Source organism: Salmo salar, chromosome ssa15 (assembly GCF_905237065.1).
Source record: "Salmo salar chromosome ssa15, Ssal_v3.1, whole genome shotgun sequence".
Classification (NCBI taxonomy): Eukaryota; Metazoa; Chordata; class Actinopteri; order Salmoniformes; family Salmonidae; genus Salmo; species Salmo salar.
This window is the reverse complement of record NC_059456.1, coordinates 1907331-1979419: the sequence shown is the minus strand read 5'-3', so window position 1 is coordinate 1979419 and position 72089 is coordinate 1907331. Positions and strand designations below refer to the sequence as shown.

The following is a 72089-nucleotide window of genomic DNA, read 5'->3' as shown; positions in this document are numbered from 1 at the left end:
AGTTCAACTCTGCCGGATGGAAAAAGAGACAGTCAGTACACGATTTCAGTGACTAGCTAACTCTGAGATGTGCTGAGGGTAAAGAGCATCATTGCACTGCTATTTATTACTGAATGCTCAAATGTCTTGCAGATGCTCCCTGAGGCAGCTCTGTTTACTGAGCTCTAACTGGCAGGGCTTCACAGCAGCATAACGGAGAGCCTGTGGCTAGTTTTGCCCCGTGGCAGCTGAGGCAGGCATCAACGATATCTGGTCTCCAGGACCCAATGGATCAGTGGATGCTCAGGCACAACAGTGGTGGAAACCCTTTTATATGAGAGAGAGAGAGAGAGAGAGAGAGAACATTGATGTAAAAGTAGTTTTCCAAAAAACAGAAATACCTTATTGTAACGTCTGTCGTCGCAAGAAAGCAAGATGCAGCGGAGGTTGTGGATTCATTATAAATATTTAATAAAATGAACCACTGTAAACAAACCATCAACGAAAGCTAACAGTCCTGTCTGGTCAAAAACGAACGAGACAGAAAACAATCCCCCACAAAACCCAAAGAAAACTTCAGCTGTGCCTGATTGGGAGTCACACACGGCCCAAAACAAAGAAATACAAAAAACCTAGAAAAAGAACATAGAACACCCACCCAATGTAACACCCTGGCCTAACCAAAATAAAGAACAAAAAACCCCTCTCTATGGCCAGGGCGTTACACTTATTTACATACAGTACCAGTCAAAAGTTTGGACACGCCTACTCATTCCAGGGTTTTTATTTATTTGGACTATTTTCCACATCGTAGAATAATAGTGAAGACATCAAAACTATGAAATAACACATAAAGTGTTAAATATAACATATATTTTGATTTGTTTAAGATTCTTCAAAGTTGCCACCTTTTGCCTAGATGACAGCTTTGCACACTCTTGGCATTCTCTCAACCAGCTTCATGAGGTAGTCACCTGGAATGCATTTCAATTAACAGTTGTGCCTTTTTAAAAGGTAATTTGTGGAATTTATTTCCTTCTTAATGGGTTTGAGCCAATCAGTGAAGATAGCCCTATTTGGTAAAACACCTTGTCTTTTCTCATCGCTGCAACTCCCGTACGGACTCAGGAGAGGCGAAGGTCAAGAGCCATGCGTCCTCCGAAACACAACCCAACCAAGCCGCACTGCTTCTTGACACAACGCACATCCAACCCGGAAGCCAGCCACACCAATGTGTCGGAGGAAACACCGTACACCTAGCGACCTGGTCAGCGTGCATGCGCCCGGCCCGCCACAGGAGTTGCTACCGCACGATGAGACAAGGATATCCCTGCTGACCAAGCCCTCCCTAACATGGATGACGCTGGGCCAATTGTGCGCTGCCCCATGTCGCGGCTGGCTGCGGCAGAGCCTGGGCTCAAACCCAGAATCTCTGGGTTCGCTAGTACTGCGATGCAGTGCCTTAGACCACTGCGCCACCCGGGAGGCCCTACAGAGAGACCCTTGATGAAAACCTGCTCCAGACCTCAGACTGGGGCGAAGGTTCACCTTTCAACAGGACAACGACCCTAAGCACATAGCCAAGGAGTGGCTTCGTGGCAAGTTTCTGAATGTCCTTGAGTGGCCCAGCCAGAGCCCGGACTTGAACCTGATCAAACATCTCTGGAGAGACCTGAAAATAGCTGTGCAGCAACGCTCCCCATCCAACCTGACAGAGCTTGAGAGGATCTGCAGAGAAGAATGGGTGAAACTGCCCAAATACAGGTGTGCCAAGCTTGTAGCATCATACCCAAGAAGACTCAAGGCTGTAATCGCTACCAAAGGTGCTTCAACAAAGTACTGAGGAAATGGTCTGAATACTTATGTAAATGCGTTATTTAAGTTATTTTTTTAAATACATAAGCAAAAATGTCTAAAAAACTGTTTTTGCTTTGTCATTATAGGGTATTGTGATGTCATTATAGGGTATTGTGTGTAGATTGATGAGGGGATAATAATAACTATTTAATACATTTTAGAATAAGGCTGTAACGTAACAAAATGTGGAAAAATACTTACCGAAGGCACTGTATATGTACCCTTGGTTTGGATCTTTAGCAAGGGTCTGTGGGTATGCCAACATGCTATGCCAACAATCCCATCTCACTTTTATTCCTCAGGACAGTCAGACAGACAGAACGACAGGGAGACAGACAGACAGGGAGACTGACAGGGAGACAGACAGTTAGACAGACAGACAGACCAACAGGGAGACTGACAGAGAGACAGACCATCAGACAGTCAGACAGACAGACAGAAAGACAGACAGTGAGACTCTACAGGTGGAGGCATGATGACATGATGACATAGTGGTTAGAAGACAGAATAAAGGGCTCACAGGAACTACTGTATATATCAGATTACTCTGATTGGTCCAGGGCTGGTCCAGGGCTTGTCCAGGGCTTGTCCAGGGCAGGCTTCTGTGTTTTGCAAGTTTTCCACTGTACTGTGTGTGTGAATGTGCATGCATGTGTGTCTGTAGTTAATTTCAGACTGAGTGACTTTTCCCAGACATAAGTTTATTTTCTCTCCATCTGCATTAATAGAAATGGTTTGTGCAGAAAAGAGTTGAACTGAATCTTGTTAGCTAAGTTTAAGTCTTCGGAACAACTGTCCAGACCAAGTGAAATGAATTATTGCAGAATGAAGTAATACACATCTGTTGAATGTGATTTCTGTGGAATTGGGGGAAACAGTAGTGAGTGCTTGACACAAACTGGTGCGCCTGGCACCTACTACTATACCCTGTTCAAAGACACTTACATCTTTTGTCTTGCCCATTCACCCTCTGAATGGCACACATACACAATCCATGTCTGTTGTCTCAAGGCTTAAACATCCTTCTTTAACCTGTCTCCTCCCCTTCATCTACACTGACTTAGTATTTGGTATTTTATTAGGATCCCCCATTAGCTGTTACGAAAGCAGCAGCTACTCTTCCTAGGGTCCACACAAAACATGAAACATGACATAACACAGAACATTAAAAGACAATGGACAGAACTACATTCATTTAAAAAAGGCACACGTAGCCTACATATCAATACATACACACAAACTATCTAGGTCAAATAGCCTACATATCAATACATACACACAAACTATCTAGGTCAAATAGCCTACATATCAATACATACACACAAACTATCTAGGTCAAATAGCCTACATATCAATACATACACACAAACTATCTAGGTCAAATAAGGGAGGCCTTGAGCCGTGAGGTGTTGCTTTATCTGTTTTTTGAACCAAGTTTGCCGTTCATTTGAGCAATATGAGATGAAAAGGAGTTCCATGCAATAATGTCTCTATACAATTCACTTTTGTGAATTTGTTCTGGATTTGGGGACTATGAAAAGACCCCTGGTGGCATGTCTGGTGTGGTAAGTGTGTGTGTCAGAGATGTGTGTAAGTTGACTATGCAAACAATTTGGAATTTAACACATCAATGTTTCTTATAAAAAGAAGAAGTGATGCAGTCAGTCTCTCCTCAACTCTTAGCCAAGAGAGATTGGCATGCATAGTATTTATATCAGATCTCTGATTATAATCAAGAGCAAGATGTGCTGCTCTGTTCTGGGCCAGCTACAGTTTAACTAGGTCTTTCCTTGCAGGACTCGACCACACGACTGGACAATAATCAAGATAAGACAAAACTAGAGCCTCTGGCTGGGCCACTCAAGGAACATTCAGAGACTTGTCCCGAAGCCACTCCTGCGTTGTCTTGGCTGTGTGCTTAGCGTCGTTGTCCTGTTGGAAGGCTGAGGTCCTGAGCACTCTAGAGCAGGTTTTCATCAAGGATCTCTCGGTACTTTGCTCCGTTAATCTTTCCCTCGATCCTGACTAGTCTCCCAGTCCCTGCCTCTGAAAAACATCCCCACAGTATGATGCTGCCTCCACCATGCTTCACCGTAGGGATGGTGCCAGGTTTCCTCCAGACGTGACGCTTGGCATTCAGGCCAAATAGTTCAATTTTGGTTTCATCAGACCAGAGAATCTTGTTTCTCATGGTCTGAGAATCTTTAGGTGCCTTTTGGCAAACTCCAAGTGGGCTGTCATGTGCCTTTTACTGAGGAGTGGCTTCTGTCTGGCCACTCTACCATAAAGGCCTGATTGGTGGAGTGCTTCAGAGATGGTTGTTCTTCTGGAAGATGCTCCCATCTCCCCAGAGGAACTCTGGAGCTCTGTCAGAGTGACCATCGGTTTCTTTGTCACCTCCATGACCAAGGCCCGATTTCTCAGTTTGGCCGGGCGGCCAGCTCTAGGAAGAGTCTTGGTGGTTCCAAACTTCTTCCATTTAAGAATGATGGAGACCACTGTGTTCTTGGGGACCTTCAATACTGCAGACATGTTTAGGTACCCTTCCCCAGATCTGTGCCTCGACACAATCCTGTCTCGGAGCTCTACAGACAATTCCTTTAACCTTATGGCTTGGTTTTTGTTCTGACATGCACTGTCAACTGTGGGACCTTATATAGACAGGTGTTTTGACCATGGCAGTTTACAATCTAAGGTAACACCAAGTAATTTAGTCTCCTCAACTTGTTCAACAGCCACATCATTCATTACCAGATTCAGCTGAGGTCTAGAATTTAGGGAATGATTTGTACTAAATACAATGCTCTTAGTTTTAGAGATATTTAGGACCAGTTTATTACTGACCACCCATTCCAAAACATACTGCAACTCTTTGTTAAGGGTTTCAGTGACTTCATTAGCTGTGGTTGTTGATGCCTACATACATGGACACACATGATTTGTTTAATGCCAGTGGCAGGTCATTGGTAAACATAGAAAAGAGTAGAGGGCCTAGAGATTTGCCCTTCACATGTTTGACATTTAGAGAAGCTTCCATTAAAGAAAACCCTCTGAGTTCTTTTAGATAGGTAGCTCTAAATCCACGATATGGCAGAGGTTGAAAAGCCATAAAACATAGATTTTCTTAACAACAGGTTATGGTCAATAATATGAAAGGCTGCATGGAAATCTAACTTAGGAAGTGCTCCCACAATCTATTTATTATTAATTTCTTTCAACCAATCATCAGTCATTTGTGTCAATAGGGTACATGTTGAGTGCCTTTCTCTATAAGCATGTTGAGAGTCTGTTGTTAATTTGTTTACAGAGAAGTTGCGTTGTATTTGGCCAAAACAGAAATTACTTTGGCTTCCTTCCAGGCCTGAGGACAAAGACATTCCTCTAGGCTCAGATTAAATAAACTCATCAAAAAAACAAACGTCCTTTTTTCAGGACCCTGTCTTTCAAAGACAATTTGTAAACAATCCAAATAACTTCACAGATCTTCATTGTAAAGGGTTTAAATACTGTTTCCCATGCTTGTTCAATGAACCATAAACAATTAATGAACATGCACCCACGTTTATTGTATTTAGTACAAACGGTCATTAAGACACTAACAGCTTGCAGACAGTAGGCAATTAAGGTCACAGTTATGAAAACTTAGGACACTAAAGAGACCTTTCTACTGACTCTGAAAAACTCCAAACAACGATTCCCAGGGTCCCTGCTCATCTGTGTGAATGTGCCTTAGGCATGCTGCAAGGAGGCATGAGGACTGCAGATGTGGCCAGGGAAATAAATTGCAATGTCCGTACTGTGAGACGCCTAAGACAGCGCTACAGGGAGACAGGACGGACGGCTGATCGTCCTCGCAGTGGCAGACCACGTGTAACAACACCTGCACAGGATCGGTACATCCGAACATCACACCTGCGGGACAGGTACAGGATGGCAACAACAACTGCCTGAGTTACACCAGGAACGCACAATCCCTCCATCAGTGCTCAGACTGTCCGCAATAGGCTGAGAGAGGCTGGACTGAGGGCTTGTAGGCCTGTTGTAAGGTAGGTCCTCACCAGACATCACCGGCAACAGCATCGCCTATGGACACAAACCCACCATCGCTGGACCAGACAGGACTGGCAAAAAGTGCTATTCACTGACGAGTCACGGTTTAGTCTCACCAGCGGTGATGGTCGGATTTGCATTTATCGTCGAAGGAATGAGTGTTACACCGAGACCTGTACTCTGGAGCAGGATCGATTTGGAGGTGGAGGGTCCGTCATGGTCTGGGGCGGTGTGTCAATGCATCATCAGGCTGAGCTTGCTGTCATTGCAGGAAATCTCAACGCTGTGCGTTACAGGGAAGACATCCTCCTCCCTCATGTGGTACCCTTCCTGCAGGCTCATCCTGACATGACCCTCCAGCATGAGGAGGAGATGCACTGCAGTACTTAATGCAGCTGGTGGCCACACCAGATACTGACTGTTACTTTTGACTTTGACCCCCCTTTGTTCAGGGACACATTATTCAATTTCTGTTAGTCACATGTCTGTGGAACTTGTTCAGTTTATGTCTCAGTTGTTGAATCTTATGTTCATACAAATATTTACACATGTTAAGTTTGCTTAAAATAAAGGACGTTTCTTTATTTGCTGAGTTTATATGACAGATAGGAGTGGCTATAGAGTCAACTACCATCCTCAGTAGCTTTCCATCTAAGTTGGCAATGCCAGGAGGTTTGTCATTATTGATCAATAACAATAATTGTTCCACCTCTCCCACACTAACTTTACAAAATTCAAACTTGCAATGCCTTTCTTTCATTATTGTTTTTTTTATGCGTGAGTACGATGGCTCACTGTTCGTTGTTTTCCTGCCTAAGTTTGCCCACTTTGCCAATGAAGAAATCATTCAAATAATTGGCAATATCAAATGGTTGTGTGATGAATAAGGCATCTGATTCAATAAAAGTTGTATTTGTCTTTCTGCCCATAATTTCATTTAAAGTACTCTGAAGTTTTTGTCCATACTTCTTTATATCATTGATCTTGGCTTCATAATATAATTTATTCTTCTTTTTGTTGAGTTTAGTCACAAAATGTCTCAATTTGCAGTAAGTCAGCCAGTCAGGTGTGCAGCCAGACTTATTAGCCAGTCCTTTTGCCCCATCTCTTTCAACCATACAGTTTTTCAATTCCTCATCAATCCATGGAGCCTTAACAGTTCTAACAGTCAGTTTCTTAACAGGTGCATGTTTATCAATAATTGGAAGAAGCATTTTCATAAATTAATCAAGTGCAGTGTCTGGATGCTCCTTATTAATCACATCAGACCAACACATATTTTTAACATGATCCACATAAGAGTCACAGCAAAATCTTTTGTATGATCTCTTATACACTATTTTAGGCCCAGTTGTTGGAACTGGCTTTCCTGGATATAGTCACTATATTGTGATTACTGCATCCAATGGGTACGGATACAGCTTTAGAACAAAGTTCTACAGTATTAGTAAAAATGTGATCAATACATGTGGATGACCTGAACCAGATTACAGGCACTGGTTACAGCGAGAAGCTTCCTCTTGAGTGGACGGTCCCCAAGATAGGTCTGTTTACATCACATAGACTATCAATCATTTCACACATATTATTTAGATGCTGACTGTCAGCACTTGGTGGCCTATAGCAACACCCCAAAAGAAAAGGCTTTAGATGTGGCAAGTGAACCTCCAACCACTCCACTTCAATAACACTTGACATAAGATCTTCTCTAAGCATCACAGGGATATGGCTCTAAATATATACAGCAACACCTCCCCAATTAGAATTCCTGTCTCATCTGTAGATGTTATATTCTTGTATTGCTACAGCTGTATCATCAAATGAATGATCTAAGTGAGTCTCAGAAATGACTCAAATATGAATGTCATCTGATGTTCGCAAGTTATTCATTTCATGAACATTATTATTTATTTTATTTAACCTTTATTTAACTAGGCAAGTCAGTTAAGAAATTATTATTTACAATGACGGCCTACCCCGGCCAAAACCCTAACCCAAAATCAAATCAAATGTATTTGTCACATACACATGGTTAGCAGGTGTTAATGCAAGTGTAGCGAAATGCTTGTGCTTCTAGTTACGACCATGCAGTAATATCTAACAAGTAGTCTACCAATTCCACAACAACTACCTTGTACACACAAGTGTAAAGGAATGAATACAAATATGTACATAAAAATATATAAATGAGTAATGGCCGAATGGCATAGGCAAGATGTAATAGATGGTATGGAGTACAGTATATACATATGAGATGAGTATTGTAGGGTATGAAAATATATAAGCAGCATTGTTTAAGGTGGCTAGTGATACATTACATCAGGATGGCAAGATGCAGTAGATGGTATAGAGTACAGTATATACATATGAGATGAGTTGTGATTTTGCCATTGTAATTGTTTGTTAGATACATTTTAGACTACAAATGCTATGATCGTATGCTATCCATTTGTTTGTCTTTTTGTATGTTCTTTGTATGCCATTTTTTAAAATATTTGAGTTAACCAATGATATTAGGCCATACTTGGCCATGATTACAAACACCTGTGTGTCTCTTGACACTATATAAATGACTCATCTCGCAGTGTTTGATGATACCCTGATGAAGACAGCTTCGCTGTCGAAACGTTGGTTATTAAATTTTTGCATCTGAGCTCTTAGAGTGTGCGGCTTTCCTTTATTTTCTAGTGTTCTACTCCGCTAGCCAGCACCTCGCCTTTAAAGGTGTGCGTTTCTTTTTTCTAGATTATGAAAATATATAAGCAGCATTGTTTAAGGTGGCTAGTGATACATTACATCAGGATGGCAAGATGCAGTAGATGGTATAGAGTACAGTATATACATATGAGATGAGTAATGTAGGTTATGAAAACATTATATAAAGTGGCATTGTTTAAAGTGGCTAGTGATACATCTAATTACATCAAGATGGCAAGATGCAGTAGATGGTATGGCGTACAGTATATACATATGAGATGAATAATGTAGGTTATGTAAACATTATCTAATATAAATAATATAAAGTGGCGAGTGATAAATTGATTACATCAATTTTCCCATTATTAAAGTGGCTTGAGTTGAGTCAGTATGTTGGCAGCAGCCACTCAATGTTAGTGATGGCTGTTTAACAGTCTGATGGCCTTGAGATAGAAGCTGTTTTTCAGTCTCTCGGTTCCAGCTTTGATGCACCTGTACAGACCTCGCCTTCTGGATGATAGCGGGGTGAACAGGCAGTGGCTCAGGTGGTTGTTGTCCTTGATGATCTTTTTGGCCTTCCTGTGACATCGGGTGGTGTAGGTGTCCTGGAGGGCAGGTAGTTTGCCCCCGGTGATGCGTTGAGGAGACCTCACTACTCTCTGGAGAGCCTTCCGGTTGTGGGAGGAGCAGTTGCCGTACCAGGCGGTGATACAGCCCGACAGGATGCTCTCGATTGTGCATCTGTAAAGGTTTGTGAGTGTTTTTGGTGACAAGCCAAATTTCTTCAGCCTCCTGAGGTTGAAGAGGCGGTGCTGCGCCTTCTTCACCACGCTGTCTGTGTGGGTGGACCATTTCAGTTTGTCCATGATGTGTACGCCGAGGAACTTAAAACTTTCCACCCTCTCCACTACTGTCCCGTCTATGTGGATAGGGGGCTGCTCTCTCTGCTGTTTCCTGAAGTCCACGATCATCTCTTTTGTTTTGTTGACATTTAGTGCGAGGTTATTTTCCTGACACCACTGTCGTGTCTTTGGCTATGCCGGATTAAGTGATATGACATGCTATCCTATAAAATCCTTTCTCTGTAATTAATATCACCTGATTAGCTAATCATGTAAATGTAATTAACTAGAAAGTCGGGACACCACAGAAGAGTGTTTATAGAGCCGTTATCTTCCGAATAAACTCTTAAAAACGTAGTATTATTTTACATCGATAGCAGTCAACATTAATCGTCACCTTATTTTCAGTCTCATAATGAAAGTTGTAAATTCTTGGTTAACTTCACGAACCCTGGCTAACAAGTTGAATCAGCAATACAAAATTGGGTTTAATTATTTATTTACTAAATACCTAACTAATCACACAGAATTACATATACACAGAATACAAATTATGTCATACAGAAAACGCCCCTGGTGGACGGAGCTGACATGGCGGCTTGTTACACAAAGAAAGGGGGTTGGGCTTGAATGAAAGAGCGGGAAGACTGAGGAACAAAGAAACAGCTATGCTATCGTAAATACAGTATCTTATGCATTCTAAATTACCGCCCATTTGGAAAAGGAAAATGCAATAAATATTTACTCTGAGCTGCGCTTCGGTAGGTTGGTCGTAGATGCTGGCCGTGTTGGCCAACAGGGATCTTCCTGTCCTCGGAAGAATGTCTCTTTTGGTAAATTGGATACGTTGTGGTATCTTCATCGTGTGTTAGACTGGATCCGTCGTCCGTCCTTTCCTAGCCCACGTCTACAGCGGCCGCTGCTAACTCAACGGCTAGGAAGTATCACTTCTGTAGTGAATAAGTTCAAAGTTCATACCATTCACAACCAAAGCTCACGCCGAGGTTGGCTTAGTTCTGTACTTGACATGTGTGTCCTTTTAACGCTGAGGCTGCAGACCTCACGTAGTGGAACTCTGTTTACATTGTGTCATTGTCTTATATAGTGGCGAGGGGAGAAGGGTGTGTTTCATCGTTTATAACCCCTGTCTCTCCACAGGGGCGGGCCACTGATTAAGCAGGGCACTTTCCTTATGAAAACCCAATTCTCTCATTTGGAAGGTAAAATTACATTTAATCTCCTAACAAACAATCTCAATATCAAACATTTCAATTGCTTAACAATTCCATGTGACTCTGATAACTAGAGGGTGTAGACTTTCCCAGGTACAGTTTATGTCGTCCTGTCATCAGTCATAATGTCTCAGATGACAACCGAACTGACATCCATACTCATTAAGTTCCAACGCATATTTCCAACTGGTTCTATTACCGAAATATGGTTCCTTTCCCCCCACTTGTTTGATGTTCCCAGACTCTCTATATTTAACAAAGGCTATTCAAAGTCCTTCAGTAGGGTCAGAGAGAGAGGGGAAGGGAGAAAGGTATTTATGGGGGGGTCATAAACCTTACCCACAGGCCAACGTCATGACACCACACACCTCCTCCCTGTAGGGTAGGCCGTCTCGTCGTTGTTGGTAATTTAGCCTACCACTGTAGTGTCATCTGCATACTTGATGATTGAGTTGGAGGCGTGCATGGCCACACAGTTGTGGGTGAACAGGGAGTACAGAAGAGGGCTGAGAACACACCCTTGTGGGGACCCAGTGTTGAGGATCAGCAGGGTGGAGATGTTGTTACCTACCCTCACCACCTGGGGGCGGCCCGTCAGGAAGTCCAGGACCCAGTTGCACAGGGCAGGGTCGAGACCCAGGGTCTCAAGCTTAATGACGAGTTTGGAGGGTACTATGGTGTTAAATGATGAGCTGTAATCGATGAATAGCATTCTTACATAGGTATTCCTCTTGTCCAGATGGGTTAGGGCAGTGGGCCAATTGTGCGCCGCCCTAATGGGACTCCCAATCACGGCCGGTTGTGATACAGCCTGGAATCGAACAAGGGTCTGTAGTGACACCTCTAGCACTGAGATGCAGTGCCTTTAGACCGCTGCACCACTCGGGAGCCCCTACATTTCTAAGGCTACATATATTAATATGGGCTTTTTTCAGCCGTTTCCTGGGTAGCTTCTCAGAGAGACATAATATCAAAAAGAGCAAAGAAAGCAAGTCATTCAGCAGTCCATTCATTAGTTGGTGTGTGTAAGTGTGTGTGTGCTGTGGGGTTGAGGCTACGAACCCATAGACTTGGCTCTCTCATCCCTTCCAGGCTTTCGGGAGGGTGGACAACGAGCCTGTCATAGCGGATGTACATGTACATGTCCGCTACAAGACCATGGTGCTTGCCTATGGAGCTGTGAAGGGAACGGCACCTCCGTACCTTCAGGCTCTGATCAGGCCCTACACCCAAACAAGGGCACTGCGTTCATCCACCTCTGGCCTGCTCGCCTCCCTACTTCTGAGGAAGCACAGTTCCCGCTCAGCCCAGTCAAAACTGTTCGCTGCTCTGGCACCCCAATGGTGGAACAAGCAGCGGAGTCAATCACCACCTTCCGGAGACACCTGAAACCCCACCTCTTTAAGGAATACCTGGGATAGGATAAAGTAATCCTTCTAACCCCCCCCCCTTAAAAGATTTAGATGCACTATTGTAAAGTGGTTGTTCCACTGGATATTATAAGGTGAATGCACCAATTTGTAAGTCGCTGGATAAGAGCGTCTGCTAAATGACTTAAATGTAAATGTAAGCAATGTATATAATAATATAGAAAAGAGCAAACAGTGGATTTAACAAGTGACATCAATAAGAGATCATAGCTTTCACCTGGCAGTCTATGTCATGGAAAGAGCAGGTGTTCTTAATGTTTTGTACACTCAGTGTATGGACACATCTGAAATCAGGCTACCTGATGGGTCTTTTGTTAATGCAGAAAATCACCAATCAAAGTAAACGTTCTACCACAGTGACCATGTTAATTTTGGTGAACCCCATTTGATTTTGAGTTCGGACATATAAAGTTGGTATGTGAAAACTATGTGTGAGATGCATACTTTCAGTTGTTAGGAACTCTCACTCCCGCATGAAGACGTTCACATGCTTCCCAGCCGAAACAGTTCGGAAGAGTTCATTGCATATATTATGATGACATTTTGTTAGTTTTGGACTTCGGTAAGGCGTTTTTTTGGTTCTTCAGGCACAAAAAAAATGTTTTAGAAGCAAGTCGATACCCGAAGTCGATGTAAAATTGCGCGACTAAGATCTCCTCGGCAAAAAAACGTCTAAATTAATGAATTAATTTGGACTGTTTTGAGGAAGTGTATACTGGCTACCGCGTCTCAAAATGGACAAACAGTACTATTGTCGCTGGCGTTGCAGACGACTATATCGGTCCCCGAATGCAGTACTATTAAAGGCCCAGTGCACTATATCGGTCCCCTAATGCAGGACTATTAAAGGCCCAGTGCACTATTTTTGTGATAAAAAAGTATTGTTATTATTATTATTATTATTATATATTTATTTTTTAGGGTACGCTGCAGCACCCCCAGCACCTCTACTTCCCACATCCATTCATGAGCAGATCAAATACACTGCTGGAACGCTGATTAAGCTGTTTGCATATCCACCATTCATGAGCAGATCAAATACACTGCTGGAACGCTGATTAAGCTGTTTGCATGTCTTAATGTCTCTCTTTTCTGTACAGCACTTTGGTATATCAGCTGATGTAAGAAGGGCTATATAAATACATTTGATTTGATTTTGATTTAATAATTCGAAAGATTGCACAGAAAAACCAATTTCACAATCACTATAGGTCAACTGCTACAGTGACATTTCTATGCATGTGTTTTTCTGACTCTATAGTAAACCAGAGTCCTCACATATAGTAATAGCTCTGATAATAGCTCTCTGTTTACCACAGAGGAATGCTGGATGATCCTATTGTCATTTCTTGTATGTCAGACATTCTCTCCCCATATCCATGGCCTCCAGACATTTAACCACTCTGGAAGTTCAATATAAACGGTTTCTTTATTACTGACTACATAGCTCTCTGTTTACCACAGAGGAATGCTGGATGATCCTATTGTCATTTCTTGTATGTCAGACATTCTCTCTCCATATCCATGGCCTCCAGACATTTAACCTCTCTGGAAGTTCAATACAGTATGTATTCAATTACTGCATACATAGTGAAGCACTCAGTAAGCTTTCAACTGAGTGCTTCAGCTTCAAACTGAACAGTTTCTCATAGTAACTCGCAAAGACAAACGTATTACACATCCAGCACAGAATATTTCTGTCAACCAAACTGATCGTTATGTTTTTCATGATGTGTTTAACAGACACAACCCTCAAAATACTCTGTTATCACAGCTCTAGTGTAGTGATATAAGTTCAGGCTTGTGTTCTGTGGATGTCCCTCTCCACAATTATATCACATTCACAGCCCTGTTATTTCACATTGAAAAAGAGTTACCATGGGGACATGATGTCACTCACCCCAGGAGTTAAACACAACCTTGCATTGGTAGAGAACTCCAAAAGTGGTCGATGGAAAACATGTTAATCAGATCAATATACTGTAGATATGCCTGCCTGTCTGCCTGTCTCTCTCTCCCTCTCCCTCTCTATCATTTCAATTTCAATTTAATTTGAATTTAAGGGGCTGTGGTATGGGAAACATATGTTTGCATTGCCAAAGCAAGTGAAATAAATAATAAACAAAAGTGAAATAAACAAGAAAAAAATGTACAGGAAACATTACACTCACAAATTTCCAAAAGAATAAAGACATTTCGAATGTCATATTATGTCTAGTATTGTAACAGTGTGCAAATAGTTAAAGTACAAAAGGTTAAATAAATATGGGTTGTATTTACAATTGTCACACGCTGATCTGATTCATATGTCTTTGTGCTTGTCTCCACCCCCCTCCAGGTGTTGCCCATCTTCCCCATTATCCCCAGTGTATTTGTACCTGTGTTCTCTGTTTGTCTGTTGCCAGTTCATTTTGTTTCGTGAAACCTACCAGCGTTTGTGCCCCTGCGCCTGTCTGTTCTTGCGCCTGTTTTCTAGTCCTTCCCGGTTTTGACCGTTCTGCCTGCCCTGACCCTGAGACTGACTGCCCCTGTACTAGAAATAAACTGTTGTTTCTTCGACACTCTGCATCTGGGTCTTACCTGAAACCTGATAACAATGGTGTTTGTTCTTCACTGCTTGCCTTTTTCTTGTGGCAACAGGTCACAAATCTTTCTGCTGTGATTGCACACTGTGGTATTTCACCCAGTAGATATGGGAGTTTATCAAAATTGGATTTGTTTTCAAATTCTTTGTGGATCTGTGTAATCTGAGGGAAATATGTGTCTCTAATATGGCCATACATTTGGCAGGTTAGGAAGTGCAGCTCAGTTTCCACCTCATTTTGTGGGCAGTGTGCACATAGCCTGTCTTCTCCTGAGAGCCAGGTCTGCCTACGGCGCCCTTTCTCAATAGCAAGGCTATGCTCACTGAGTCTGTATGTAGTCAAAGCTTTCCTTCATTTTGGGTCTGTCACAGTGGTCAGGTATTCTGCCACTGTGTACTCTCTGTTTAGGGCCAAATAGCATGCTAGTTTGCTCAGTTTTTTTGTTAATTCTTTCCAATGTGTCAAGTAATTATCTTTTTGTTTTCTCATGATTTGGTTGGGTCTAATTGTGGACCAGCTTGCTTAAGGGACTCTTCTCCAGGTTATTCTTTCTGTAGGTGATGGCTTTGTTATGGAAGGTTTGTGAATCGCTTCCTTTTAGGTGGTTGTAGAATTTAACGTCTCTTTTCTGGATTTTGATATATAGTGGGTATCGGCCTAATTCTGCTCTGCATGCATTATTTGGTGTTTTATGTTGTACACGGAGGATATTTTTGCAGAATTCTGCATGCAGTCTCTCTCTCTCTCTCTAGTTACACTATCACTCATCCACTGCTTTTATAAATGCATAAAGGAGACCCACACACCGATTTGTGCCCTCAAAACTTTTTATTTTAACGTGAACAATTTCAACTATGGTTTTTCACCCAGCAGCAGAGATATACAGTATAGACATTATACAGAGACAGTATCATGAGCACAGTTCCACTGACTGCACACTGGAAGAAGACAAAAAGAAGACACGGCAGGATGTGTTGGGTTTTCTCTCAGTCTATCTCATGTCCAAGGTGTAGGCTAGGTAGGGTCACAGTAAGCAGACACCCACACACACATGTGCTTTACAGGCCAACGGAAATGGTTCAGATCCCATGGGGAGGGGCCAGGGAATTCACCAGGAAGTTCACAATTTCATGTAAATAAAATTTGCACAAAGCACCGCCATGTCCATGGTGTATAGGGACGTGTTAACAGGCTCCCACTCACTCCATGCATGCATGCACGCAAACACACACACACACACATGCTTTAAGGGTCAACAGAAGGGTTTGTTTCCAGGTCACGTACAGGTCAAACCCCAGGAGGGAGGTAGGGTAGTTCGCTTGGACTGTTACTGTTGAATTATTGGTTTGTTCTTTTCTGCCTCTGCTGAGAGAAAACGAACACGGACGCTTTTGTTGGAGGAACTTAGTACAATGAGGTAATAGGATGGGATTTAGAAATAACAATAGAAAGAAATGACTGGACAACCCTAGCCCTGGGAGATACACATTATAAATGACTGGACAACCCTAGCCCTGGGAGATACACATTATAAATGACTGGACAACCCTAGCCCTGGGAGATACACATTATAAATGACTGGACAACCCTAGCCCTGGGAGATACACATTATAAATGACTGGACAACCCTAGCCCTGGGAGATACACATTATAAATGACTGGACAACCCTAGCCCTGGGAGATACACATTATAAATGACTGGACAACCCTAGCCCTTGGAGGTACACATTATAAATGACTGGACAACCCTAGCCCTTGGAGATACACATTATAAATGACTGGACAACCCTAGCCCTTGGAGGTACACATTATAAATGACTGGACAACCCTAGCCCTGAGAGATACACATTATAAATGACTGGACAACCCTAGCCCTGGGAGATACACATTATAAATGACTGGACAACCCTATCCCTGGGAGATACACATTATAAATGACTGGACAACCCTAGCCCTGGGAGATACACATTATAAATGACTGGACAACCCTAGCCCTGGGAGATACACATTACAAATGACTGGAAAACCCTAGCCCTGGGAGATACACATTATAAATGACTGGACAACTCTAGCCCTGGGAGATACACATTATAAATGACTGGACAACCCTAGCCCTGGGAGATACACATTATAAATGACTGGACAACCCTAGCCCTGGGAGATGGGTGGGGAAAACACCAGGAGATACATATTATAAACCTCACAGAGAGACACCAGATGCTAAAAGACTGAACTGAACACTGAGGGATGCAACACCAATACTGAGCACAGCGGTGTATCCATTTCCACTGACACCACTCGAATGAAACACTGTTGTAGGAAAACATAAACGTTGGGCGTTTTCCCCATACTTGCTTTATTCATGTAAAAATGACAAAACAGCAATAGCTCGAGGTGAAAGAAAGAGAAATACTGAGGTAAAAAGTTGCTACAGTAAAGTCTATAGTGAGAAAAATAGTCTTGGTCAGTGAGAACCAGGTTAAGGAGGCCATGCTGTGGTGGTTCCCCACGGAGGGTGAGGGTTCTAGGGGCAGATGGGGTTGGATGACAGAGCCTGGGCCCTGGATGTGGCCCCCAGGGTACCATAGACACCGCTCTCATCCTGCCAGGTGTTCCTGCCCCCGCGACGGTAGTCGGCGGTGTCTGTGAACTGGGACTGGGGCTTCCTGTACTCAGGAATGCTGTCTGCTGGTAGGCCCTTCATGGTCCTCTGGAGGGGGAGACACAATGTGTGGATGTAGATGCTGCTTTTTCACAGGATCGAGGCTTTAAGCCAGGCACCGGTGTAAAACCCTGGGGTTAGGCCAGGCACCTGTGTAAAACCCTGGGGTTAGGCCAGGCACCGGTGTAAAACCCTGGGGTTAGGCAAGGCACCGGTGCAAAACCCTGGGGTTAGGCCAGGCACCGGTGTAAAACCCTGGGGTTAGGCCAGGCACCAGTGTAAAACCCTGGGGTTAGGCCAGGCACCGGTGTAAAACCTTGGGGTTAGGCCAGGCACCAGTGTAAAACCTTGGGGTTAGGCCAGGCACCAGTGTAAAACCCTGGGGTTAGGCCAGGCACCGGTGTAAAACCCTGGGGTTAGGCCAGGCACCAGTGTAAAATCCTGGGGTGTAAATGTGACAAGGTTTGAGTCTATCACTAGTTCTTTGCTCAAGACAAAGAGTTGTGGAAATGTTGTACTTTGATCGCAAACTAGCTTAATAATGTGGGCCTCAACATGGTTCTATGGAGTGACATTTATCGAAGCTTAAAACATCTACTTTGAAAAAGTTTCAGATTTGGTCCCATTTCAAAGTATTGCCAAGATTCTGGAACAGCAGTATAGTCTTCTAAGAACAGGTAGCCAACCTCAGCAACAGGTGGACTTTGCTCACCGAAATCAGCATACACGTCCTCAAACATATTCATCTAAAAAAAAAGTTCACAAAAGTTTACATAATAAGGGAATCAGAAATCCACACAACAATCTCTCCACATGGGGAACCTATTGCACTATAATCCATACTTTGTTTTATTTCCTGTTAAAAATGAGAAGTAAAAAAAAAATTATGGAATGAAAAGTTTAATATGAAACGTATGCAGCTCCCTGCAGGGTAAGGCCGGAGATCAGAATCCTAGAGACTAGTCCTCCTGTAGAGCATTAGACATTATATTACACATCTGGGAACAGTTAAACTGAGAGAAAAAATAAAACCACACATTAAATACATAACACTAGAAACCTGCCACTGCTGAGAGAGCAGCCTATCACAAGTGCTTCTGGAACAGCCAAATGATGACACATGACATAGCAGAAACACTCAAATGTAAGCACTAATGTTATGGCTAATAAAATTCTATACATGACGGTACATGGAAATGTATATTTCATCACATGGTTGATGTGTGTCAGATGAGAGGAAACAGTATGTATAGAAGGAGAAGAAGCAAGGAATAGTAATTGAATAATAAAGCAGAAGACTATGAAATGGTGATATCCGTTTGAAAAGGTGTTTTGAGGTTTGAATGGGGTGTCCACTGATTATGTTTGACACTCAAACTCACCGCCTCTTTGCTGGAGTCCCATGGGGGCAGGTAATCCACTGCATATGTGGAGTCCAACTTCCTGGAATTGGAGACAGACACTTTAAAACAGGTTTGACAGTGTAGAGTGAAAAGAGTCATTACATCATACAGTACGAGCACACCATCCACCGCTTCCGAGCATATTACTCGGCAATGTCCAGTCTCTATACAACAAGGTGGATGAAATTAGGGCACGAGTTGCCTTCCAGAGAGTCATCAGAGATTGTAACATTCTCTGTTTCACGGAAACATGGCTCACTCAAGATATGTTGTCAGAGTTGGTACAGCCACCGGGTTTCTTCATGCATCGCGCCGACAGAAACAAACATCTCTCTGGTAAGAAGAAGGGCGGGGGTGTATGCCTCATGATTAACGACTCATGGTGTAATCACAATAACATACAGGAACTCAAGTCCTTTTGTTCACCTGACCTAGAATTTCTTACAAACAAATGCCGACCGCATTATCTTCCAAGAGAATTCTCTTCGATTATAGTCACAGCCGTGTATATCCCCCCCAAGCAGATACCTCGATGGCCCTGAAAGAACTTCATTAGACTCTATGTAAACTGAAAACCACATATCCTGAGGCTGCATTTATTGTAGCTGGGGATTTTAAGAAAGCTAATTTGAGAACAAGGTTACCTAAATTCTACCAGCACATTGATCGTTGTACCCGCTCGGGCAAAACATTGGACCACTGCTACTCTAACTTCCGCAATGCATACAAGGCCCTCCCCTGCCCTCCCTTTGGCAAATCTGACCATGACTCCATCTTGTTGCTCCCATCCTATAGGCAGAAACTAAAACAGGTCGCGCCCGTGCTTAGGTCTATCCAACGCTGGTCTGACCAATCAGATTCCACGCTTCAAGATTGCTTCGATCACGTGGACTGGGATATGTTCCGGGTAGCCTCAGACAATAGCATCGATGTATACGCTGACTCAGTGAGTAAGTTTACTAGGAAGTGCATTGGAGATGTACCTACTGTAACTATTAAAACCTTACCTAACCAGAAACTGTGGATTGATGGCAGCATTCGCACAAAACTGAAAGCACGAGCCACCGCATTTAATCATGGCAATGCAACTGGAAACATGACCAAATACAAACAGTCTAGCTATTCCCTCCGCAATGCAATCAAACAAGCAAAGCTTCTGTATAGAGACAAAGCAGAGTCTACAGGGTCTACAGACAATCACGGATTACAAAAAGAAAACCAGCACCCGTCACGGACATCGACGTCTCGCTCCCAGACAAATGAAACAACTTCTTTGCACGCTTTTAGGACAATACAGTGCCACGGACATGGCCCGCTACCAAAGACTGTGGGCTCTCCTTCTCCATGGCCAACGTGAGTAAAACATTTAAACGTGTTAACCCTCGCAAGGCTGCCGGCTCAGACGGCATCCCTAGCTGCGTCCTCAGAGCATGCGCAGACCAGCTGGCTGGTGTGTTTACAGACATATTCAATCAATCCCTATCCCAGTCTGCTGTCCCCACATGCTTCAAGATGGCCACCATTGTTCCTGTTCCCAAGAAAACTAAGGTAACAGAACTAAATTACTATCGCCCCGTAGTACTCACTTCTGTCATCATGAAGTGCTTTGAGAGACTAGTCAAGGATCATATCACCTCTACCCTACCTGATACCCTATGCCCACCCCAATTTGCTTACCGCCCCAATAGGTCCACAGACGATGCAATCGTCATCACACTGCACACTGCCCTATCCCATCTGGACAAGAGGAATACCTACAGTTGAAGTCGGAAGTTTACATACACCTTAGCCAAATACATTTAACTCAGTTTTTCACAATTCCTGACATTTAATCCTAGTAGAAATTCCCTGTCTTAGGTCACCACTTTATTTTAAGAATATTAAATGTCAGAATAATAGTGGAGAGAATGATTTATTTCAGCTTACATTTTTCTCATCACATTCCCCGTGGGTCAGAAGTTTACATACACTCAATTAGTATTTGGTAGCATTGCCTTTAAATTGTTTAACTTGGGTGAATTTTGGCCCATTCCTCCTGACAGAGCTGGTGTAACTGAGTCAGGTTTGTAGGCCTACTTCCTTTCCTACGCTACACGGTTATGATGGTGTTCTTCGGCTTGCAAGCCTCCCCCTTTTTCCTCCAAACATAACGATGGTAATTATGGCCAAACAGTTCTATTTTTGTTTCATCAAACCAGAGGACATTTGTCTAAAACGTACGATCTTTGTCCCCATGTGCAGTTGCAAACCATAGTCTGGCTTTTTTATGGCGGTTTTGGAGCAGTGGCTTCTTCCTTGCTGAGTGGCCTTTCAGGTTATGTCGATATAGGACTCGTTTTACTGTGGATATAGATACTTTCCTCCAACATCTTCACAAGGTCCTTTGCTGTTGTTCTGGGATGGATTTGCACTTTTGCACCAAAGTACGTTCATCTCTAGGAGACAGAACGCGTCTCCTTCCTGAGCGGTATGACGACTGCATGATCCCATGGTGTTTATACTTGTGTACTATTGTTTGTACAGATGAACGTGGTACCTTCAGGCGTTTGGAAATTGCTCCCAAGGATGAACCAGACTTGTGGAGGTTTTTTTCTGAGGTCTTGGCTGATTTCTTTAGATTTTGCCACGATGTCAAGCAACGAGGCACTGAGTTTGAAGGTAGGCCTTGAAATACATCCACAGGTACACCTCCAATTGACTCAAATGATGTCAATTAGCCTATTAGAAGCTTCTAAAGCCATGACATAATTTTCTGGAATTTTCCAAGCTGTTTAAAGGCACAGTCAACTTAGTGTATGTAAACTTCTGACCCACTGGAATTGTGACACAGTGAATTATAAGTGAAATAATCTGTCTGTAAACAGTCGTTGGAAAAATGTCTTGTGTCATGCACAAAGTAGATGTCCTAACCGACTTGCCAAAACTATAGTTTGTTAACAAGAAATTTGTGGAGTGGTTGAAAAATGAGTTTTAATGACTCCAACCTAAGTGTATGTAAACATCCGACTTCAACTGTATGTAAGAATGCTGTCTGTTCATTGACTACAGCTCAGCAGTCAACACCATAGTACCCTCCAAACTCATCATTAAGCTTGAGACCCTGGGTCTCGACCCCGCCCTGTGCAACTGGGTCCTGGACTTTCTGACGGGCCGCCCCCAGGTGGCGAAGGTAGGAAACAACATCTCCACCCCGCTGATCCTCAACACTGGGGTCCCACATGGGTGTGTTCTCAGCCCTCTCCTGTACTTCCTGTTCACCCATGACCTCGGGGCAATGCACGCCTCCAACTCAATCATCAAGTTTGCAGACGACACTACAGTGGTAGGCTTGATTACCAACAACAACGAGACAGCATACAGGGAGGAGGTGAGGGCCCTCGGAGTGTGGTGACAGGAAAATAACCTCTCACTCAACGTCAACAAAACAAAGGAGATGATCATGGACTTCAGGAAACAGCAGAGGGAGCACTCCGCTATCCACATCGACGGGACAGTAGCGGAGAAGGTGGAAAGTTTTAAGTTCGTCGGGGTACACATCACGGACAAACTGAAACGGTCCACCCACACAGACAGCGTGGTGAAGAAGGCACAACAGCACCTCTTCAACCTCAGGAGGCTGAAGAAATTTGGCTTGTCACCTAAAACCCTCACAAACTTCTAAAGCCCTCAACCGTAAGGGTAGTGCGGTCTGCACAAGGCATCACTGGGGGCAAACTACCTGCCCTCCAGGACACCTACAGCACCCAATGTCACAGGAAGGCCAAAAAGATCATCAAGGACACCCACACCAATGCGCGAGCCACTGCCTGAGCCACTACCTGTTCACCCCGCTGTCATCCAGAAGGCTAGGTCAGTACAGGTGCATCAAAGCTGGGACCGAGAGACTGAAAAACAGCTTCTATCTCAAGGCCATCAGACTGTTAAACAGCCATCACTAACATAGAGAGGCTGCTGCCAACATAGACTAAAATCACTGGCAACTTTAATAAATTGATTTAATAATGGTATCATTAGTCACTTTAAATAATGCCACTTTAATAATGTTTACATATCCTACATTACTCATCTCATATGTATATTTTATACCATCTATTGCATCCTGCCTATGCTGCACGGCCATCGCGCATCCATATATTTATATGTACATATTCTTATTCCATCCCCTTACATTATGTGTGTATAAGGTAGTCGTTGTGAATTTGTTAGATCACTTGTTAGATATTACTGCACTGTCGGAACTAGAAGCACAAGTATTTTGCTACACTCGCATTAACATCTGCTAACCATGTGTATGTGACCAATAACATTTAATTTGATTGATATGATTTGATTTACATCATATTATGAGGTTGGTGGCACCTTAATTGGGGAGGACGGGCTCATGGCTGGAACGGATGAGTGGAACAGTATCAAATACATCAAACACATGGTTTGATGCCATTTCATTTGCTCCGTTCCAGCTATTGTTATGAGCTGTCCTCCCCTCAGCAGCCTCCACCAGTCTAAGGGTACCCTGACAGGAACCTGAAAGAATCTACTGCTGAATAACTCTCTTTGGGCAGACCCCCAGAGGCAAACTCCCAGGCTCTAGTCAACATGGTGTTTATGCTCACATCTGTTACATGTGTTGCATGATTAGGGCCTGCCTGTTACTAATGTATCTTCTCTCCTTCACTTTGTTGTTCTACTATAAAGTCTATTCTGATTTGAAATGAACTTTAAATCAAGTTTGATTTGATAAACTCTGAGTGTATTATTGTTTTATTTCTGCTTGCATTTTGTATTTAAATTGATGTGTGTATTTGCTGTCATTTATGCAATTCAGGGCTCATCTGTAAAAGAGACATTGGTCTCAGTATGACTCCCTAATAAAATAAAGGTAAAATGAAATTGCCACTATGCCCAGACTGTGTGTGAATGGGAGATTTTATAGCCTACACCAAAAAATACAGACAGATGTTCATGAAAGGTCTCTTGGCATTACTCAAATGTTGTTAAGTGAATGTTGTGTTAAGTGTTGCCAAGCCTTCTAAAGCGGGAGTGGTGTGTGTGTGAGTGACTGGTGTGTGAGACACACTACAAATGTTGTTGTGAGCTGTAGCCTTAGCCTCCCACACAGTAAGGATCGACGACGACATCAGGAATACATCACTGTTTCCACAGGCGCTCTCCATGTCTTATGCAATTGTGTTTGGAAGTAATGTTAACTACAGGCCTATTTGACCACTTTAAGCTGGAAACAAAGGGGTTCCATTGGAGCAAAAGTCAAGTGTTTTCTCCTGCCCTCTCAACAAAGGATGTTCAAAACCTCTCCAACTTTGCTTACAGCACTGTTTTCTCAGTTGTTATCATATTTGAATCTTGTCAATATCAACATTTGAGATTGTTTTGTTGTTGTGTAAAATAAAGTGATTATTCAACAGAGAATGCGGCCTCAACGACCAAACAGTCATATCGCCCTCTTTTGGCAGACAGCAGTAGCGACACCATTTAGAGTCAACAGTTCACACAGCGTGAGTTCACACAGCGTGAGTTCACCGTTCTCACTGTCCTCTAGTACAAGAGAAAACTGGTTACTGAGTGTGCGTAGAAGTAAGAAGAACAGAGAACAGCCTCTTACATTTTGTCATGCGCGGGCGATGATGTGGCAGGATGCTATTGGTCACACCAGTCACATGTCCTGCTGTGTCTCTGCAGTAAAACAACACTGGATCAACACAATGTGTCCACCTAAATGTCATTTGTAAATCTCTGCACATAGCATACATAGCATCTCAACATTCTACTGCAACATCATGAATATACTGTATGTGTCTAGCACAGGAGACTGGTGGCACCTTAATTTGGGAGGACGGGCTCGTGGTGATGGCTCGAGTGGAAAAGGTGGAATGGTTTCAAATACCATTCCATTCGCTCCGTTCCAGCCATTATTATGAGCCATCCTCCCGTTAGCAGCCTCCACTGGTGTATAGCCTGTAACTGCATACATGTATATTAAGTTTGTGTGTTCAGTGTTATGTGTCTTGTACGTACCAATCCTTTACCACACATGAAGTTCCCTCTCAGGAAACAAACGTTATTTGAAATGAATAAAGAGTCTGTGAGCGTAAAAACAAGGTGCCGCCTTGCTATGAGTTTCCCCATGAAGGAGAAGAACGTGCTCCTAATGGTCAGTGAGAATGAGTTCCTAATGGTCAGTGAGAATGTGCTCCTAATGATCAGTGAGAATGTGCTCCTGAATGGTCAGTGAGAATGTGTTCCTGAATGGTCAGTGAGAATGAGTTCCTAATGGTCAGTGAGAATGTGCTCCTAATGGTCAGTGAGAATGTGTTCCTGAATGGTCAGTGAGAATGTGCTCCTAATGGTCAGTGAGAATGTGCTCCTAATGGTCAGTGAGAATGTGCTCCTAATGGTCAGTGAGAATGTGTTCCTGAATGGTCAGTGAGAATGTGCTCCTAATGGTCAGTGAGAATGTGTTCCTGAATGGTCAGCGAGAGTGTGTTCCTAATGGTCAGTGAGAATGTGCTCCTGAATGGTCAGTGAGAATGTGCTCCTAATGGTCAGTGAGAATGTGCTCCTGAATGGTCAGTGAGAATGTGCTCCTGAATGGTCAGTGAGAATGACAAAGTAGATTTAGCTTTTAGTGCTTGTGTTTTTTGTGCTCCTATAGCCAGCTACTGTACCTGATGGCACCATGCTACAGTCCTCCTATAGCCAGCTACTGTACCTGATGGCACCATGCTACAGTCCTCCTATAGCCAGCTACTGTACCTGATGGCACCGTGCTACAGTCCTCCTATAGCCAGCTACTGTACCTGATGGCACCGTGCTACAGTCCTCCTATAGCCAGCTACTGTACCTGATGGCACTATGCTACAGTCCTCCTATAGCCAGCTACTGTACCTGATGGCACCGTGCTACAGTCCTCCTATAGCCAGCTACTGTACCTGATGGCACCATGCTACAGCCCTCCTATAGCCAGCTACTGTACCTGATGGCACCGTGCTACAGTCCTCCTATAGCCAGCTACTGTACCTGATGGCACCATGCTACAGCCCTCCTATAGCCAGCTACTGTACCTGATGGCACCATGCTACAGTCCTCCTATAGCCAGCTACTGTACCTGATGGCACCATGCTACAGCCCTCCTATAGCCAGCTACTGTACCTGATGGCACCATGCTACAGTCCTCCTATAGCCAGCTACTGTACCTGATGGCACCATGCTACAGTCCTCCTATAGCCATCTACTGTACCTGATGGCACCATGCTACAGTCCTCCTATAGCCAGCTACTGTACCTGATGGCACCATGCTACAGTCCTCCTATAGCCAGCTACTGTACCTGATGGCACTATGCTACAGTCCTCCTATAGCCAGCTACTGTACCTGATGGCACTATGCTACAGTCCTCCTATAGCCAGCTACTGTACCTGATGGCACCATGCTACAGTCCTCCTATAGCCAGCTACTGTACCTGATGGCACCATGCTACAGTCCTCCTATAGCCAGCTACTGTACCTGATGGCACCATGCTACAGTCCTCCTATAGCCAGCTACTGTACCTGATGGCACCGGGCTACAGTCCTCCTATAGCCAGCTACTGTACCTGATGGCACCATGCTACAGTCCTCCTATAGCCAGCTACTGTACCTGATGGCACCATGCTACAGTCCTCCTATAGCCAGCTACTGTACCTGATGGCACCATGCTACAGTCCTCCTATAGCCAGCTACTGTACCTGATGGCACCATGCTACAGTCCTCCTATAGCCAGCTACTGTACCTGATGGCACCGTGCTACAGTCCTCCTATAGCCAGCTACTGTACCTGATGGCACTATGCTACAGTCCTCCTATAGCCAGCTACTGTACCTGATGGCACCATGCTACAGTCCTCCTATAGCCAGCTACTGTACCTGATGGCACCATGCTACAGTCCTCCTATAGCCAGCTACTGTACCTGATGGCACAATGTTACAGTCCTCCTATAGCCAGCTACTGTACCTGATGGCACCATGCTACAGTCCTCCTATAGCCAGCTACTGTACCTGATGGCACTATGCTACAGTCCTCCTATAGCCAGCTACTGTACCTGATGGCACCATGCTACAGTCCTCCTATAGCCAGCTACTGTACCTGATGGCACTATGCTACAGTCCTCCTATAGCCAGCTACTGTACCTGATGGCACTATGCTACAGTCCTCCTATAGCCAGCTACTGTACCTGATGGCACCATGCTACAGTTCTACAGTTACAGCCTACCTGACTGTACGTTTGTCAAAGTCTGCAGACTGGAAGTGGTCAGCCTCTACCATAGACTTGAGAATCTTCTTGGGCTCATAATCTCTCTTCAGTAGATACTGTGACATTTGGGTTTCTGTGCTTGTGCTCCAATCCTGGAGGTTAAACAGAATAGAATAGCATAGAATAGAACTCTTAGAATATATTGTTTTTTCCCCAAAGGGAACTTCGGTAAGGAGTAGATTATGTTACAGCAGCAGCAACAACAACAAAATATATATATATATATATATATATTTTAAAGGCCAACTGATACATGAACAATCAATATCAAATAAAAAGCCTTGATATATAATCTCCTATTGTTTCACAAAGAAGAGGTATTGGTCACAGCATCCATGTAGGTTCCAAAGTGTTTGTAGGTAGATTTGCTGAGTTTCTTCTTTCCATCTGGACACAGAGTGAAGTCATAGTCTTTGGGTTCGGCCTCTCTGTTTTTATGCCTAGATGGAAATAATATGTACATCATTCATGTGATCTGCAGATAGCTGTGATGTTGAGAGATATTTTAGAATGAATAGTTGGCTAGTCTACTTACCAATTGGAAATAAGAGTTGGTCTGCTGTAATACATCTTGGTATCAGACATCGTGACTGAATTTGAAGACTGAACCGTTATTCACCAATAAAACTTCCACTGAACTGAATGAAGCCTTTTGCACTCAGGATTCTCAGCTAGCAAAATTAAGTGGCTTCCAAATTCCGTTCCAATTACTGTGACGTCATAGAACGGGACCGTCAAAGCAAAGATTAGAACGTGAGTAACATTCCATAGCAGTAAAATATTCGATCGACGTAAGAGTGTAGCATAGTCACGCAAGTTGCTACAACGTTACCATGGTGAAACCTGTTTTACACATGCGCACTTTGGCCAGCCAAGTGTGTTCATTTTCAATGACCCGGATGAAATTGAGATAATCCGTTGACGTCATCAGTGTACAAAAAAAATGGCAGAGTCGGAGAACGAGGTGGAGGTTTTGGTCCAGAGAGTTGTAAAAGATATCAACAACGCCTTCAAGAGAAACCCCAATATGTACGTATATCCACTTTATCGATGATAAGCTAGCTACACTATAACATCAAATGAATCATTGCGTGGTGTGCTAGCAAGCTATATCATTACATTAGCTAGCTAGCTAACGTTATTCATCACAGATTTTTGGTCAGCGAACGTTAACTAGCTAGCATGATAAAAGGCTAGCCAGGGCAGTATAGGCTTGCAAAAATAGCAAGGTAGATAGCTAGTGTCTTTGCTTACATTGAGCCACAAATCGCTGAGGAAATATATTTGACTTTGCTGCTGAATTTGTTTGCCACTTACCTAGTTAGCTATCTACAGTAGCTATTCATTAGCCAAATAATGTTAGCTAGGCGATTGGCCATAGCTATCTAGCTTGATTAGCAGAAACGGTTAACATAGCCTTGTTGTTATTCCTATTACTGGAATGGCATGCACAAATCATGTGATCAGAAAGCGCCTTTCACCACATACAAGTAACTTTACCAGTCAGCCAAATAATGTTGGAAGAGTCACACCTTCCTCGGCTTGCGACTTGCAATGTCATAGCAGGGTAACTATGTCAGGGCTTCCCAAACTCAGTTCTGTCAATACTTGGGAACAGATTTACAGAATCTAAATCACTTGGAGCTGATTTCGTGGTGTTTTAAGTCTTATGTTTAACAATTTTTTTTTTGGGGGGGGGGGACAAAAAGAAATACTAACATATCATTTTTTATTTTCTTTGCTCAGAAAACTTGGGGGACAATAAAATCACCTGCTGGCCACCAGTTGGGGAACCCAGATGTAGAGTGTAGAATGCAGAATAGAACTGGAATGTAACTAGCTTCTGTGTAGAAGCGTCCTTGACTGAGTGTTCTAAATTAGAACTGGCCTACATTCTCATTTAAGAACAGGGTGTGAATGCTTTTACTTTGATGCTGAACATTCCAGATCTTTTCTTTCATTTGTGTTTCCTTGCGTTTTGACAGCCAGCTCAGAGCTCATTACAACAAGCCTATACACATATTTAAAAGAAAGAGAGAGAATGCTGCAGAGCTGTACGCGGCACAACGGAATGTGGAGAAAGAACTTTTCATTTGATGGACAGTTCAGTTAGTTTATCCAGACCCTGGCTGTGACGCTACTCAATTCAATTCAAGGGGCTTTATTTGAATGGGAAACATATGTTAACATTGCCAAAGCTAGTAATATAGATAATGAACAGTAAACATTACACAAAAGTTCCAAAAGAATGAATACATTTCAGATGTCATATTATATCTATATACAGTGTTGTAGTGATGTGCAAATAATTAAAGTACAAAAAGGAAAATGAATAAATATGGGTTGTATTTACAATAAGCTCCCGAGTGGCACAGTGGTTTAAGGCACTGCATCTGTGCTAGAGGCGTCACTACAGACCCGTGTTCGATTCCAGGCTGTATCACAGCTGGCCGTGATTGGGAGTCCCATAGGGCGGCGCACAATTGACCCAGCGTCGTCCAGTTAGGGTTTGGCTGGGGTAGACTGTCATTGTAAATAAATAAAAAATCTTAACTGACTTGACTAGTTAAATATAAATAAACAATGGTGTTTGTTCTTCACTGGTTGCCCTTTTGTGGCAAGGGGTCACAAATCTTGCTACTGTAATTGCACACTGTGATATTTCACCAAATAGATATGGGAGTTTTATCAAAATTGGGTTTGTTTTTTAATTCTTTGTGTGTCTGTGTAATCTGAGGGAAATATGTGTCTCTAATATGGTTATGCATTTGGCAGGAGGTTAGGAAGTGCAGCTCAGTTTCCACTTCATTTTGTGGGCAGTGTTGCACATAGCCTGTCTTCTCTTGAGAGCCAGGTCTGCCATTCTCCAAGAGTGTCTCAGGGAGAGTTGGGATATGTAATAAAACAAATTTCAATTCTTATTAATACACACTGATGCATGAAATAGGACAAATATCAAGTACCATAGCACCTACCAAATAATTGTTATTATTATCAAAAGTAGAAAATTGTCAGACCGTGCCTGAACTTCTCTGATTGATAACCTACATTTCTAATTTATATGGTAAGGTTAAGAGGCAAAAAAACCAACATCTAAGCTTGATTTGTACTGTTAGTGAGTATAATGTTGCATAGGCTTCTCCAACCCTCTGGTGTTATTGGAAGTGACCTGGGCTGTGCTCAGCTGTACTGAGTGCAGTGCTTTGAGAATGTCTGTGTTTGATACCACTCACCTGACTCATGCTGATGCATAGCTAGACTACACACACACACACACACACACACACACACACCCCCTCAAAAGTTAAAATCCCACCCTTCTGTCTGTGTCCCTCTCTGCCTGTGCCAGAGCTGGGCTGTGTTCAGCATAACATTGTGGAACATTCAGATATAGTTGTGTAGAACATTCCTCTCTAGCATATAGAATTAGAAATCACTTCAGTTCTTTTTGTGACATTTTGCATACTGTACATGACCCTAATGCAAAAGGGACTCTGTGTGTGTGTGTGCCGCAGTTTGAGGCAAACCAGTTTTGCTGTGCGCTCATGGCGTAGACTCTCTGGAGATGCATGTGTGCAAACTAGGTTGCGCTCTACAAGGCTTGTCCCCCGTCCAGACCAGTGTTATGTTGGGCATCTAAAAGCTCCTTCAACTAGATACCCATTTGGGCTAGTTACAACCCTACACCAGACAGTCAATAAAGCCCTCATTAGACTGGGCTGGATGTTGTTGCTCCTTATAAACTGTGTGTGTGTGTGTCTAACTTAACGTTGTAGCCGTAAAACGACGCCTGAGCAGAGTCCCCACATCTAGTTTTTCAGGGGAAACGGAAGTTAAGTTGAAATACTGTATCCCTGAAAACATCTGTTTTCTGGCTATCCCACTGAGAGTGGAGTGTTGTGTCCTTGTAGTGTTAGAGCAGTTAGCATGCAGGTTTTCACTCACCTTTCTCCCTCCCTCCCTCAGTGATGAGATAGGTCTGATCCCGTGTCCAGAGGTCAGGTATAACCGCAGCCCCATCGTGCTGGTAGAGAACAAGCTGGGGGTGGAGAGCTGGTGTGTCAAATACCTGCTACCCTACGTCCACAACAAGCTACTGCTCTACAGGCAGCGCAAACAGTGGCTGGACAGGGAAGGTAAGAACTTTATTGTCCAGTTTCCTTACTGTCCTCAGAAATGTATTTTCTTTTTTTTGTCCAACACCCCGAGATACACACACATTTCCCCCAAGGGGTTGGAAGCACAGATCAGCCATGATGCAGCTCTACCCTCTGGGACAGTTTTTCAGTGATTTTTTTAACAATTATTTACCCTGTTTTCTCCCCAATTTCGTGGTATCCAATTGGTAGTTACAGTCTGGACTCGAACCAGGATCTCTAGTGGCATAGCTAGCACTGCGATGCAGTGCCTTAGACCACTGTGCCACTCAGGAGGCCCTCTGGAATAGTTTGAGGTTAAGTTCCTTGCTCAAGGGCACAACGGTTGGAGATGGCATCAACACCTTTTCATACCTGCTGCTTTTAGGACAGGGAAAGTAACCTTTTGTACAGCTGCTGGCTTGGCGACACCTCACTGTAGATTGCAAGGGTTACTGTACTCTGAAGTCATGAGCTGTGTTCGAATACCCATACTAACATACTGTATACCACATACTTAATGAGTATATACTACATACTATTAGTTTATTTTAGTATACTGTAAACAAACAGTTGAGAGTACTAGCGCTTTGCTGGTCTACCGGAAGTTGATGCTGTTGCTATGCAACCTCTTGCTAGCTTGTTAGCATAATAAATTACTAGCTAGACATTTTACGACTTCGGGTGTGTTCTTAAATTCAATATGGAGTGCCAGAGTGCACTCTGGGCGTTCGTCAATTCAGAGTGTTGTCAGATTGTCCATTTTGTAAATTCATAGTGTTTCGCTTCAGGGTGCAAACTGGACGCTCTACCTCACAACTCGAACGTTCTGACCTCACAACGGCACCCAAGCTAACTGGCTAACTTACTAGCTACTTCCAGACAAATAAGAGAACAACTCACTCTGACCATTTTACTCGCCCTAGCAGAGCTGGTTAGGGTGTTTTCATGTTATCCAGAACGTTAGTGACTGTAACTGATGCTGGCAACAATTTAATTACACTTTTGTGCCGATGTTTACTGACACAGGCCATATTCAACGGGTGTTGAGCCTTCGTAAAAGCATCAGTTATTCTGCGCTCTGTTACACTTAACCTTTATTTAACTAGGCAAGTCAGATAGCCAGAGCGAATTTACGAAAGCACCCGAATGTCCATTGAGAACGCCCAACGACTATACCACTTAACTAGGAATAACAGGACTAATCAAGTCAATCAACGTTGGGTAGTTAGCCTATAGTTAATATATTGGCAAGTTTGATGTGTTAGTAGCCAACTAACGTTAGGTAGCTAGCTAACATACCGGTACATACTGCTGTAATGCTTTGTGGTTCGTAAGGATAGCGTAGCTAACAAATTGTCAGCCAACATAACGTGTAAGGTAACTTATTTGAAAAGTAATGACTTTATTACATTGCGCAACATTTTCTTAACATTTGTCATAATTAGTTAAAGCAATGAATTTGTAGGCGCTCTCGTCGGACTTCGGCTGCATATTTAACACAATTTTCTTCAAATCTGAAAATGATGAGAAGCCACGCCCATTTCCCGAAGAATTGCATTATGGGCCCTAAAAGCACGGAAATAGTGTCCACTGCTTGTATACTTCGTATTTTGGCGAATGTAGTACGACATCCGGGAACTTTTGGCATACCATTACTATGACCAATAAGCAATACTATATACTCAATTTACCTCACAAATAGTACGGTTAGTATGAGTATTCGAACACAGCTCTGGCCTATACCTAAACCATATTGGTTTCTAGAGACAGGATGAATTCAGTCTACGTCGTATAAATTAGCTTTTGGGGATGTGGCAAAATCCTTTCGTTACCATTTTGGACGGACAGAATTTCTTGTACCTAACAAAATGGGCATTATAAATGACTTTTACTTCAAATAATCAGTTGATATACTGACCTGTCTCTCCCTCTTCAAGCTCTGGTAGACATCACCTGCACTCTGCTGCTGCTCAACCCAGACTTCACCACTGCTTGGAATGTCAGGTAAGAACTCCGGCTCACACCATTCCAGCTGTGTTGTGTAAAAGACTATGATCTGTATATGTTGTGGCCACATTGAAGACACAATAATAATCCCTGTAAATAGACCCACTCCATCCTCTCAGGGGTGGGCAACATATGGCCCGCGGGAGGTTTGATATTTTTGTTTTGTTATGGAGGTGATTATTATTTGGGGCTAAAAAACACTCCAGGCCACTCTTCAACATGTAAAACTAGATATTAAGTATGTCAAAATGATAATGAACCTATACGTTTTGAAATAACTGCCAAGACGATGCCTAAGGGCCAGTACGCCCTTCCCCCTCTGAAGGGACAAAATATCTCTCTATGTTACAGTATCCAGACGACTGTTGTGACAGAATAATACTCTAGTATCCGTGTCTGGTTTGTATCTGAAACTTGTCCTCTGAGGATAACTCTGATGCTGTCTATATGGATGTATGATCTCTGTGGTAACTTGTCCTCTGAGGATAACTCTGATGCTGTCTATATGGATGTATGATCTCTGTGGTAACTTGTATCTGGACAGGGTGAACTCTGAATTACTGTAAAAAAATATATTTTATTATCCTTTCAGGAATTCTGTCTTATTTCACATTGGTCTCATACTCCACACAAGCCTTTAAATGCTGGAGCTATCATCATAAATGCTGGAGGTATATAGTCTGTTAGTTTGGGCCTGATTCAGAGTTAAGATAAATGTGTGCAACTCCGAGTTTTGCTTAAATCTGCTCAACTCAGAATATAATGTAAATCATTTAGCGTTCTAAAGTCTTAGTACTGTCCATTGTGTGTACAGTCAGGAACTTTTTTTATTTCACCTTTATTTAACCAGGTAGACCAGTTGAACAAGTTCTCATTTACAACTGCGATCTGGCCAAGATAAAGCAAAGCAGTGCGACACAAACAACAACACAGAGTTACACATGGAATAAACAAACATACAGTCAATAACACAATAGAAAAGTATATATACAGTGTGTGCAAATGAGGTAAGATAAGGAAGGTAAGGCAATAAATAGCCCATAGTGGCAAAATAATTACAATTTAGCAATTAAACACTGGAGTGATAGATGTGCAGAAGATGAATGTGCAAGTAGAGATACTGGGGTGCAAAGGAGCAAAAAAAGAAATAACAGTATGGGGATGAGGTAGCTGGATGGGATAATTACAGATGGGCTATGTACAGGTGCAGTGATCTGTGAACTGCTCTGACAGCTGGTGCTTAAATTTAGAGAGGGAGATATGAGTCTCCAGCTTCAGTGATTTTTGTAATTCGTTCCAGTCATTGGCAGCAGAGGAACTGGAAGGAAAGGTGGCCAACGGAGGAATTGGCTTTGGCCGGTGAAATATACCTGATGGAGCGCATGCTACGGTTGGGTGCTGCTATGGTGAACAGTAAGTTGAGATAAGGCAGGGCTTTAACTAGCAAAGACTTATAGATGACCAGGAGCCAGTGGGTTTGGTGATGAATATAAAGCGAGGGCCCGCCAAGAAGAGCAGTGGTGGGTAGTATATGGGGCATTGGTGACAAAACGGATGGCACTGTGAGGAGGGCAGCATCCAATTTGCTGAGTAGAGTGTTGGAGGCTATTTTGTAAATTACATCGCGGAAGTCAAGGATTGGTAGGATAGTCAGTTTTACGAGGGTATTTTTGGCAGCAGTTGTTGCGAAATAGGTAGCCGATTCTAGATTTAATTTTGGATTGGAGATGTTTAACGTGAGTCTAGAAGGAGAGTTTACAGTCTAACCAGACACCTAGGTATTTGTCCACATACTCTAAGTCAGAGCCGTCCAGAGTAGTGATGCTGGGCGGGCGGGCGGGCAGTGATCGGTTGAAGAGCATGCATTTAGTTTTACTTGCATTTAAGAGCAGTTGGAGGCCACGGAAGGAGGGTTGTTAACAGTGCCCAAAGAAGGGCCAGAAGTATACAGAATGGTGTCGTCTGCGTAGAGATGCATCAGAGAAACTAACAAGGCAATACATGGTATTGATCCCAAAAAAAATCATTTAACCAGGCAAGTCAGTTAAGAACAAAGTCTTATTTTCAATGACGGCCTAGGAACAGCCTCGTTCAGGGGCAGAACGACAGATTTTTACCTTGTCAGCTCCGGGATTCGATCCCTGCCCAAAGCTCTAACCACTAGGCTACCTGCCGCCCTGATATGGCCCATCATCATCAGAGTCTAGTGGGGCCTCTCTCTTCCCTGCTGTAGGTCTCTGGTTGCTGTACTATGGGCTGGCCTGTGGCCTTCTCGCTCTTGCTCGCTGCTCTTTCATATATTACGTCACAGTAGACTTTCTTTGACTAGCCTGGCCTCAATGTTTGACTTGGTAGTTGATTCTTGTTTCAGGCAGTTGTCATTATAAGCTAGTACTTAAGTTCATAAATGCAGTTGATTTTATATCAAGGGGATGCAAGACGTGAAGCAGCTGTTTGTACACTGATTTTACGCCTGATACCTGCAACTTGTGCTTCCACTTTTGGCCAGGAGATGGCACTAAATATCATATTATAACCACATGCACTATAGTGGCTCAACATAATGGCAGTGTTATTCAACCCTCTTCCTGGAGAGCTGCAGGGTTTTGTTCAAACTTGGCACTAACACACCTAATTCAGCTAATCACTAGTCATCAAGGTGATTTAGTGTTGGGTTGGAATATAAACCTGCACACACACCCTGTATTGGTCTCTAGGACTAGGGTTGAAGACCATTTACAGGGAGGTATTTTAAGCGTGTGTGACTCTGTGGGCCGGTTTCCCGGAGACAGATTAAGCTTAGTCCTGGAATAAAAAGCAGGCTCAAAGGAGATTATCAATTGACCAGGACTAGGTTTAATCTGTGTCTTGGAATCTGGTTCTGTGTGCGTTGGTGTCTCCTAACCTGTTGTTCTGTTGATGACATTTCCTTTAACACATTGACCTGACTCCAACACTCTCCACTGCCCTGAACCAACCAGTCAGCTCAGCTTCATGTTCCTCTGAGTGCAGAGTGGACCAACACCTTTAAGATACAGGTCCTCCCTTCAAAGACAACGCCCTGGTCAAATCATTCTGTCGTACCAAATGCCGTGTCCAACTGTCAAGGTCACGACCTAATCTGTGCCTGTTGTATTTGATTAAACCAAGACCTGCAGCCCTGCCATGGTCTATTTTAGTCTTTAAATTAAAAAAAAAAATGATTCTGTTTATTGACCTCCTAACCATCTTTGGGGGGCGTGCACGTGTGTGTGTGTGTGAGAGAGAGAGAATTGATCTGTTCTTTTGGGAAGTTCTTTTATGGAGTGTTTCTTAAAACAAACACAAGTACGCAAATAGCATACAAAAAACTACTATGTAGTAACATAAGATTCACATCAGGAGCATTGAGATGTAAAGTCATTGAATAGTTCCTCTGTCTGCTCTGGCAGGAAGGAACTGCTACAATGTGGAGCCCTGAGTCCAGAGAGAGACCTGTACCTGGGAAAACTGGCCCTCACCAAGTTCCCCAAGAGCCCTGAGACATGGATACACAGGTAGGACTGGTGGGGGGTGGAGTTTCCACGTTACCATCCTTTTGGTAACTTTTAGCTAATTGGCTGTACCTGCACCAAATCTCCAGGATTTTTCATTCATAGGTTGTTCCATCTTCTTAAATTAAGCAATTTTGTTTTCAGCGTATGGGGAGCAGTATGTTTGGAACATTGAATCGCAGTATCAAATCGTAATACATATATACAATTGCAATGCACAAGTATCGTGATATGGTATCATGAGGTCCCTGGTAATTCCCAGCCCTAGTAACTGTGGCGATTTTACAATGCACGTCTCGTCACCAGTGGACCAAAATACAGTGTATATATACAAAAGAATGTGGACACCCCTTCAAATGAGTGGATTTGGCTATTCCAGCAACGCTTGTTGCTGACAAGCGTGTAACATCGAGCACACAGCCATGCAATCTCCATAAACAAACATTGGCAGTAGAATGACCTTACTGAAGAGCTTAGTAACTTTCAATGTGGCACCGTCATAGTCAGTTTGTCAAATTTGTGCCCTGCTAGAGCTGCCCCGGTCAACTGTAAGTTCTGGTATTGTGAAGTAGAAACGTCTAGGAGCAACAATGGCTCAGCCACCAAGTGGTAGGCCACACAAGCTCACAGAACTGGACCGCCGAGTGTATCGCGTAAAAATCATGTCCTTGGTTGCAACACTCACTACTGATTTCCAAACTACCTCTGGAAGCAACGTCAGCACAATAACTGTTTGTTGGGAGCTTAATGAATGAATTCCCATGGCCAAGCAGCTACACACAAGCCTTAGATTACCATGCGCAATGCTAAGCGTCGGCTGGAGTGATGCTCACCACCATTGGACTCAGGAGCAGTGGAAACGTGGTCTCTGGAGTGATGAATCACGCTTCACCATTTGGCAGTCTGATGGACGAATCTGACTTTGGCAGATGCCAGGAGAACACTACCTGCCCAAATGCATAGTAACAACTAAAGTTTGGTGGATGAGGAATAATGGTCTGGGGCTGTTTTTAATGGTTCAGGCTTGACCTCTTAGTTCCAGTGAAGGGGAATCTTAATGCTACAGCATACAACAACATTCTAGACGATTCTGTGCTTCCAACTTTGTGGCAACAGTTTGGGGAAGGCCCTTTCCTGTTTCAGCATGATAATGCCCCGCTATGTCCACATACTTTTGGGCATGTAGTGTACTTCAGTACCTCTAAAGCGATGGCATTTACAGGTTCCACTGTAAATACACACACACACACACACTACACTCTGACTCTCGCACTGGACTCGACCCACACACTCACACATGCTTCACTCACACACACACACACACACACACACACACACACACACACACACTATATTGTATATTGACGCCACACCCAGGCGCTCTTTCACACTCTTCACACGCAGCTGCTACTGTTTTGTTTATCTAGCCTGATTGGCTAGTCACTTTTTCCCTTACATAAATGTACATGTTACCTCAACTACCTCATACCTGTTTTTATTTTGTCCACATTTTCTTTTAACTCTGCATTGTTGGAAAGGGCACGTAAGCAACAGATGGGGGGGCGGAGAGAAAGAAGGTGAAGGACAGAGAATAAGAAAGAGCGAAAGAAACAGAAAGAGGGAGAGGGCGATGAGTAAGATATTTATTTTGAGAGACTGAAGGTCAGCGTAATTCCCATAGAGATATATTACCCCCAAACATCTGTGCCATGCAAGGTCATGGTGTGGCTGTTGTGTGGGAATTGTTACATCCTGTCATTGTGTGCTGCCTGCCGGTGAGGAGGTTCCAGATGGGGGTTCCACCTCTAGCTCAGTGGTCTTCCATGTCAGGTCTGTAGTGAGGTCGCCCCCAAAAACTCAAAACGAAAGAAGTTATCACAATTAAAGACGACAGATTATTGTATGGGCCTAAAAGTTATATATATATATATATATATAAAAAATACTACTTATCAAGTAAATGTATTTGTTGGTCTTTTTATTTTAATAAGAGATAAATCTATTGAATTGAAGGTTATTTGCTGATGTAAAAATCTAAATGTGACATTTTTAAGGTTGTCATTAGATTTGCGGTGGGGTTGCGGGATTGTTTTTGGCCAAAAAATGGGATCCTCATAAATTTGAGGGAAAATAACTAACAAGTTTGACTACTGCTGATCTAGCTGTAGCATGTGAACAGGGATTATTATGTCATAGTAATGGAGGACGAAGACATACTGTACCAGTCAAAAGTTGACACACCTACTCATTCCAGGGTTTTCATTTTTACTATTTTCCACATCGTAGAATAATAGTGAATACATCAAAACTATGAAGTAACACATGGAATCATGTAGGAACCAAAAAAGTGTTAAGCAAATCAAAATATATTTGAGATTCTTCAAAGTAGCCACCCTTTGCCTAGATGACAGCTTTGCACACTCATGGCATTCTCTCAACCAGCTTCGTGAGGTAGTCACCTGGAATGCATTTCAATTAACAGGTGTGCCTTGTTAAGTTAATTTGTGGAATTTTTTTCATAATGTATTTGAGCCAATCAGTTGTGTTGTGACAAGGTAGGGATGGTATACAGAAGATGGCCCTATTTGGTAAAAGACTGTCGTGTCTTTGGCTTTCCCAGATTAAGTGATATGACATGCTATTCTATAAAATAATTTCTCTGTAATTAATATTACCTGATTGAGCTAATCATGTAAATGTAATTAACTAGAAAGTTGGGGCACCACGAAATAATGTTTATGGAGCTGTTATCTTCCGAACAAACTCTTAAAGATCTAGTCATATTTTACATCAGTAGCAGTCAATATTTAATCGTCAATTTATTCAGTCTCATCTTCACAAACCCTGGCTAACAAGTTGAATCAGCAATACAAAATTTGGTTTAATTATTTATTTACTAAATACCTAAATAATCACACAGAATTACATATACACAGAATGGATCATACATTGATTACAAATGTCATAAAGGAAAACGTCCCTAGCGGACGGAACAGATATGACGGCTGGTTACACAAAGAAGGGGATTGGGTTTTGAATGAAAGAGCGGGAAGACTGAGGAACAAAAAGATTTTGTCTATCGGGCCGTAGGCAGCTATGCTATCGTAAATACAGTATCTTATGCATTCTAAATAACCGCCCATTTGAAAATGGAAAATGCAATAAATATTTACTCGGAGCTGCGCTTCGGTAGATTGGTCGTAGATAGAAGGCCGAGTTGTCCAGCATGGTTCTCTTGTCCTCTGAAGAATGTCTAGTGGTGAACTGGACCGTGGTAGAATGGATCCTCTGTCCGTCCTCTCCTAGCCCACGTTTACAGCGGCTGCTGCTAACTCAACAGCTAGGAGGTATCACTTCTGGAGTGAATATGAGTTCAAAGTTCATACCAAGTTGCCATACTTTTAAGCTCGTGCTATATTCTGGCTGGTATAGTCGAAATTCATCCTTTCGGCGTGTCGATCGTCACCTTCACATTGAACACGATGCTAATTTCGTTAGGTTATTATCTGAGCCCTTTTAACATAGGACCGTCGTCCTCGGAACAGGAAGTTACATTTTCGTCAACGGGTTTATATAGTGGTGAAAGAAGGGCGTGTTTCATAGTTTACAACCAAAGTCTGTTCACTTGGGCGGGGCCTCTGAGTGAGCAGAGTTTCTCCATGACAAACCGTTCTCTCATTTAAGAAGCTAAAATTACATGTAATCTTTTCACAAATAGTTTCATATTTAAACATTTAAATTACACTAGAATGTGTTGATTTTCCAAGATACAGTTTGTCGTCCTATCATCAGGGTCGGTGGGACGAAATCGTCCCACCTACGTAACAGCCAGTGGAATCCTGTGGCGTGTTATTCAAATACCTTAGAAATGCTGTTACTTCAATTTCTCAAACATATGACTATTTTACACCATTTTAAAGACAAGACTCTCGTTAATCTAACCACACTGTCCGATTTCAAAAAGACTTTACAACGAAAGCAAAACATTAGATTATGTCAGCAGAGTACCCAGCCAGAAATAATCAGACACCCATTTTTTTCAAGCTAGCATATAATGTCACATAAACCCAAACCACAGCTAAATGCAGCACTAACCTTTGATGATCTTCATCAGATGACACACCTAGGACATTGTTATACAATACATGCATGTTTTGTTCAATCAAGTTCATATTTATATCAAAAACCAGCTTTTTACATTAGCATGTGATGTTCAGAACTAGCATACAAACTTCCGGTGAATTTACTAAATTACTCACGATAAACGTTCACAAAAAGCATAACAATTATTTTAAGAATTATAGATACAGAACTCCTCTATGCACTCGCTATGTCCGATTTTAAAATAGCTTTACGGTGAAAGCACATTTTGCAATATTCTCAGTAGATAGCCCGGCATCACAGGGCTAGCTATTTAGACACCCACCAAGTTTAGCCCTCACCAAAGTCAGATTTACTATAAGAAAAATGTTGTTACCTTTGCTGTTCTTCGTCAGAATGCACTCCCAGGACTTCTACTTAGATAACAAATGTTGGTTTGGTTCAAAATAATCCATAGTTATGTTCAAATATCCTCTGTTTTGTTTGTGCGTTCAAGACACTATCCGAAGTGTAAAGAAGGGTGACGCGCACGACGCGTTTCGTGACAAAAAAAATCTAAATATTCCATTACCGTACTTCAAAGCATGTCAACCGCTGTTTAAAATCAATTTTTATGCAATTTTTCTCGTAAAAAAGCGATAATATTCCGACCGTGAAAGCGTGTTTACGTTCAAAGAGAGAGAAAATAAAAACATGGGGTCACCTCGTGCATGCGCCTCAGTGTCATTGTCCTCTGATAGACCACTTACCAAAGGCGCTAATGTTTTTCAGCCAGGGGCTGGAATTACATCATTCAGCTTTTTCCCGGGTTCTGAGAGCCTATGGGAGCCGTAGGAAGTGTCACGTTACAGCAAAGATCCTCAGTTTTCAATAAAGAGAGTCAAGAAGAACAAGAACTTGTCAGACAGGCCACTTCCTGTAAGGAATCTTCTCAGGTTTTTGCCTGCCATATGAGTTCTGTTATACTCACAGACACCATTCAAACAGTTTTAGAAACTTTAGGGTGTTTTCTATCCAAAGCCAATAATTATATTCATATTCTAGTTTCTGGGCAGTAGTAATAACCAGATTAAATCAGGTACGTTTTTTATCCGGCCGTGTAAATACTGCCCCCTAGCCCTAACAGGTTAAGTCCCAACGCATATTTCCCACCTTTTGATGTCCCCAGAATCTCTGTTAACAAAGGGCTTTTCAAGATTCAACTCTATAGAGTAGAGAGAGCGAAACGGGGGGTGTATTTATGGGGGTCATAAACCTCCCCAACAGGCCAACGTCATGACAAGACCAAGTCTATATTATGGCAAGAACAGCTCAATAAGCAAAGAGAAATGATAGTTCATCATTACTTTAAGACATGAAGGTCAGTCAATTCGGAAGATGTCAAAGTTTCTTCAAGTGCAGTCGCAAAAACCATTAAGCGTTATGATGAAGTGGGCTCTCATGAGGACCGCCACAGGAAAGGAAGACCCAGAGTTACCCCGGCTGCAGAGGATAAGTTCATTAGAGTTACCAGCCTCAGAAATCAGCAATTAACTGCACCGCAGATTGCACCTCACAGAGTTCAAGTAACAGACACTTCTCAACATCAACTGTTCAGAGGAGACTGAGTGAATCAGGCATTCATGGTCGAATTACTGCAAAGAAACCACTACTAAAGGACACCGATAAGAAGAGGAGACTTGTTTGGGCCAAGAAACATGAGCAATGGCCATTAGACCAGTGGAAATTTGAGATTTTAGGTTCCAACTGCCGAGTAGGTGAACGGATGATCTCTGCATGTGTGGTTCCCACATGAAGTTTGGAGGAGGTGGTGTGGGGGTGCTTTGCTGGTGACACTCAAGGCTACCACAGCATTCTGCAGCGATATGCCATTCCATCTGGTTTGGGCTATCATTTGTTTTTCAACAGGACAATGACCCAACACACCTCCAGGCTGTGTAAGGGCTATTTGACTAAGAAGGAGAGTGATGGAGTGCTGCATCAGATGACCTGGCCTCCACAATCAACTGACCTCAACCCAATTGAGATGCTTACGGATGAGTTGGACCACAGAGTGAAGGAAAAGCAGCTAACAAGTGCTCAGCATATGTGGTAACTCCTTCAAGACTGTTGGAAAAGCATTCCAGGTGAAGCTGGTTGAGAGAATGCCAAGAATGTGCAGAGATCTCAAGGCAAAGGGTGGCTACTTAGAAAAATCTAAAATGTTGATTTAACACTTTTATTTGGTTACTACATAATTCCATATGTGTTATTTCATAGTTTTGATGTCTTCACTATTATTCTACAATGTAGAAAATAGTAAAAATCGAGAACTTTGAATGAGTAGGTGTCCAAACTTTTGACTGGTACTGTATGTATGTGTATATATATATATATACATTATATACATACATATTTACATTTACGTCATTTAGCAGACGCTCTTATCCAGAGCGACTTACAAATTGGTGCATTCACCTTATGATATCCAGTGGAACAACCACTTTACAATAGTACATCTATCTTTTTTTGGGGGGGGGTAGAAGGATTACTGTATCCTATCCCAGGTATTCCTTAAAGAGGTGGGGTTTCAGGTGTCTCCGGAAGGTGGTGATTGACTCCGCTGTCCTGGCGTCGTGAGGGAGCTTGTTCCACCATTGGGGTGCCAGAGCAGTGAACAGTTTTGACTGGGCTGAGCGGGAACTGTGCTTCCGCAGAGGTAGGGAGGCGAGCAGGCCAGAGGTGGATGAACGCAGTGCCCTTCTTTGGGTGTAGGGACTGATCAGAGCCTGAAGGTACGGAGGTGCCGTTCCCCTCCGTAGGCAAGCACCATGGTCTTGTAGCAGATGCAAGCTTCAACTGGAAGCCAGTGGAGTGTGCGGAGGAGCGGGGTGACGTGAGAGAACTTGGGAAGGTTGAACACCAGACGGGCTGCGGCGTTCTGGATGAGTTGTAGGGGTTTAATGGCACAGGCAGGGAGCCCCGCCAGCAGCGAGTTGCAGTAATCCAGACGGGAGATGACAAGTACCTGGATTAGGACCTGCGCCGCTTCCTGTGTAAGGCTGGGTCGTACTCTGCGAATGTTGTAGAGCATGAACCTACAGGATCGGGTCAGCTCCTTGATGTTACATACATACATACATACATATACATACATACATATACACACACATATACACACACACACACACACACACACACACACACACACACACACAGTGCTTTCAGAAAGTATTCAAATCTTGACCTTTTCCACATTTTGTTATGTTAAAGCCTTTTTCTAAAATTGATGAGATTTGTTTTATTTTATTTTTTAAATTAATCTACACACAATATCCCATAATGACAAAGCAAAAACCAACAGCCTATCACCAAACAATTGACGAGTCGACTAATTGGGGTCAGCCCCAACTCCAAACGACCCCTCATCTGACCAGCAAAGGGTTTAGCAGCGTGAGAAAACTGTGATTGCCCCATGTATACAAAGAAATGCCAATGGAGGTGATATTTCACTGCAGTAGCCATCTTGTATTGATGTTATCCATGTCGTGTTTGTGTCCTGGCTCTGTTTAACCAGATGCTTAGGTTGTGGTTGGTTCTGTGTTTAGGGCTGTTGTTTTGGGAACCAGCCGAGGGTGATTAAAGTGCGTGTGTGTGTGTGTGTGTGTGCCTGCGTGACTCTAACATGTCCCCTGTGTTTTCAGGCGCTGGATACTACAGCAGGTGTTACGGGAGTGCTCTTCCCCCGGGCCGGACAGGAAGGAGCAGGGGGACGGTGATCGGCGTGACGCAGCAGAGAAGACACGTCTGAGTGAGCACCTCCACAGGGTCCTACATGAAGAGATGAAGGTGTGTGCCGACGCCGCCGGCCGTTACCCTAGCAACTACAATGCCTGGTCGCACCGTATCTGGGTTCTGCAGAACATGGCCCCGGGCAACCTCAAGGTAGGAGTAGGACTAGATGGGCTCTACATATGTCTCTCTCTCTTGTTTCTTTCTCTATCATCTTCTCTCTCAGCCTCTTAAATATAGCCTATGTTAATTGTACACGGTCTCTGTTAAAACAACCGCTCTTTCAATGTAACCTCTCTGGGTTCTAGTCAAGCAGTCAGCTAGCAGGTCTTATACTGCCAGGAAGGTAAGGAATCCTGACCGACCGGCCGCTCTGTGTGTCAGTCAGTAGGGTTTATAGTGTATCACCACCAAGGACAGTGTGTCTCCAGCCTCTCTGCCTCACGTCTCATCTGTCTGGCCTGTCACTGTGCTGTGTGACCATGACGATAGGACCTTTGTGGTCCATTGAACTGATCTGGGAACAGCCAACCCCCCAGGACTGAGCCCTAGGGATTTTTAAGGTGTATGGAGAGTGTTTTGTTGTGGCTTGTTTTTAAGCCGCAGTGGCATTCCCATGATATGGAGTGATGCAATGGTAGGACCAGGGATATGGAGCTATGGTAGGACCAGGGATATGGAGCTATGGTAGGACCAGGGATATGGAGCTCTGGTAGGACCAGGGATATGGAGCTCTGGTAGGACCAGGGATATGGAGCTCTGGTAGGACCAGGGATATGGAGCTCTGGTAGGACCAGGGATATGGAGCTCTGGTAGGACCAGGGATATGGAGCTCTGGTAGGACCAGGGATATGGAGCTCTGGTAGGACCAGGGATATGGAGCTCTGGTAGGACCAGGGATATGGAGCTCTGGTAGGACCAGGGATATGGAGCTCTGGTAGGACCAGGGATATGGAGCTCCGGTAGGACCAGGGATATGGAGCTCCGGTAGGACCAGGGATATGGAGCTCCGGTAGGACCAGGGATATGGAGCTCCGGTAGGACCAGGGATATGGAGCTCCGGTAGGACCAGGGATATGGAGCTCCGGTAGGACCAGGGATATGGAGCTCCGGTAGGACCAGGGATATGGAGCTCCGGTAGGACCAGGGATATGGAGCTCCGGTAGGACCAGGGATATGGAGCTCCGGTAGGACCAGGGACATGGCGCTCCGGTAGGGCCAGGGACATGGAGCTATGGTAGGACCAGGGATATGTAGCTGCAATAGGCACTTCCTGTTATTGGTAAGATGCCCTGCTCTCTGATCAGCCATTGGTGTTTGGGTTATGTAATGGCTGATGACATTTGATTGGTCGAATGTCTCTACCATGTCTTAAAGGTCCTGAACAGTCATTCTGATTCCCATGTAAAATAGCCTTTTGAGTGACTAAAATATCAACAATAATATTCTTTGTGGGTTAGAAATGCTCAAAATCAACCAAATATTTGTTATCTTTGCCGTAGATGAATAGGGTAGACGTTTAATTATATTTGCTGACACCCTACAGTAAAATGTTGGCACCAATCTATATAAAGCACACGTAGGGCTGTTAGTGACCATATTACTTATACTTATTAAAAACAATGCAAAAAAATTATATTTCACCTTTATTTAACCAGGTAGGCCAGTTGAGAACAAGTTCTCATTTACAACTGCGACCTGGCCAAGATAAATACATGGAATAAACAAACGTACAGTCAATAACACAATAGAAAGGTTTACATACAGTGTTTGCGAATGAAGTAAGATTAGGAAGGTAAGGCAATAAATAGGCCATAGTGATGAAATAATTACAATTTAGCAATTAACACTGGAGTGATGAATGTGCAAGTAGAGATGCTTGCAAAGGAGCAAAAAAAATTATAATAATATGGGATGAGGTAGGTGGGTGGACGATTTACAGATGGGCTATGTACAGGTGCAATAATCTGTAAGCTGCTCTGCCAGCTGATGCTTAAAGTTAGGGAGATATGAGTCTCCAGCTTCCGTGATTTTTTTCAGTTCGTTTCTATTCATTGGCAGCAGAGAACTGGAAGGAAAGGCAGCCAAAGGAGGAGTTGGCTTTGGGTCAAAAATACCTGCTGGAGCGCGTGCTACGGTTGGGTGCTGCTATGGTGACCAGTGAGCTGAGATAAGGCGGGGCTTTACCTAGCAGAGACTTGTAGATGACCTGGAGCCAGTGGGTTTGACGACGAATATGAAGCGAGGGCCAGCCAACGAGAGCATACAGGTCGCAGTGGTGGGTAGTATATGGGGCTTTGGTAACAAAACAGATGGCACTGTGATAGACTGCATCCAATTTGCTGAGTAGAGCGTTGGAGGCTATTTTGTAAATTACATTGCCGAAGTCAAGGATTGATAGGAAAGTCAGTTTTACGAGGGTATGTTTGGCAGCATGAGTGAAGGATCCTTTGTTGCGAAATAGGAATCCGATTCTACATTTGATGTTGGATTGGAGATGCTTAATGTGAGTCTGGAAGGAGAGTTTAGTCTAACCAGACACCTAGGGATTTGTAGTTGTCCACATATTCTAGCTCAGAACCGTCCAGAGTAGTGATGCTACACGGGCGGACAGGTGCGGCCAGCGATCGGTTGAAGAGCATGCATTTAGTTTTACTTGCATTTTAAGAGCAGTTGGAGGCCACGGAAGGAGAGTTGTATGGCATTGAAGCTCGTCTGGAGGTTTGTTAACACTGTCCAAAGAAGGGCCAGATGTATACAGAATAGTGTTGTCTGCGTAGAGGTGCATCAGAGAATCACCAGCAGCAAGAGCGACATCATTGATGTACACAGAGAAAAGAGTCGGCCTGAGAATTGAACCCTGTGGCACCCCCAAAGAGACTGCCAGAGGTCCGAACAACAGGCCCTCCGATTTGACACACTGAACACTATCTGAGAAGTAGTTGGTGAACCAGGCGAGGCAGTCATTTGAGAAACCAAGGCTGTTGAGTCTGGCGATGTCAATCACCGCATTCTCGGAGTCGAAAGCCTTGGCCAGGTCGATGAATACGGCTGCACAGTACTGTCTTTTATCGATGGCTGTCATGATATCGTTTAGGACCTTGAGCGTGGCTGAGGTGCAGCCATGACCAGCTCTGAAACCAGATTGCATAGTGGAGAAGGTGCGGTGGGATTCTAGATGGTCGGTGATCTGTTTGTTAACTTGGCTTTCGAAGACCTTAGAAAGGCAGTGTTGGATAGATATAGGTCTGTGGTCATGACCACAGTAAATATTCTACGGTAATCTCCTTTTATGCACTCTGAACATGCTTTGGTAGTACCCAACTTGCTAATGACCATCAGGTCCTAATGGCCTGGTACTCAAGGCTCTATTGTCCCTCCATCAGGTCCTAATGACCTGGTACTCAGGGCTCTATTGTCCCTCTAACCATTCTGACATCAATGCAAATGCAATGGAAAATCACATCAAACACCCAGTCGCTATTCGAGTGCATACGGATGACATGTATTTTTCCCCTGCCTCTGATCCCGTCCATTTGATCACAGGCCATACTAAATAAAAACTTGTTTTACATATTAGTGAAGACAAGATTACGTTGAGAATAGTCTGATGGGTGAAAATGTGATCACTTGATGAGAGAACAGCTGTGCAGCCTGAGGCGAGGATCAGAGAGCAAGCTTTTTTCCCCGCAACCTTCTGAAATCATCAATATCCTGTAGTCGCATCATGCAGCCCATATATGCCTAGATTTCAAACACATTCTAAGGTTTGTATCATTCACAACTAAAGTTGCCAAATAACTCTAAATAGAGTATATAGGACCTGTTTGAAATGATCACTTTAATGCTCAACATAGCCACTTCATATGTGCACTCACTCTGGAATGGGAAAGTTTTCCTTTCTATTTTATTCAGTTAAGTTATGTTCTTCTTACTATAATATAAAAGAATGGCATGGGACTTATATCTTGTCAGATAAATGAATAATCCTACAGCCTAGAGCATGGAGCGTAGCCAGATAACATGCAGTAGGCAAACTCATATTCTTGTCTTCTGAAGTGCATTTCTTCATATCATAGTGTTTCTGCCTAAAATAAATAATGGATTTATTGTGACGGATTTATTGTGACGGTGGATGTTTAGCAGCTGCATGGAGGCCTGCAGCTGCTAAACATGTTTGTTAATTAATGGTCAGTTACTGTGAAACCGGCAGTTATTTGCATTACAATAACTGGCTGACATAATGTAATGACCGCCACAGCCCTAACCACGCCATGTCCGATGTTGGTTACAAAGCGGTATTTAAACTAGGTAATAGAATATCATGTTACCGTTGGTGTATTAAAATGAAAGTTAAGGGTGGTGTAACTATATGATCAAACTTTATCAGTTTAGAAGCAACATTAATTTTTTATAATTTTGTCATCATACTTTGATTTGGTTTCATCCATATATCATCAAATTTAATCTTTCATTTCCTTCTCTTCTCTGTGAAGTTGCTATTGTATTCTGCTACAGAATAATGCCGTGCCCTTCGCTTATAAAAAACACTCCCATGTGAATGAAATCACCCATGATGATGAACAGAACATGAGATTAATGGTTATGCATATGATTAGTGCTGTAAGACCTCTCTCCTCCTTCCAGGTCCTCCATGATGAGCTCTCCTCTATGCGTCAGTGGGTCTCCATGCACGTGTCGGACCACAGTGGCTTCCACTACCGCCAGTTCCTGCTCAAGGCCCTGGTCAGGGAGCTCAGCCAGTCCCTGTCCTCCTCTCCCCAGCACTACCATCCTCAGCCCAGCTCTAACCCTAGCCACAGCCCCCACAAAGCCAACCCCCACCACCAGGCCAACGGAGAGGCCACAGCAGCAGCCCCCTGCCCCTCTCCCCCCTCCCCAGAGGACCTGGCCTCGGTGCCGGCATTGCCCCAGCTCTTCCACCAGGAGGTGGAACTATGTACTGACCTCATCAAGTCCTTCCCCGGACACGAGACACTCTGGTGTCACAGGTACGAGCCTACAGGACAGTATTACCACAGACCAAAAGGGAAACCCAGACACGTCACTGGGCATAAATCTGAAGCATGCATTTAGAACTTCCACTCACCACCAAATATGGTGATGAGAGGAAGTCCAGTGGCAGGAAGTGGGATAAAATGGAGCTAGATTAAACTTGGCCGACCATTCTGCAAATTTTGTCATCAATGAAACATTTGATCTCAATACCATTTTCTGTTCCCAAAACTATAATCTGTTACGAACAGTGCACTTTGGGGACTTGACCCTTTCTACAAGTTTGAAAGAATTACAATGTTTAGAAGGAGTGCAAGGGTGAATTGAGTTATTTCCCACACACACTTCAGAGTAGACTTTACCTAATGTAAATGTGCAAATGCATGCTAAAACACGCCAATAGGATCTCACTAGCTCGTGCTTGGCTGTGCCCACCTCCTTTCTTGTTCTATGAACTATGCTTAATGTGCTTCCATTGGAAACGACACCTATAATACATCTTGGGTTAGTTATTAGTGTCTTTTAGATATTACTGTCACTCAACCTGGGACTACAATGTTAGCCAATCACAGAACACATGTTATATTGACATGCTCTGGCGTCACAGGTAGGAGCATACAGGAACTCCATGTCTCTTTATCTAGGGTTTGGCCTAACTCTAGCCATGGCCTTAGTCATAGATACTGTACAGAGTTTGTCTCACTACCTTCCATATTGGTGGCAAATGCTTTATTATGCCAGTCATGTTTATTTAAGCAATAAGGTGCGTGGGGGTGTGGTATATGGCCAATATACCACGGCTAATGGCTTTTCTTATGCAGGACGCAACGTGGAGTGCCTGTATACAACCCTTAGCCGTGGTATATTGGCCATATACCACAAACCCCCGAGGTGCCTTATTGCTATTATAAACTGGTTACCAACATAATTAGAGCAGTAAAAATACATGTTTCGTCATAACCCTGGTATACGGTCTGATATACCACGGCTGTCAGCAGCATTCAGTGCTTGAACCACCCAGTTTCTAATCTGTTAGACCATGACAATGTTCTCAGGAGTAGATGTGTTGGGGGTTATCATGACATTGTTGTTTTGCTGTGGAAAATTCTTCCTTCTAGAGGGGGAGAACAGAGGGAGAGATGAAGACGAGAGAGCAAGGGAGAGAAAGAAAAGAGAGAAGATAGACGAGAGAGAGGGAGAGAGTGAGAGATATGTTTTGCCCCGAGGCTGAAGACCAGCTGCACAGTCAAGTGTTTATCCTGACCAGCTTTGTTGTGATAGGGAGAAGTGAGTGGTGCCATGGCAACAGTGTTCATATCCTTGTTGAATGTGTGAGACACACACACACATATAGATCGATCTTAGGTTTTAAAGATGATTGTAGAAAAGTAGATTAGTTTTTTTTTTTTACATGACAGCAGTTGTGCTCCTCCTCAAATACTTTATTAAAAAGGATATTGTTTTTTAGCCTACATAGTTTTGTATCTTTTCCCCCTTAAAAACCATCAAGTGCTTATTTATTTTTGAAGCTTCACATTCCGTACAGATAAATAATACATCCCCCTAAAGGCTTTGCAGTGTAGCGTACTGTATCACATTGACATGATTCCAGTCCAATGCTCATGCAGTATTTCATAACAACTATCTTCTCAAGGCGACACGTCTTCTACCTCTGGCACCAATGGAGGAGGGACCACCACTACGGCCAGGGCTTTGGCAGCGAGTCTCCCCAACCGAACCACACCGATGCTGGGCTGAGCAGCCACCCTCACACGGCCTGCCCTGGAGGTGTGTGTCTAGACAGGGTGCAGCGCAGGAATGGACAGGCTCAGGAGGGTCAGGATGCCATGGAAGTGGACGGGGTTGGAGTCCCGGACCCCCGTGACACCAAGCGCCTGAAGAGGGGTCCCCCTGGCCCCTGCCCCCCTGCTCTGCCTTCAGAGCACAGCTTCGTAGCCAGTGTCCTGGACAGCTGCCGCTCCCCTGAGCAGGGACGCTTCGCCCTCGCATACAGGAAGTGGCTGGACTCTGTTATTGGTCAGTGAGATATATAGACTAACTCTGTCATTGGTCAGTGAGAGGATACACTTCCTTTTCCACCGGAGATGGGCAGCGGTTAGAAGTTGCCTACCTGCACAGATCTAGCATCCTCTTACCCAACCCCTAACCTTCTAACCTTAACCATTAGGGACGAGAACTGCTAAGAACTGTCCCTAGATCAGCGTCTAGTGGCTGGTCAATTTATCCTATTCTTCAATACTTGTGAAGGGGGCTTGGGGTCTCTGTTAGGTCAAGTAATTTGTGGCCCCTCCCACCCTCCTGAGAATGCCTGGACTCGGATTCATCCGCAGAGCTTTGTCTGAGAATGGAAATCTGAGAAGGGCTCTGCTCTGGAAGAGTACAGTATGCTTGGCCTGTTTGTCTGTTAGTAGTCTTAGTTCAGGTCTCTCTCAATGTTAGGGACTAGAACAACCATTCTGTCAGTCCTTTTAGTTGTTTCACTTATGAGATCCATGTCTCCGTTTCATTCATCATGTCACTGTTTCATTCCTTTTGTCTCCCACTAACTGTAGAAGAATAGTCTATGTGAAGCTGCCATGGTTATCCGTTATCCATCACTAATCTTGTCGTTTTCTAGTCAGTTCTGCTGACTACTTTGAGATGAGCAGTGCAGCAAATAATGAATTTGTCAACATACAAAAACAAAGAAGGAAAAACTAGTCAAGCCATTACTGGTGTTTCGCTACGGACAACCGTACAACTATAAAACTCTTAAGACAGAGCACAACCGTGAACCAACCAAACTCTTAAGACCCTATGATCTGTGAACCGTACAAGTTTGACATCTTGGTGCAAGTTTGACATCTTGGTGCAAGTTTGACATCTTGGTGCAAGTTTGACATCTTGGTGCAAGATTGACATCTTGGTGTCGTCATAATAAACCTTAGTGTGCTCTAAAATATGGACTGTGACTAGATTCTCAAATACAATTTTCACATGAATTTATTCAACATAAACTACCTGTTTTTTATATATTTTTTGGTTCATGTTATTAAGACGTGTTTGGAACAATATACTCTACTAGTACATAACATTTCCAGAGTGGGCTCTGCTAATTTTGAAGGTATGATCAACGTTATTATCACCACCAGCACATTGAATGGGAAATGGATTCAAAGGAAATGCCATCTGCTGGTGACTTGCTGAATGTGCAATCCTAAAGAAGGGCTGTGATAGGTCATGAACCAATGTCAATTTCTATGTGTAAAATAGGTCATATCATTAAAAGTAACAGAGATCCAACTCTGGAAATGTGATGTTTGAAGAGTATATTGTTACAGTTTTTATTGTTGAAAAATCAATAAGGGTAGTTGAGATTAATATTTTTTTATGTTGAATAAATGAATGTGAAAATGTGCGTTTCAGAATACTCCATATTTGAGAGAACAAAGGACTATAACGACACCAAGATGTTTTCTGTATCGTGTACGGTTCACAGATCATCGGTTCTTACAAGAGGCATGTATAGGTCTGAAAAGGGCCTCATTAAATTGAACATTTCATCTGGATAAAAAAAAAAAAAATGTTTGATACAAATGTAAAAAAGCATGTTAATAAACATCCTTCCTCTCAGTGGAGTTCCTATGTGAGACCAATCTGAGATACCAAAAAAAAAACATTTTCCACTCCTCCTGTGGAATTGCCCTTATAGGTTTGATCTTCACACTGATGTGTGTCCCAAATGGCTCCCTATTCCCTTCTTAGTGCACTAATCCCCTAGGGCTCTGGTTAAAAGTAGTGCACTATATAGAGAATAGGGTGTCATTTGGGAGGTACCCATTGACTCTCCAGGAGTGGGTTGCTGCTTTGTTTCTGTCTGTTCTGTTTCACCCTGTTAGTGTTACTTACTCTTAGTGATCAAATCAAACTTTATCAGTCACATGCGCCGAATACAACAGGTTTAGACCTTACTGTGAAATGCTTACTTACAAGCCCTTAACCAACAGTGCAGTTCAAGAAAGAGTTAAGAAAATATTTACCAAATAAACTAAAGTAAAAAATAATAAAAGTAACACAATAAAATAACAATAACGAGGCTATATACAGGGTACAGAGTCAATGATACCTGGGATTGTATTCACCAAGTGTTATATTACGAGTCCTTATATAGGATCAGTTTTTCCCTTTTTAGATCATAAGGAGTTCTATTACATGGTCAGCCCAGCCAGTCAATCTCCCTCTAGACAATATTTCCCAATGCCACTAGCCTAGCATTGGTTAGGGTACAGCGGGGTAAGAGCTAAGTCTCGCTGTGTGACTATCCGACTTCTGAAACATGTTGCAGTTTTATTTTTTGTGGTCTCCACCGTGTCACGCATATATGAACGTGACGAGACTGACAGCTTCTCTGATCCAGGGCAAATTAATTTATCATGATCATTTAAAATGAATATATCCAAAGATATGCCAGTAGAAACAAAGTTGAAACCAATGAAAGTGCACATAGTTTATCATTTCAGCTGCTTGCTGTGACTGTGTGTTAGCTTTCGTTGGCTAACAAAGGAGAAGTAACGTTAGCCTAGCTATCCCATTAGGAGAAGTAACGTTAGCCTAGCTATCCCATAAGGAGATGTAACGTTAGCCTAGCTATCCCATAAGGAGATGTAACGTTAGCCTAGCTATCCCATAAGGAGAAGTAACGTTAGCCTAGCTATCCCATAAATATCTTACTGACTCGACAATCAGCTGGTTGTTGCCTATTTATAAAATATTTATTAAATCATTATTTATTGAAGTTCTTGTCTCTTGTCGTCATTGAACCTCTGCTAGCTAGCTACATGCCATTGATTTGTTTCACATAGCAAAGTGGAATGAATGACTGAGTCAAAACATAATACATTTATGACCAGCCTGTTTGCACTGGTGGACTTACCATTAGGTAGAAGAGGTAATTGCCTCGAGCCTCATCAAGGGGCCTCGTGAACTGGGCATAAAACAAATGCACTTCTCCGCTTGAGGCATAATATTATGCCCTTTTTTTCATCCCCGTCAAAATCCATCTGCCAATGTCGGCGTTCTGCGGTGGAAGGTGGCCAAGCTCCAGCGTTTTTTTTTACAGACCAGGAGACATCCCGAAAATCTTTTTTTTCTCACAAACATCTGCAGCGTCCACGCAGTTTGGGCTACACACTAATATGGGTTTGGCGGATGCCAGGCCCCAATGCATAGTGCCAACTGTAAAATTTGGTGGAGGAGGAATAATGGTCTGGGGCTGTTTTTCATGCTTCGGGCTAGGCCCCTTAGTTCCAGTGAAGGGGAATCTTAATGCTACAGCTTACAATGACATTATAGACGAGTCTGAGCTTCCAACTTTGTGGCAGCAGTTTGGGGAAGGCCCTTTCCTGTTTTTCAGCATGACAATGTCCTCGTGCACAAGGCAAGGTCCATACAGAAATGGTTTTCGATCTGTATAGAAGAACTTGACCGGCCTGCACAGAGCCCTGACCTCAACCCCATCGAACACCTTTGGGATGAATTGGAACGCCCGACCTCACTAATGCTCTTGTAGCTGAATGGAAGCAAGTTGGAACATTGCTGTGGTGACATCTAGTGGAAAGCCTTCCCAGAAGAGTAGAGGCTGTTATAGCAGCAAAGGGGGGACCAACTCCATATTAATGCCCATGATTTTGGAATGAGATGTTCCACGAGCAGGTGTCCACATACTTCTGGTCCCGGGACGGGGCTTTTATGTATTTTGATCGCACGCTCTCGCTGTCTCTGGAATCTCTCCTTGATAGGCTAGTAGTAGTAAATAAAATGCTCAAATTAATTGTACACAAGCTATTGTAGTGTAGCTTTTCCTGGGACTCCACTAGCTCAGAGGAATAGCTGGAGCTGAGAGGCAGCAGAGGCCAGGTGCGTAATTGCGCAAAGAGAAACGTGAAGACAGGTGTCGCTAGCCTAAGTTATGTAGAAGCGTATGCAACCCATAATTCATTAGCTGAATATAAGGCCTAATATTGCAGTGAATAGCCTATACCCAATGAATTTACACAGTGAAATTTATATATTTATTTTTAAATCGGATTATGGAATGACAGGTAGACTAGGATAGTGTGCTCCCCAGGCTGCGCTCCGGCTCGAACATCGCCCCAATTGATTAAGCTTCTTTAGGGACAAGAAAATGATCATACCTAAGCTATAGGCAATTAAGGTCACAGTTATGAAAAGTTAGGACACTAAAGAGGCCTTTCTCCTGACTCTGTAAAACACCAAAGAAAGATGCCCAGGGTCCCTGCTCATCTGCGTGATCGTGCCTTAGGCATGCTCCAAGGAGGCATGAGGACTGCAGTTGTGGCCAGAGCAATAAATTGCAATGTCCGTACTATGTGGTGCCTAAGACAGCGCAACAGGGAGACAGGACGGACAGCTGATCGTCCTCGCAGTGGCAGACCACGTGTAACAACACCTGTACCGGATCGGTACATCCGAACATCACACCGGTGAGACCGGTACAGGACGGCAACAACAACTGCCTGAGTTACACCAGGAATGCACAATCCCTCCATCAGTGCTCAGACAGTCCGCAGTAGGCTGAGAGAGGCTGGACTGAGGGCTTGTAGGCCTGTTGTAAGGCAGGTCCTCACCAGACATCACCGGGCAACAACGTTGCCTATGGGCACAAACCCACCATCGCTGGACCAGACCGGACTGCCAAAAAGTGCTCTTCGCTGACGAGTCGCGGTTTTGTCTCACCAGGGGTGATGGTCGGATTCGCGTTTATCGTCAAAGGAATGAGCATTACACCGAGGCCTGTACTCTGGAGGGGGATCGATTTGGAGGTGGTCTGGGGAGGTGTTTCACAGCATCATCGGACTGAGCTTGTTGTCATTGCAGGCAATCTCAATGCTGTGCGTTACAGGGAAGACATCCTCCTCCCTCATGTGGTACCCTTCCTGCAGGCTCATCCTGACATGACCCTCCAGCATGACAATGCCACCAGCCATACTGCTCGCTCTGTGTGTGATTTCCTGCAAGACAGGAATGTCAGTGTTCTACCATGGCCAGCGAAGAGCCCAGATCTCAATCCCACTGAGCACGTCTGGGACCTGTTGGATTGGAGGGTGAGGGCTAGGGCCATTCCCCCCAGAAATGTCCGGGAACTTGCAGGTGCCTTGATGAAAGAGTGGGGTAACATCTCACAGCAAGAAATGGCAAATCTGGTGCAGTCCATGAGGAGATGCACTGCAGTACTTAATGCAGCTGGTGGCCACACCCGATACTGACTGTTACTTTGGATTTTGACCCACCCCCCTTTGTTCAGGGACCCATTATTCAATTTCTGTTAGTCACATGTCTGTGGAACTTGTTTAGTTTATGTCTCAGTTGTTGAATCTTGTTATGTTCATACAAATATTTACACATGTTAAGTTTGTTGAAAATAAACGCAGTTGACAGTGAGGAAGTGTTTTCTTGTTGTTGCCGAGTTTATGTATTTTACTATTTACATTTTTGACAACTTTTACTTCACTGCATTCCTAAAGAAAATATTGTACTTTTTACTCGATACATTTTCCCTGACAACCCATAATTCACGCAATTATAAAGAGAACATGTGGTCATCCCTACTGCCTATGTTCTGGCGGACTCATTTAACACAAATGCATCTTTTGTAAATAATGGCTGTGTTGGAGTTGTGCCCCTTGCTATCTGTACATTTTTAAAACAAGAAATTGGTGCCATCTGCTTTGCTTAATATAAGACATTTGAAATGATTTATACTTTTGATACTTAAGTATATTTAAAACCAATTACTTTTAGACTTTTACTTGAGTCATTTTCTATGAAGGTATCTTTTACTCAAGTATGACAATTGGGTACTTTTTCCATGACTGGTCATTTCAATAACTGCTAAAAAGCCCTGTGTTTTTGCATGCATGTTTCATTCCGAAATAATAAGTGATTTTTATTTAACCCTTACTTTACCAGGTAAGTTGACTGAGAACACATTCTCATTTACAGCAACGACCTGGGGAATAGTTACAGGGGAGAGAGATGAATGAGCCAATTGTAAACTGGGGATGATTAGATGACCATATGAGGGCATTTATCCAGGACACCGAGGTTAACACCCCTACTCTTATGATAAGTGCCATGGTATCTTTAGTGATCAAAGAGAGTCAGGCGATCCATTTAACATCCCATCTGAAAGACAGCACCCTACACAGGGCAATGTCCCCAATCACTGCCCTGGGGCATTGGGATATTATATATTTTTTTTAGACCAGAGGAAGGGTGCATCCTACTGGCCCTCCAACACCACTTCCAGCAGCATCTGGTCTCCCATCCAGGGACTGACCAGGACCGATCCTGCTTAGCTTCAGAAGCAAGCCAGCATTGGGATGCAGGGTGGTATGCTACTGGATTACTAATGGGTATTTTCTAGACAGTTTACAAGGTCCAGAAAGCCACATTAGCAGGTAATTCATAGTGTTTATTTTGTCAGGAGGTATCAGCATTAATAGATGGCCTACTATCAGAGAATATGGCCTTCTCATACGCTGTTTGTCGTGGATCATCATTCTCCCAAGTTGTCCTGTAATTAATGTGGCCAACAATATGCTCAGTCATGCCCAGTTATTCAGCTAAGCTTACTGTGCGCTCTGTCTTTTCTACTCCCTGAGCAGCCTCATGCACCTAGAACCAAGAACACTTCAGTTGAACATGTTTTTTGGTTGGATGTCAATGTTTTCTCATCGGAGGGACAGGCAAAAAGTTGCTTAAAGTGATCCAAATGATAGCTCTTATCGTTCTCCGCTCTTTTTGTAGTTATCGTTGTGTGAATGCTCCTGTTCACTTGAATTATAACTTTTTATTTTGTAAATATTTCTATATCGTTATCGTCCTTGGTGTGGATCTGTTTCATGCTATTCAACACTCCACTCAGTATGGCTGCCTGTTTTGGGCCGTCAGAATCGCATCAGAATCAGGGCGAGACAGCTGCTCTCATTGTGTTTTTTGAAGAGTTTCTGTTCTTTCTTAACTAGTAAGTAACTCGGCTCCCACCAATTTGACAGCTTGTCAGTCCAGATCTCTCAGTGATATCCACTGATCTGGGTAGTGTATATGGCCAATATACCACGACTAAGGGCTGTTCTAATTCACGACGCAACGTGGAGTGCTTGGATATAGCCCTTAGCCGTGGTATATTGGCCATATACCACACCCCCCCGTGCCTTATTGCTTAAATAATCCCTTAACGTTATGTACTGAACTGCGAGACACACAGTGCTGTAAGGACAAAGGAAAAGCTTCACTGACAAAAAGCTTTCATCCATTGACATATAACACTACCCAGATCAGTTCAGGGCTCGAACCACCCAGTTTATAATATACCTTAAGAGATGTTTTTGATTCATTCCGATTTTTAGGCTACTAAAGGAAATTAAACACTGGGATTGGCCTCCTGTAATGGGTATTAGAATCAGATTATAGGTTACGCTATGGTTAACTATGATAAATACGGTATAACGGTATTTTGCTGGTGTTACAATGGTACCAGTTACATTATCTCATGGTTCATCATCGACGTCTGTTTTATAAGCATGAAATCACATCGTCTTGTTCGCAGAGCATATCTATAGTATGACCTGACACATACTCACATGGTACGTATTTAGGTAGGGTTACATTTGGGGGAAAAAGGCCCCTGTCCTGTACCTTTTTGTGAATGTACTTTTCACAGTTACGCAAACCACTATGAACATGATAATAATAATAATGGCGGCAGAACAAGTCTTCCACCCTATATCGTCATTGACTACAGTAACGGACCGAGCTCTCATAGGGAAGCAGCTATGTTGAACGTTCTGGCCCTCCTGTGTTCTCTTCTTAAAGCTGCAATCTGGGATATTTGCAGACGTTTTCATCATTAGGTTTATCCAGCTCCATCCATAAGTTTATTTGGCGGGGCTGCCCTTTGGGCTGAAACACAAGTCTGGGATTGTAGCTTCAAATAGGATAGTTCACCACCTGTGTCTCTCTTCTCAAAGGGAATAGTTAACCTACTCTAACATCTCTTAAACCTCCTGCTTAGAATGATCTGATTGGTGATCTGCCCCTGAGTCACACCAGCTCATTTGTCAAAGGGGTTATTATACAGTGCTGTAGTATCAGGTTTCGTCATGAATGTTGTTCTGGAGTCAGCTCTGTATAGTGGTCTCTAACTGGTGCAGCCACAAAATCATAAAATCTGATTCTACAACGTGTTGGTCAAAACAAGCGGTGTGTATACCATACTAAAAAACCTGTTTAGCACGGCTAAGCCTGTAATGCAGAAAATTGGCATGTTTTTTCTGTTCCATCTGAGAAATCCCTCAGCTCAGCCAGCCAATTCATTAACTTGATCTCTACTGTAAAAAGGCATCTAGACATTATCTCCCCCTGCTTCCAGCCTAACATTTGGTTTGTAGAAATGTTAAATCAAATTGATTTATATAGCCCTTCTTACATCAGCTGATATCTCAAAGTGCTGTACAGAAACCCAGCCTAAAACCCCAAACAGCAAGTAATGCAGGTGTAGAAGCACGGTGGCTAGAACATGGCCAAGATGTTCAAATGCAGATATATTTTATTTGGAAAGACAATTAGTTGAATATTTTTTATGTATTGGAAATACACTTTGAAAGTTTTTCAAATACTTCAAATACTATTTTAAAATACCTGGGTTAAATGCATGGCAGTATTTTTTGAGTCTGTTATACAATTTGGCAGACTATTTGGTTTTTACAAATAACCATTGGAAGACACAAATAAAAGTACTTGTTTTGGACTGTGTATTTGAAAATACTGATACACACAAAGTATTTGAAGTAACAGATTCTCAAATACACATGAGCAGTGGACTCAGCCAGAGGGCAGCCAGGTAGGGAGGGGTTATAGAGTGGGTTGGAAGACCATTTGTAGCAGAGAGACAGCCCTGTGTTCCTGTAGGTGTCTGAGCCCTCTTGTGGAGGTGCTACTTAACAACAGGGCCAGTATTCACAAAAAATCTCAGAGTAGGAGTTCTGCTCTAGGATCAGTTTGGCCTTTTAGATCATAATGAATAATATTACATGGACAGGAGGGACCTGATCCTAGATCAGCGCTCGTACACTGAGAAGCTTTATGGATATGGGCCCAGGCTACTGTTAGGGCTCCTGAGTGGCGCAGCATTCTAAGGCACTGCAATCTTAGTGCAAGAGGCGTCACTGCAGTGGCTGGTTCGAATCCAGGCTGCGCACAATTAGCCCAGCGTCGTCTGGGTTTGGCCAGGGTAGGCCGTCATTGTAAATAAGAATTTGTTCTTAACAAGCTTGCCTAGTTAACCTCTCTAGGATAGGTGGCACCAAATTGTAACAGCCAGTGTAATCCCATGGCGCGTTATTCAAAAACATGCAAAAACTTCAATTTTTCAAACATATGACTATTTTACACCATTTTAAAGACAAGACTCTCGTTAATCTAACCACACTGTCCGATTTCAAAAAGGCTTTACAACGAAAGCAAAACATTAGATTATGTCATCAGAGTACCCAGCCAGAAATAATCAGACACCCATTTTTCAAGCTAGCATATAATGTCACATAAACCCAAACCACAGCTAAATGCAGCACTAACCTTTGATGATCTTCATCAGATGACAACCCTAGGACATTATGTTATACAATACATGCATGTTTTGTTCAATCAAGTTCATATTTATATCAAAAACCAGCTTTTTACATTAGCATGTGACTAGCATGTGACTAGCATTCCCACCGAACACTGCCGGTGAATTTACTAAATTACTCACGATAAACGTTCACAAAAAGCATAACAATTATTTTAAGAATTATAGATACAGAACTCCTCTATGCACTCGATATGTCCGATTTTAAAATAGCTTTTCGGTGAAAGCACATTTTGCAATATTCTCAGTAGATAGCCCGGCATCACAGGGCTAGCTATTTAGACACCCAGCAAGTTTAGCACTCAGAAAAGTCACATTTACTATAAGAAAAATGTTATTACCTTTGCTGTCTTCATCAGAATGCACTCCCAGGACTTCTACTTCAATAACAAATGTTGGTTTGGTTCAAAATAATCCATAGTTATATCCAAACAGCGGCGTTTTGTTCTTGCGTTCAAGACACTATCCGAAAGGGTAAATAAGGGTGACGTGCACGGCGCAATTCGTGACAAAAAAATTCTAAATATTCCATTACTGTACTTCGAAGCATGTCAACCGCTGTTTAAAATCAATTTTTATGCCATTTTTCTCATAAAAAAGCAATAATATTCCGACCGGGAATCTGCGTTTGCGTAAACAGACAAAAGAAAATAAAGCATTCGGTCGACTCGGGCACGCGCCTAAGCCCATAGTACTCTGTTCGGCCACTTGCCAAAAGCAATAATGTGTTTCATCCAGAGCCTGCCTCGATATCGTTCAGCTTTTTCCCGGGCTCTGAGAGCCTATGGGAGCCGTAGGAAGTGTCACGTTAGAGCAAAGATCCTCAGTCTTCAATAAAAAGAGCCAAGATGAAACACCACTTGTCAGACAGGCCACTTCCTGCATGGAATCTTCTCAGGTTTTGGCCTGCCATTTGAGTTCTGTTATACTCACAGACACCATTCAAACAGTTTTAGAAACTTTAGGGTGTTTTCTATCCAAAGCCAATAATTATATGCATATTCTAGTTACTGGGCAGGAGTAGTAACCAGATTAAATCGGGTACGTTTTTTATCCGGCCGTGTCAATACTGCCCCCTAGCCCTAACAGGTTAAATAAATAAAAATACTGTTGTGTGAATCTGTGATGTGATCAGAACTGTTTTCCTGACCAAACTGGGGCCGAGGCAGGCAATGTCAACAAAGACAGGGTAGAGAGAGAGATGGCGTGAGGTTGGTATGGAAGTACAATATTCTCTTCACGGCTACTGGATAACAAAATGTGACAGAGCTCAACATGATCAAAACCAAACTGTTGTTTTGAGTGTAAGGAAGGATTAGTGCTAGAGACAGGCTCTTCAGAGTTAGTAGCACCTCATAGGATCAGGAAGAACAGGCTCTTCAGAGTTAGTAGCACCTCATAGGATCAGGAAGGAGCAGGCTCTTCAGAGTTAGTAGCACCTCATAGGATCAGAAAGAACAGGCTCTTCAGAGTTAGTAGCACCTCATAGGATCAGAAAGAACAGGCTCTTCAGAGTTAGTAGCACCTCATAGGATCAGAAAGAACAGGCTCTTCAGAGTTAGTAGCACCTCATAGGATCAGAAAGGGGCAGGCTCTTCAGAGTTAGTAGCACCTCATAGGATCAGAAAGGGACAGGCTCTTCAGAGTTAGTAGCACCTCATAGGATCAGAAAGAACAGGCTCTTCAGAGTTAGTAGCACCTCATAGGATCAGAAAGAACAGGCTCTTCAGAGTTAGTAGCACCTCATAGGATCAGAAAGGGACAGGCTCTTCAGAGTTAGTAGCACCTCATAGGATCAGAAAGAACAGGCTCTTCAGAGTTAGTAGCACCTCATAGGATCAGAAAGAACAGGCTCTTCAGAGTTAGTAGCACCTCATAGGATCAGAAAGGGGCAGGCTCTTCAGAGTTAGTAGCACCTCATAGGATCAGAAAGGGGCAGGCTCTTCAGAGTTAGTAGCACCTCATAGGATCAGAAAGAACAGGCTCTTCAGAGTTAGTAGCACCTCATAGGATCAGAAAGAACAGGCTCTTCAGAGTTAGTAGCACCTCATAGGATCAGAAAGAACAGGCTCTTCAGAGTTAGTAGCACCTCATAGGATCAGAAAGGGGCAGGCTCTTCAGAGTTAGTAGCACCTCATAGGATCAGAAAGGGGCAGGCTCTTCAGAGTTAGTAGCACCTCATAGGATCAGAAAGAACAGGCTCTTCAGAGTTAGTAGCACCTCATAGGATCAGAAAGAACAGGCTCTTCAGAGTTAGTAGCACCTCATAGGATCAGAAAGAACAGGCTCTTCAGAGTTAGTAGCACCTCATAGGATCAGAAAGAACAGGCTCTTCAGAGTTAGTAGCACCTCATAGGATCAGAAAGAACAGGCTCTTCAGAGTTAGTAGCACCTCATAGGATCAGAAAGAACAGGCTCTTCAGAGTTAGTAGCACCTCATAGGATCAGAAAGAACAGGCTCTTCAGAGTTAGTAGCACCTCATAGGATCAGAAAGAACAGGCTCTTCAGAGTTAGTAGCACCTCATAGGATCAGAAAGAACAGGCTCTTCAGAGTTAGTAGCACCTCATAGGATCAGAAAGGGGCAGGCTCTTCAGAGTTAGTAGCACCTCATAGGATCAGAAAGAACAGGCTCTTCAGAGTTAGTAGCACCTCATAGGATCAGAAAGAACAGGCTCTTCAGAGTTAGTAGCACCTCATAGGATCAGGAAGAACAGGCTCTTCAGAGTTAGTAGCACCTCATAGGATCAGGAAGAACAGGCTCTTCAGAGTTAGTAGCACTACATAACAATCACCTTGCAACTGTTAAACTCTCCCAAGATGCACAGCTAGACACGCTTGACATTAACCTGGTCTTAAAGCATTTCCTATTTTACGTAAATCCGAGACACTCCATTTAGTATCAATATGTTACGTTTCGTATGGTATGTATTTGTATGATATGTTACGAATTACAATTTGTATTGTATGTTACGAATTTGCAAAGCATATGATATGTTTTGAATTTGATCTAGTTGGCTAACAGCTAGGCTAGGGGTTAGGGGTTAAGGTTAAGGTTTAGGAGTTAGATTGAAGGGTTAAGGTTAGGGTTATGGCTAGGTAGAAGGGTTAAGGGAAGGGGAGGTAGTGGCAAAGTAGTAAGTTGTTGAAGTTTCTCAAGTTGTCCGTGATGAGATTCCAACTCATAACCTTTCAGTTGTTAGAGGTTCTCATTATATGGCGAAAGCACTCTTCTTGTTTTTAGTTCAACCTTTTACATACAAGAGCTTCCATTTAGCTCCTACTACGATGATGTTCTCTGTTACCTTTTGTTTTGAAGACGACGATGTATAACCTAAGCATTATGTAAGAGATTCTACTGCTCATTTTACATCACTGTGTCCCGAATGAGTAGCCGTATTTGTCTGAAACGATCAAATCTAACTTGTTTTTTGTTTTAGTTTAATCTGAGCTGTCCAGATGTTCTGTCATTGTCACCATGTTGTGAGTGAATGAATGAATGAATACAAGCATATCCTTACTGTACCTACCACGTGGGTTTGTTGTATTGCATATTTACTTGCAGACATTAGAACACAAACGTTAGAATATGATAGCAATTATACATCTACGCAGAAACATGATTTTTTACAAAGGTTCAATGAGCTTTTTAAAATATTATGTAGGTTCTGTTATTTTTGTATTTTGTTGGGAGTTTAATATTACTTTCTTTTTCTAATTTATAGTGTAAAATTGTCATAGTACACACCCCTCCCTATCTTAATATGCATAGCATATCATCTTTGATTAATGTTGTATTTATGCATAGAGTAACACAATTCTGTGTCCTGTCTACACATAACTAGTTTTTGTCATCTGCTAACCAAGCATAATAAAGCTCATTTGGAATATAGAACTATATATATAATATATATCTAATTACATAGTGTCATCAATAAGAACAGGTATTGACCATCTAACTGTAAGTGTTCAGTACAGGAACTCTTGAGATGTGGGCAAATGGGGAATAAATGGGTAATAGGACATACAGTGCATTCGGAAAGTATTCACACCCCTTCCATTTTTCCACACAATACCCTTTAATGACAAAGCGAAAACAGGTTTTTAGAAATGTTTGCAAATGTATTAAAAATAAAACACATACCTTGTTTACATAAGTATTCAGACCCTTTGCGATGAGACTCGAAATTGAGCTCAGGTGCATCCTGTTTCCATTGACCATCCTTGAGATGTTTCTACAAACTGATTGGAGTCCACCTGTGGTAAATTCAATTGATTAGACATGATTTGGAAAGGAACACATCTGTCTACATAAGGTCCCACAGTTGACAGTGTATGTCAGAGCAAAAACCAAGCCATGAGGTCAAAGGAATTGTCTGTAGAGCTCAGAGACAGGATTGTGTCAAGGCACAAATCTGGGGAAGGGTACCAAAATATTTGCAGCATTTAAGGTCCCCAAGAACACAGTGGTCTCCACAGAATTTTTTTTGAACCATCAAGACTTCCTAAAGCTGGCCGCCCCTGCCAAACTGAGCAATCGAGAAGGGCCTTGGACAGGGAGGTGACCAAGAACCCGATGGTCACTCTGACAGAGCTCCAGAGTTCCTCTGTGGAAATGGGAGAACCTTCCAGAAGGACAACCATCTCTGCAGCACTCCACCAATCAGGCCTTTATGGTAGAGTGGCCAGACGGAAGCCACTCCTCAGTAAAAGGCACATGACAGCCCACTTGGAAATTGCCAAAAGGCACCTAATGACTGTCAGACCATGAGAAACAAGATTCTCTGGTCTGATGAAACCAAGATTGAACTCTTTGGCCTGAATGCCAAGCGTCACGTTTGGAGGAAACCTGGCACCACCCCTACGGTGAAGCATGGTGGTGGCATCATGCTGTGGGGATGTTTTTCAGAGGCAGGGACTGGGAGACTAGTCAGGATTGATGGAAAGATGAACGGAGCAAAGTACAGAGAGATCCTTGATGAAAACCTGCTCCAGAGCACTCAGGACCTCAGACTGGGGGCGAAGATTCATCTTCCAACAGGACAACGACCCTAATCACAGAGCCAAGACAACACAGGAGTGGCTTCGGGACAAGTTTCTGAATGTCCTTGAGTGGCGAAGCCAGAGCCAGGACTTGAACTTGATCGAACATATCTGGAGAGACCTGAAAATAGCTGTGCTGCGATGCTTGCCTTTCAACCTGACAGAGCTTGAGAGGATCTGAAGAGAAGAATGGGAGAAACTCCCCAAATACAGGTGTGCCAAGTTTGTAGCGTGATACCAAAGAAGACTCAATGCTGTAATCGCTGCCAAAGGTACTTCAACAAAGTATTGAGTAAAGGGTCTGAATACATATGTAAATGTGATACTTGAACTTTGTATTTTTAATACATTTGCAAAAAAATCTAAACTGTTTTTTGCTTTATCATTATGGGGTATTGTGTGGTGAGGGGGAAAAAACCAATGTAATCAATTTTAGAATAAGGCTGTAACGTAACAAAATTTGGGAAAAAGTGAAGGGGTCAGAATACTTTCCAAATGCCCTGGATATAATAAATAGGGCTATCAAATGATGAAACATTTTAATTGAGTTAATCACAGGATTTGCTGTGAATTTTTTTTTGCTCAGTGAGCTGTAATTTGTTATACAAAAAACATGACAAGAATATTGATATCTTGATTTTGTCTACAGTAAAGGTAAATTGAGAAAGCACACCTTTAACCTCAATGTCAACCATTTTTTACATGGCAATGTAGATTTTAGCAGCATAGACTGGATGTTTTCAGTGTATTTCAACGCTTTCAGACTGATTAATCTCCATAAAAAAGTGTGCACTAAAATTACAAAAAGTTAAGAGTTACTATTTATTACAGTGCCTCTGACTCAAACTTCCATGACATGTTATTGCCATAGGCAGAAGTGAAAGAGGACCTCTATCTAGCTAAATGTTTGGACTTCACATGATTATAAATATCAGTGGTGGAAAAAGTAACCAATTGTCATACTTGAGTAAAAGTAAAGATACCTTAATTGAAAATGACTGAAGTAAAAGTGAAAGTCACCCAGTAAAATACTACTTGAGTAAAATTAATTGCTAAAATATACCCAAGTATCAAACGTAAAAGTATTAATAATTTCAAATTCCTTATATTAAGAAAACCAGAAGGCACAATTTTTTTTTTTAAATTTACAGATAGCCAAGGGCACACTCCCAACAAACCATTTACAAAGGAAACATATGTATTTAGTGAGTCTGCCAGATCAGAGGCAGTAGGGATGACCAGGGATGTTCTCTTGATAAGTTCCTGTCCTGTTAAGCATTCAAAACAACTATTTTTGTGTATCAGGGAAAATATATGGAGCATTATTTTCTTTAGGAATGTAGTCAAGTAAAAATTATAGTTGTCAAAAATCTAAATAGTAAAGTATAATACAGATACCCCCCCAAAACGACTTACAGTTGAAGTCAGAAGTTTACATACACTTAAGTTGGAGTCATTAAAACTCGTTTTTCAACCACTCCACACATTTCTTGTTAACAAACTATAGTTTTGACAAGTCGGTTAGGACATCTACTTTGTGCATGACACAAGTAATTTTTCCAACAATTGTTTACAGACAGATTATTTCACTTAGAATTCACTGTATCACAATTCCAGTGGGTCAGAAGTTTACATACACTAAGTTGACTGTGCCAGCTTGGAAAATTCCAGAAAATGATGTCATGGCTTTAGAAGCTTCTGATAGGCAAATTGACATAATTTGAGTCAATTGAAGGTGTACCTGTGGATGTATTTCAAGGCCTACCTTCAAACTCAGTGCCTCTTCACTTGATGTCATGGGAAAATCAAAAGAAATCAGCTAAGACCTCAGAAAAAGATTGTACTTTTTGGAAAAATGTCCTCTGGTCTGATGAAACAAAAAAATAATTGTTTGGGCATAATGACCATCATTATGTTTGGAGGAAAAAGGGGGAGGCTTGCAAGCTGAAGAACACCATCCCAACCGTGAAGCACGGGGGTGGCAGCATCATGTTGTGGGGGTGCTTTGCTGCAGGAGGGACTGGTGCACTTCAAAAATTAGATGGCATCATGAGGATGGAAAAGTATGTGGATATATTGAATCAACATCTCAAGACATCAGTCAGGAAGATAAATCTTGGTCGCAAATGGGTCTTCCAAATGGACAAGGACCTGAAGCATACTTCCAAAGTTGTGGCAAAATGGCTTAAGGACAACAAAGTCAAGGTATTGGAGTGGCCATCACAAAGCCCTGACCTCAATCCTATAGAAAATTTGTGGGCAGAACTGAAAAAGTGTGTGCGAGCAAGGAGGCCTACAAACCTGACTCAGTTACAGCAGCTCTGTCAGGAGAAATGGGCCAAAATTCACCCAACTCATTGTGGGAAGCTTGTGGAAGGCTACCCAAAACATTTGACCCAAGTTAAACAATTTAAAGGCAATGCTACCAAATACTAATTGAGTGTATGTAAACTTCTGACCCACTGGGAATGTGATGAAAGAAATAAAAGCTGAAATAAACCATTCTCTGTGCTATTATTCTGACATTTCACATTCTTAAAATAAAGTGGTGATCCTAACTGACCTAAGACAGGACATTTTTACTAGGATTAAATGTCAGGAATTGTGAAAAACTGAGTTTAAATGTATTAAACTCAGGCGTATGTAAACTTCTGACTTCAACTGTAAATCGTACTTTAAAGTACTTTTACTTAAGTACTTTATACCAATGATAAATGGAATCCAATTGTTTCCCCATGACTTAGTACAGAAATGACATGGATTTAGAGAGCTTCTTCTATAAGAAGAATGGGGTAAAATTGAACTGGCATCCAGAATAGCATGGATAGATTAAACAGACTAGGGATTTTCTATGTGAAGTCTAGTTGAAGACAATAGAACCCGTTCAAAACAACTGGGGCAGCCGGCCAGTGCTGTATACAATTCCCCCCCCATTTAAAGATGCTTTTTGCAGGCATTGTTTGTAATCCCCCTCTGATGTCACGCCCGGTGGCTAGGAAGGAAGGGCTGAGGCAGCGCGCGCACAGCACAGCACACACAGACCAACCGACAGCTGACGAGCCCAGCCGGGTAGCGCGAGAGGGAGAGGTGGGGAACGAAACGACAGACGGTGGAAATTGCATGGAAGACTCACCGCAATCGAGTAGTAACACCGATATTGAAACACCTGAGGTGAGATGAATTGTCTTTGATTTGCGTTGATTGCTTTTGAACGCACCGCTCCGCGTGCATGCTATATTTATGGTGTTATGAACAAGGAGACACTTTTTTTTGTTCTTACTGTTCGTTTTGCAGAACGAACAGTAAGCAGAGATAGACTCTAATCGAATGCCACTTGAGGAGGGGCCACGACGACCTAGTCCGTGATCCTGCTGCTGAGTTTGTCAGGGCCAGCAGGAGATTATGCTGTTCCAGATAAGAAATAGAAGAAGAGTTCGTTACAATGTATCAATGTAGCGGAAGGAAAACATGACATGAAATAACATGAAACGTTCTACGCGGGGGATAGAATATATTCTAGAATCTGTTCTGGGCCCGGTTCAGAACGCATTGATCAGATTCGATCATTTTACAACAATAGAAAATAGTACATAGAATAAAATCGAACAATTGATTTACGGATGAGATTATGTTCTAACTTTCAGGAGATGAGACATAGTGAAGTTATTGTGGAGATGATGCTTTGAGTTGCGCACCAAGTGCATTCGTTGTGATTCTATTCTCTGTTTATCAATACAGATAATAACAGTGTCTGCATGACAGTTTGGCTATACCACGTTGGCTTTGCTGCAGGTGCCATGGGATATGCTACATCCCGTAACTTGATGGCAAAAACGACTTGTTTTTTTTTCCCAGGGCAGCCCCTCCTAAACCTCCCCATATCAGTCCTATTGATGTGGCGGGGCTCTGGTCTACTCTGGGCTGATCCATCCTGTTTGCAGACACGCAGCTTGGCTTCTGAAACAAGTGAGCATTCATTACGATGAGTTTGTCCCTGGGATAATTGTTGTTGCCGCAGCTGCCTCCACGGGGACCGGGGCTCGGTCGGTGTTTTTGCTCAGTAGTGCGCTACCGTCTGTGAGCTGATGAATGGCGGCACCGACCCGGAATACGCAAGCGCCGTACGTGCTCCATATTTTGCCTTCCTGACAAATATTCGTCCCAATTGTCCCCTCGGCTTGTAGATTTCGGAGCAGGTGGCAAGGGGGAAAAAACAAGCGACCTTATTATTAAGGTTGAAATATTTTACGTCAATGTTTTGGGTTTTCGGAGTTGTCTTTTGGGGTTTTCCCAACTCAATAGCTCTCCGTTTGTGTGTTTCGTCCAGCACATCTAGCTGCGGCACACCTCTGACATCCGACCGATGTTGCTGCGATTCATGCAGCAGAGAAGCTGTACCCAGCCTGTATCATACAGTAATGTCTATATGGGTATCGATTGATTGGCGAATGGACGGTCGTGCTTTATAATCCTGCGCAAGATCTTGGCAATGGCAAATATCAATATAATAAAGAACAGACTAAACCATTGAATACTAGTTTTATTGTAGGCAAAAATCTGTCTGCGTTTGTAAATTGATGCTCATATCGCAGCGTGATATGGGCTATAGGAGAGGATTGTGTCAAAACAGGTTTGATGTGATGACAGTAGCCTAGTCAAACCCATCCAAAGGAATATAGAGATGTATGCTGTGTGTCACGTGCCATTCATGTTATGTTTTCCTGCTGTTTGTTACTGTACATAAGGTTTATGCCACAGATACTGCAGTGTTGCTAAATAAATCTTACTCCCCTCCAATTAATCCTGTAGTCTTGAGATGAGCTGGCATGTGTTTGTTTAGGCTGTTGGCATTAAAACATAGCTTGTGATGTGCAGTCCGGGACAGGGAGGCTATATGACCACTAATACTAATGCTGTAATAGGATTTAACATGTTGGGCCAGTAAGCTGTGTAATTGTTTAATAGAATGTTTTACAAAGGTTTGATCACCATGGAAATGGTCATAAACAGGCAGGGCAGATATTGAATTGAAATGGGGTTTAGTCCAGTGGTCATAAAACCTGGTCCTAGAGAGCTAGCTGCAGGGGGTGCAGGCTTTTGTTCCAGACCAGCACCGACTGACATTCCTGATTCAGTAATCAAGGTCTTGGTGATTCGTTGAATCAGGTGTGTTAGTGCTGTACTGGAATACAAGCCTCTGCTACACACCCTGTCATTTATATTTGATGATGTCAAAGTGGGGGAAATCAAGAGATGTGTGATGGTCGTTGACTGTTACGTTTTACTCTGTGTGCATTGGATTTCTGAAAGCTTTCTTTGTGTGTGTGTTAGGTGTCTCTCCTCTCCTCTTCTCCCCCAACCCTGATTGCCTTGGCCTGCCTCTCAACATGTCAGCCATTGATTGCTTGTCCCCTCGTCCCTCCATCCCTGCACATTGGAAACCTACAGCTACAGACTGCTGCTGCTTTTTTTAAAATGAGACCCGTTGTCCCTGTTTCAGAATGAGATGTTATTGGTTGAACAGCAGGCAGAATGAGATGTGACTGGTTGGACAGCAGACGTAGCTATACATGGCAGCCTTCCTGCTGCGGTGGAGGTTGTCAAGAGGAATAGCGCTACTGGAGCTGAGGGAGGGGAGAGAATGAGGGAGAGAGGGAGGGAGGGTAAAGAATGAGGGTGGGAGGGAGGGGAGAGAATGAGGGAGGGAGGAGAGAGGGGGAGGGAGGGAG

General features: G+C 43.0%; 3 protein-coding genes across 5 annotated transcripts in view; 2 read left to right on the top strand and 1 right to left on the bottom strand.

Moving 5' to 3' along the window:
• Positions 1-17007: 17007 nt before the first annotated feature.
• LOC106570807 (protein C9orf135) lies at positions 17008-28086 on the bottom strand. 2 transcript variants are annotated; one of them, XR_006759096.1, is made up of 6 exons: positions 27577-28086; positions 27370-27481; positions 27000-27133; positions 24358-24428; positions 18717-18777; positions 18204-18302 (listed from the first exon to the last, which is right to left on the bottom strand). XR_006759096.1 is itself a non-coding variant. In XM_045695334.1 (4 exons), coding segments are annotated over exons 2-4 (249 nt in total). In that variant the 5' UTR covers positions 24360-24428; positions 27000-27302; the 3' UTR covers positions 17008-17196. The 2 variants fall into 2 exon arrangements, 1 of the variants encoding a protein (XP_045551290.1); XM_045695334.1 differs by lacking the exons at positions 18204-18302; positions 27370-27481; positions 27577-28086 and adding an exon at positions 17008-17382 and having other exon boundaries at positions 27000-27302.
• ptar1 (protein prenyltransferase alpha subunit repeat containing 1) lies at positions 27973-54403 on the top strand. The gene is made up of 7 exons (XM_014143364.2): positions 27973-28070; positions 31008-31177; positions 33118-33184; positions 36619-36723; positions 44505-44745; positions 49240-49604; positions 51263-54403. Exons 1-7 carry the CDS (start codon positions 27985-27987, stop codon positions 51651-51653), a joined length of 1425 nt encoding a protein of 474 aa, XP_013998839.2. The 5' UTR covers positions 27973-27984; the 3' UTR covers positions 51654-54403.
• Positions 54404-69133: 14730 nt separating this feature from the next.
• Positions 69134-72089, top strand: part of LOC123727174 (mediator of RNA polymerase II transcription subunit 15) — an 84740-nt gene continuing 81784 nt past the window's right edge. For both annotated transcript variants that reach the window (XM_045695333.1, XM_045695332.1), the window contains exon 1: positions 69134-69531. The gene's annotated coding sequence lies outside the window, so the exon portion shown is untranslated. The remainder of the gene's footprint in view (positions 69532-72089) is intronic.

Bases quoted from the DNA above. Each gene is read 5' to 3' on its own strand.
- LOC106570807 (XM_045695334.1), bottom strand. The intron at 17,383-18,716 runs GTGAGTTTGAGT...CTCCCCCTCCAG, and splicing joins GGGACTCCAGCAAAGAGGCG to AGGACCATGAAGGGCCTACC.
- ptar1 (XM_014143364.2), top strand. From the start codon at position 27,985: ATGGCAGAGTCGGAGAACGAGGTGGAGGTTTTGGTCCAGAGAGTTGTA. The intron at 28,071-31,007 runs GTACGTATATCC...TCCCTCCCTCAG, and splicing joins TTCAAGAGAAACCCCAATAT to TGATGAGATAGGTCTGATCC. The intron at 36,724-44,504 runs GTAGGACTGGTG...CTGTGTTTTCAG, and splicing joins CCTGAGACATGGATACACAG to GCGCTGGATACTACAGCAGG.